Source organism: Pieris rapae, chromosome 11 (assembly GCF_905147795.1).
Source record: "Pieris rapae chromosome 11, ilPieRapa1.1, whole genome shotgun sequence".
Classification (NCBI taxonomy): Eukaryota; Metazoa; Arthropoda; class Insecta; order Lepidoptera; family Pieridae; genus Pieris; species Pieris rapae.
In genome coordinates, this window is record NC_059519.1 from 6,755,270 (window position 1) to 6,827,358 (window position 72,089).

The 72,089-nt window shown below is 31.4% G+C and overlaps 6 protein-coding genes across 6 annotated transcripts; 4 read left to right on the forward strand and 2 right to left on the reverse strand.

Annotated features, from left to right (window-relative positions):
• Window positions 1-6,270: 6,270 nt before the first annotated feature.
• On the forward strand, window positions 6,271-9,125 carry LOC111002025. Its single transcript, XM_022272114.2, has 3 exons — window positions 6,271-6,440; window positions 7,092-7,344; window positions 8,156-9,125. Exons 1-3 carry the CDS (start codon window positions 6,309-6,311, stop codon window positions 8,479-8,481), a joined length of 711 nt encoding a protein of 236 aa, XP_022127806.2. The 5' UTR covers window positions 6,271-6,308; the 3' UTR covers window positions 8,482-9,125.
• An 8,644-nt stretch (window positions 9,126-17,769) lies between these two features.
• LOC111002017 lies at window positions 17,770-19,401 on the forward strand. The gene is made up of 3 exons (XM_022272107.2): window positions 17,770-17,980; window positions 18,153-18,405; window positions 18,968-19,401. Exons 1-3 carry the CDS (start codon window positions 17,849-17,851, stop codon window positions 19,312-19,314), a joined length of 732 nt encoding a protein of 243 aa, XP_022127799.2. The 5' UTR covers window positions 17,770-17,848; the 3' UTR covers window positions 19,315-19,401.
• A 217-nt stretch (window positions 19,402-19,618) lies between these two features.
• On the forward strand, window positions 19,619-22,401 carry LOC111002027. The gene is made up of 3 exons (XM_022272116.2): window positions 19,619-19,822; window positions 20,332-20,587; window positions 21,850-22,401. Exons 1-3 carry the CDS (start codon window positions 19,685-19,687, stop codon window positions 22,200-22,202), a joined length of 747 nt encoding a protein of 248 aa, XP_022127808.1. The 5' UTR covers window positions 19,619-19,684; the 3' UTR covers window positions 22,203-22,401.
• Window positions 22,402-29,746: 7,345 nt separating this feature from the next.
• LOC111002018 lies at window positions 29,747-31,283 on the reverse strand. Its single transcript, XM_022272108.2, has 3 exons — window positions 31,092-31,283; window positions 30,490-30,745; window positions 29,747-30,224 (listed from the first exon to the last, which is right to left on the reverse strand). The coding sequence occupies exons 1-3, from the start codon at window positions 31,215-31,217 to the stop codon at window positions 29,857-29,859; spliced, it is 750 nt and encodes a 249-aa protein (XP_022127800.1). The 5' UTR covers window positions 31,218-31,283; the 3' UTR covers window positions 29,747-29,856.
• Window positions 31,284-46,109: 14,826 nt separating this feature from the next.
• Window positions 46,110-50,183, forward strand: LOC111002026. The gene is made up of 4 exons (XM_022272115.2): window positions 46,110-46,277; window positions 46,523-46,778; window positions 49,085-49,293; window positions 49,616-50,183. Exons 1-4 carry the CDS (start codon window positions 46,146-46,148, stop codon window positions 49,724-49,726), a joined length of 708 nt encoding a protein of 235 aa, XP_022127807.2. The 5' UTR covers window positions 46,110-46,145; the 3' UTR covers window positions 49,727-50,183.
• A 3,355-nt stretch (window positions 50,184-53,538) lies between these two features.
• LOC111002019 lies at window positions 53,539-54,577 on the reverse strand. The gene has a single exon (XM_022272109.2). It carries the CDS (start codon window positions 54,567-54,569, stop codon window positions 53,781-53,783), a length of 789 nt encoding a protein of 262 aa, XP_022127801.2. The 5' UTR covers window positions 54,570-54,577; the 3' UTR covers window positions 53,539-53,780.
• Window positions 54,578-72,089: the final 17,512 nt, after the last annotated feature.

Consider the following 72,089-nt stretch of genomic DNA (forward strand, 5'->3'; position numbering starts at 1 on the left):
ATCAAATTTACAAAAATATAAATATACAAAAAGTATTTAGAGTACTGATTACACACTAATCAACCATTGAGACATGAATTATTAATAAATGTATAACTGTTTGTTAGTTCTAGATTTTTTAGATAATTATTAGATAGAAAGCTATTTCATAGATATATAAGACCACAGAGTTAAGAGTTAAGTACATTAGTCACGTTGAAGATAAATGACCAAAATTTCATTATAATTCTAGAAAATATATTTGATTACACCTGTCATCTAATTTCAAAATTGGAATGTTTTTTAGGAATTTTAAAGACTATCTTACCTGTAACTATTACACCACTTACACCTTACATTACAACTTTCTTTGTTTGGGAGTCACGTTTGAATGTAAGGTGACCATGATTTATTACAAACTGTTTTTTTATTATTATTTTACTTTACTTTGCCCCAAATTAATGTTATACTAAATTATTTCCTTTAAGACACATAGCCTGATTTTTTTAATATGAGGCAAACGGGCAGAGGGCTCACCTGATGTTAAGTGATACCACCGCCGATGAACACTCTTAATGCTAGAGGGCCGGCGTATGCGTTGTCGGACTTTTAAAAATTGGTATGCTGAATTTTATCGAAGTCGTATTCGGTCTTTATTTGTCAGTATTTGATATCATGCAACCATTTGGTACTAGCTTTGTATGTGAGGTTTGATTACGTTTGGTAGCAATCATATATTTATATATTAGATTTTTATTATATATAATCAAACCATATTTTTTATTATGAATAAGTACGTCTTTATAAGTTTATACTATAATATTCCATATAAATAATAAGCCAATAATAAAAGATGCTCTGGGGTGTTAATATGACTCCCCCTAAATTCACCTTCGTCTTTTAAATTCACTAAACAAAACTAACATTTATTATATGCAGGAAAATACCTAAATTTCTTATCAAAGTACTTTATTCAAAGTATCATGATTTATGTTTTTGGCAATGATGAATTTTCATAAAAAAATTCAGTCCCAATTGCATCTCAGGTTTCGTCAAGAAAGTCTCATTATAAAGGATAGCTCTGTCTCTCTGCTCTGTGTATATTTAAAAAAAAACAGTTCAGTCTAGGTGTAAAAGTTTAAGAGAAATAGAGTTATTTTCGCAATATGCATTTGTCGCGCTCCCATACAAGACTAATGAATATTAAAGCAAATCTTACCAAATATTGTTACATCATTACACATTATAAATCATAAACAAGAAAGGGCAATAAACCTAATACAGTCGAAAAACTTTTATTAATGAAATTAATAAAATTATTTTAAAAATATATATTTACATAACGTGGTGTCACCCTACTATAAACGGAATCGTGCGCAGGCGCACTGTGGGTGCATCAACAATGCGCTCATTTGTACGACCTCGTAATAACCTGAAAATATTAACACGTAGAGATTCGTAATAATGAAAGTAGCGGACGTTGTTCGAATTTTTCATCTTGAATATTGTCATAGTTACATTTAAAAAATAAGGTTAAAATAGTTTGCTAAATTTTATAAAATATATGCCTGATATAACTGTTAAACATTCTAAATAAAAATAAAAATATTGTATCCCTTATTTTATTATATCCACATATCGACATGCACTCAATTAAAGAAACTACTCTGGTTCTAGGTAAATAATTTAAATCCAGACAATACAGTGTAATACCCATCAGCTAATTACATAAACAGGCAATATTTAGTTACAAAATGCTTATTTCCAAGCCCAAAGATCGTCAAACAAATAAGACTATGTTCGCGAAATATATGTCAATGAATAGTATCAATATTTGCGTTCAATCGCATTAAATTTAGTTTATAACACACATGTATACAGTATTTATAATATTCTTAACCTATGGCGGCGAATCACGTGGTGGGTGCAAGAAATTGCAACCCTACAGGTAAGTAAGGACTTCTATGTATAGGCGATGTCAATGTAATGGAAGATGGTTGCTGCAGCAGCCAGTCTCTTGGTAGAATGTTTACGCGACCCCAAGTTATCCCAACAGTGACGTGATTGGTGGGAGGGGTTTAGTGGGTAGGGCTTCTAGAGCGAGTCCCACACTCTGTGCGGAAATGCATTCCCCTCAATAAAATAAAAAAGTATTCTTAACCTCCAAGACAAAAGAAAAAGTGTACACAAATATAGATTATATATACACATAGGTAATTCTTTGAACTACATTTTTATTAGTGATTTTATATTACAGAGAACATATCAAATGAAGCATAACAAACATCGAAGCATAATCAATGGTTTTTAAATTAAAAACAATTGACAGTCAAAGTGATTAGACTAATAACAATTAACCACTGTACTGAAGACACTTAATTAAGTGATACGTGAAGCTTTTTAAGGAAGTCAGGTTTCACCGTTACGTACATCATTATAGAGATTTCCCTACGTTTAGACATTCAGCGTGTGCCCAGAGGCAATCCTCTAAACATCTTGAATCACATGCAATTGTAACCCTTTCGCTATACGAAATAGGGGATATTTTACTGTCTATAATACTCTTTGAATATGACAATGAGCTCTCTCCGAGTCATTGTTTGAAGTGTCAATAGATGACCACAGATGGAATTTAGCTTAGCATGAAATTACGATAACTTTAGATTCGTGTAAGACTACTTATTACTTGCTAGACATTAAATTATAAGAAACACAGATATTTATTGAGGAAGACTATATATACCTACTTCCGAATAAATGAAGGGATATGTTAATTGAAACAATGAAGCCTCACAACTATGCACCTTTTTGTTGCCATTTTTCATTACCATAGTATGCTAGACATTTTATTGCTTTAAACGAGTTGAACTTGCACGATATTTTTCTTGTTAGAATTCGAGGAAATCTATAATTGCGTGCATGATTATATGCTCAGCACACACGGCCACATCACCCCTGAGTTGATAAACACACGCTAAACACTAATTAATTACTGTGAAAACATATATACAATATTCCTTCAATCATGAAAAATAATCACCTTACATCGACAAAATAAGTACGCTACGACCGTGCGACACACAAATTTAACACCAGACAATCGGTCCAAATTCGATTTCCAAATAATCAATCTACATTCCATCAATAATATGACAATTTGTATTCTATGGAAATAATTTAACAGTTTATAGTCATATCACTGGAGCGAAAGTACTTGGGCACATCTTGAATAGAAACAGCGAAATCATGCTTTTAAGTTTAACTTTTATTTTCACTATTGCTTAATATGAATTGCTTGATTTTTACCAGACCCGCATTTTCTGGATTAAGAAGTGATTTTTTGGTAAAAAACCTCCCAAAAAACTATTTAAGTATTATAATTAATTTCTCAAACTTTATATAAACTATAGGCTTCGTTGAGACTGTTGAATAATGAAAAATAGAGAATTTTTTACATTATGAAGTTATTTATCTATGGCATCATACTTTATTTATAGTGTTTAAAATTTGATAGCTGTAAATTAAAATGATTTGGTAAATGAAAATTATGACACGGCACACTGCTAAATATACCTAAAACTTTTAATTAAAAAATTATTAATTAAAGTAAAAGTATTCCTACATCTACTCATTAAACAATATTCAACTAATTATATTTTACATAAAAAACAAAAACGGAATACACATTCAAACATAAACATTAAGCACAGTTTTACCTATTTAAACAAAAAATATAACAAAGCACAAATTCATACTAAATTCTAAATTTAAATATCGCCTTAATTTTTCCGTTCGTTCCATAATTCCCCAAGGAATGTCAAAGAAAGGCGCCACGCACTTGACCTAGCTACCTGTAAAGAAAAACAATTCGTGTCATAGACTCAAGACAGACCAGTAAATTTAAAGGCACACCCTGTCCCAATATATATATTAAAATATACCTATATATTATTAATTTATAAACCTTTAAAACCCCTCTATATAGACATTGCATTAGTTTGCCATCACCAAATTGAGCTTTCAAATTTTAAGATGTTAATAATCTTACTCATATTGGAAGTCGGTTAAGTAACATCGAACCACATCTATTAACATTCGAAACCTACTTAAAATACTATTTTTTATACCGCAAAATAATTAGCATGCTGATGTGAATATCCGCTCATTGAGTGATGGCGATTCAAACCGGAAACAGAATTGTTTCGCAATACTTTTTATTTAATTTAGGCCTATGTGTGAAATTATCATGAGTATTTGTGTTCAAAAGTTCCGTATACCGTAACCTTGATTGACATCTTTGAACTTTTACGTGTATTTTTTAAATATAGCCTATATATATATATATATAATAATATTACAAAATGCTTATAATATAGAATATTACAAAATATTATATATTTTACACATCTGGTTTGTAACGTTCATTCTATTTTCGAAAATCATCCTTTATTATTACATAATAATCTGAAACAAACAGGGAGGTTATTTCATTTATATGTTATTTCTTTTAGGCAATTACTGCTGGGGTATTTCGGTCTATTAATTAGGTTATTACATTGTACATATAACAAAAATGCTAATAGGCTTATGAATACATAAAAAATATATTTTTAGAAATATGTAACAAAATCAATATTTAGTTAACGTTTTTAGTTTTTGAAGTACCTACGTCTTAACATCTTCCAGCTCAAACTGTTTTAACTTATATTATTGTATCAAAGAGACACAGCAATGTTTGAGTTCTCAGTTATGTACTGTATTTAGAATTATATACCAAGCAGCAAATATTGCAGAACCCTAACAAGAGAATCCATCATATTTTTAACGAATTTGAGGCCTAATTAAAGTCTAATTACCGTAAATTCACCGTCTTAACTTTTGAGAAAATCTTATTACGTAAGATTGCGTTTCATATTTTTATATCATAAAGATTAATTTTGATTTCATAGACTATTTAGAATTAATTTGGAACGCCGGAACACAGTTTCATTAAGAGTACAATGTAGGTCCTACAACAACTCAATAAAGTTAGTATTTCATCAAATAAGTAATTGACATTGATTCGCCTGAAATCAAATGAAGGTATTTTCAAAATCCTTTAATTTTTTGACTATAGAAAAATCGAAATTAAAGCTTGAACATTCAAAATAATATGGCGCTTTTACGGCTGTCAAATAATATAAAATTAAAAATATATGTTCAGATAAAAAAGTAAAAGAACACCGATTTACTTTTATTATTAAGAACTGTTAATCATTTAATCCACTTACTTAACATGCAATGTTCATAAACATTATTGCATTTTCCCCAAACTTTAACAATCTTCTTTCATAATTAGCCTTTGATAAGCCGACATTGTTTTGTACATGAGATCTGTTCACACGTCCATTGTTAAAGAAAGAGTTTTTAATAATTACTAATTACTTTACACTATTTTTCACATTTAAACGAAAGTAGAAGCAAAAGAAAAGAAGATATTTCTATAAATATTTGATGGTGTATTGTTTTATAATCAAACTCATGATACAGAATTATATCATTTTTCTTGTTAAAATATGTCTTTTCATTGTGAATCTATTTGTAACATTAGGTACTTTATGTATACTATACTATATTTTTATTTAGCGATAGTATAAATAAAGAATAACCATATTCAAAATACAACAATGTTCTGTGTATGTAAAAGTGAGCTTTTATATACCATTTAATGAGTAATCATAACGTAAAAAACTTTTAAAATGCTATATATTTTTAATCATACAATTTCCAAGTATTTTGGATTGTTACCTACAATTATGTGTTTAAAGATTTAGAACACGTTAGTGTAGGTAACATTATCTATAAGTATTTATAAAAAAAACATTTTCTAAAATAAAATTAATTACATAAGTAATTAGTTTTATTTTAGAAAATATAACTAATTACTAGATAGAGACAGATAGCCTTATCTGTAAATTATACACAAATTCCTGATGCATAGGTATACCATCTTGGAAAAGTCAAACAAAACTCCGAAGTTCAATGAATTTATCAGGTCACTTCAGATTTATCTGGACAATAGAAGCGATCAAACCAAATTAATAAATATGATTGAAGTACATCGTTGGCTACGTACTGCACATTATTTCAAATAATTTCTATGCGTACCATAAAAAAGAAATCCCACCTAACTTCACACATCATTAAAACTTACGCTCACATCTTAATACCTAGTTAACTTAAGCATAATTTCGTCACATGCCGTGACATATGAAGATAGAAGGAGGGGGAGTTGGAATAAAACTGTATGTGTTCCTTGAGTCTTTGACAATTGTTCATACGCTTGTAAAATGAAAGCATTCGTCTTTCTATGCGTTGTGGCGGCGGCGGCCGCGATGCCGACAAAAGAAGATGGGGTCATGGAGAAGTTTGTCTCAACGCTGCGAGACTGTGTGGATACGGATACCATGCTGTGTTTAAAGGTGTGCAGTGTAGTGATGTGAAGTGTTTTAAAAACGTGCCAAATGTTCTTGACGAACGCCTCGTTACTAGAAATTAGGTGGTCCTCAAAAAGTTTAATTATGCTGTCATTTTGAATATGGAATATCCTTTTTCAAATTTTTACGTTGTTGTGTGTAATTGATAACCGGGACGATTATTTTTTTACGTTTGGCACGTTTTTATACTAATTATTTTTAAAAGTTTCTTCGGTAAGGTGTTTGTAGGAATACGAGGGATACTTTAGAATACAATAATCGCTAGAGTATTGAAAACGCAAATATTTCGGTTTTTACTTATACAATCTCTTAAAAAATTAGCTTAGAGATTATGGCCATAACATTTTCATATTCATTAGGTAAACGATATAATAGTTTGGAGTTTGACCCACTGGCAGACTTCGTATGCTGCTGTTAAAGTACTTTAAACATTTGTTCGTGTCAATAATTAAATTTCTCTTTATTTTCTTTTGTTTTAGAATAACAGGTATAAAAACTATGATTTCAATAGGTTTGTGTGAATACACACATTTTGTAACTGTTTTTTTTTTGTTCCTCGTAACACGTTGGATAGAAACAAAAAAAAAGATTAATTCTAATAATATTTTACATCTACATTCTTTATATTTTTTCCAGGAAAAAGCGATGAAATTCACGGAAAACTTAGCTGTAGCTAAAGAGCTGAATCTGGTAGATGGTGTCAACTTTGCCAGGACCGGTTCGCCAAGGTCAGCCAGGAGTTACGATCCTTTACCCGATGAGCCAAAAGCCAGAGAACTTCAGATGGAAGAGAGAATCATGGACAACGTTGTGGACTTCCTGGACAGCCATGTTCTGCAGCTGAGAATGCCTAAAGCTTTCACTGAAGATAACTCGATTGAAGAAGAAGGTAAGTTCTTTGATTAATTTTAACTCAATACAAAAAATACGGTTCAGCGAAAATTACAAAACTAATTTTAAATATTAATTTGATTGATCGAAAGATTTAAATCTAGCGCAAATTATTATTAATTAAATGCTGATAAAATATTTAGTTTACTACTTAAGACAATAGTTTTATAGCATGAGTTAGAAACCTTTTTGTCAGGTAAGTAAACCGGATTTGGACACCGGCCAATAACTGAACTCAGGTCGATCCAACATAGTAATAAATTCTAAAAGAATCCCCTAAATAATGAAGAATTTATTAGCAAGGTATATTTAGTATAGCCATACATATAGATAATTCTCATACAAAATAATAAATGAATTAAACATATTCAAAGTATAAATTATGGATATTTCATGTATGGTACTGGTTATGACTTATAACCGTTAGGTTCTTTGTCAGAATAGTAATTCGTCATGCTATGTTCGATAGTTTGACCTTACGTTTCTGTGTTAAGTTTCGCACATTTCTGTTTTGAATGAGCGATATGTGTTACAATGACTATACAAGCTTTAGTACTGAGTATTCCAAATAGTTTTCAAATTGGAAATGCTCTTATATTTAATACCGATCTAGTGGTTATAATTTTCCATAGTATATATTAAAGTTTGAATACCTCAATGACTCTCACGAGTACTACTATAGTCGTGTCGGGAGAGCGTAACTGGCCAGTCTCAATAGAGATAAGGAACGGGAAATCGATTCATACGCTTAAAAACGCTGCGTTATTGTCTAACTGAAATAAGCTTCAATTTTTTTTTCTATTCACCAGGTCGTGGCAAGAAGAAGAAGAAGCTGAAGAAGCTCCTCCCCATCCTCGCTCTCATAAAACTGAAGTTAACAGCTCTGATCCCTCTCTTCCTGGGTATCATTGCTTTCGCCGTATTCAAGGCTTACCTCCTCGGAAAGGTTGCATTCATTGCTGCTGCCTTCGGAGCCCTCAAGAAACTTCTTGATTCAAAGAACAGCAAGAGCAGTGGCTGGTCAGAACCAGCTCATGAGGAGCATGGCTGGGAAAGCGGTGGTGGTGGCGGCGGATGGGGAAGATCCCAGGACGCCCAAAACATGGCGTATGGAGGCCACATTAAACAGGCATAAGGCTTAAATGAATCGTACCTCTAGATGTCAATTGTCAATATGGCAATTGACATCGTCAAGTTTCTTCGTACAAGTCGTTAAATGAATTACTTTAACGTGCAGGTATCCGAAAAACTTATCTCAGAGGTGCGCTTAATTTGGCAATTAATTTATTATTTAATCAAAGAGGTTATTTATTATCGACCACCGTGTATTGTGATTGTATGTTTGTGTGAATGCAACAGTATCGATGTTTTTGAATATTATTATGGTTATTGCTTTAATTTAAATCTGTATTTTTTATTTTTTATGTACATTTATCATAACTTGTATAGTTTATAACTATCCACTTTCTTGTTTTAATATTATGATACATTATATTTTATACATACAAATAGCATTATATCTGACTGTATATATGTTTTGCGTAGTTTATGTAAGTTTATTTTTACTAAGCATACAATATTATTTACCAAATATTTTAAGTTACCCAAAGATATATTGTTCATACTCATTATTTTATATTTTCATGTATTTATTATAAATCGCATTATGGTTGAGTGTAACGAGTCATATTTAATATTTAAAACGAATTATTTATGATTACGTTAAGTTAAATTATTGTTTTGCGATGGATCCTCGTGAAATTAAATGTGTACAAATTATTAGCATTTTTTATTTATAACCTCACCCATATTTCAACGCACAGATTTACTGCAATTAATCCCCCCCTCCGTCTTGTCAGCAAAAGTAAGCAAAGCTTTTAAAAATAATACAACATAAACGTATTATTTTTGTTCGATTCCTCAAAAATGCATTTCGTTTTCAAGCATGTGTGAGTAATATGTGTAAAAAGTAAATAATTACTGTTGATTTAATCACCAAATAAGAAATCAAAGATATGCTTACGTAAAAATTTAGCAAAAAGTACTATTGTATTTATTGAAATAAGTATTTAAGGGAATTTAGTAGAGGTATAAAATATAAGGTTTTATGTTATTCTACTAAGACACAAATACTAATACCAACGTATTCAATTACAAGATAAACATAAATAATACAACCGTAGGGTTTATCTCAAGTAGAGCTCACGACTCCAACAATAGCCTTCAGAAAAACTTGTGGGAACATTGTTAAGAGAAAGTTAGAGATGAAATTGGGATCTTGCGAAAGGTCAAAGTTATTGTAGATAATTAAATAATAACATGCATTCAGTATTCTCTTTATTTCCACCAAACGTTCAAAACAATAATTGTTATATACATTTTAATTTAATTATAACGTCGAATCATTAGACTGAATAGATTTTATCTAAAACTTTCATAGTTTTCACTTTATATTTACGCAACACTTCATTTTATAAATTTTATATATAAGTAAATAGGACACCATACGTATATACTTTCGCTGTTATGTAAATTCACGTATGATATAAGCGGATGTTAAAAACTTTCATTTTAAGTAAATGATTTTTTTGTTACGCAATTTTGAAAGCATTACGGATCTGGTAATATCCTGTATTGATGAATGTGTTTTGCACGTTTCGTCAATATTAATCTTTATATGTTTTAACACTAAGTTATATTAATATACTTTACGGACGAAACAAACATTTGAAATTACATAATAAAAAATATACTAACTAACTATAGGCACTAACAAATAATATATTAATGAGTTATATTTATTATTAAATTAAAGAAGATATTATGTTAAAACGTTAAACCTATTCATTGTATCGTTTAAGGTAAGATATAAGATAATTTCATGGAATGTCAGAGGAAAACGCATTTTACTGATTCCTAATAACCGCGTCTATTTTGACGCGGTTATCAGGAATCAGTGTTGGACAAGTGCCTTCAGCGTGCGACTCTCATACCTGAGGTCGTAGGTTCGATCCCCGGCTGTGCACTAATGGACTTTCCTTCATTGTGCGCATTTAATATTTTGCTATATAATATTGCTCGAACAGTGAAGGAAAACATCGTGAGGAAACCGACATGTCTTAGATAAAAAAGTCGACGACGTGTGTCTGGCACTGGAGGCTGATCACCTACTTGCCTATTAGATTTAAAAATGATCACGAAACAGATTCAGAAATCTGAGGCCAAGACCTAAAGAGGTTGTAGCGCCACTGTTTTTTTTTTATTAGGAATCTACAAAGCTGACCTAATACACTGTGTGGTCAATCATATTAAGCTGGTTCCAGCTGTAATATATTGTATAGAAGCAGAGTATATTTTAAGAGCAGTGTCGAAGGTTCTATACAGTGCACTTATGGACTTTCTAGGTCGGCATTTAATACTCGGTCGTACAATGTCGAAAACATCGACGTGTGGTAGGCACAGAAGGCTGATAACATTGCCTTATAGAAGAAAATAAATAACCACGAAACAGATACAAAAATCTGAAGAACAGACCTAAAAGGATTTATGCCACTGGTTTTTAAAATATTTTATTGAACTTTTTATAGATGATATTGTATAAGTGTTAATGATTTTCTAATAAATTTAATAATATTATTATATTTTAAGAACAATCGAAACTTGTCTCATTGCATTTCTAAACTTTTGACATTATTATTTATTTTTCTAAAATACTTCATAGCAGACATAATTATTCACACGCAGTTGTCTGAGCTATCCCGCCCAACACATTCGCAAGAAAAAGATTTTTATGAGTTACGAATGAATTTAATAAAATTGATAAAATACTTCCATAAGAAGCTGCTAATAATTATAATTATTGATAAGTGATCTCTCACTGAGAAGTGAAAATTGTGAAAATAGTGACCACGCATAAAATTACGAGTAGATTGCCAATAAAGCCTCTATTAATTAAAGTAAGTTTGACTGAACTATAAATAAGAAAAACCTTAATATCACGATTAATATAATTTTAAATTAAATAAAATTAAATTAAATGATAAAATTAATATAAGTACGTTTATAGTATACAAGGCGGGTTGCCTAGAAGAGATCGCTTATAAGCTATGAAGCCCGTTACACTCAGACTCTAGATTTATTATTATTTTATTTTCATTGTAATCACATAGAGGTGTGAACATATCAGAAAGGTAAAAATAAAAAATCCCTATTAAATGGTACATTAAACCTTTAATAACTTGTTTTATTCAAAGATAATATTATTAAAAAAAATTATAATAATATATAAGTATAGCCTATGTAACCCATAGATCATGAAATATTCTAATGGTGAATTGTCGATACAAAAATAGGTATTCTCTATATAATATTCGTGTAAGATAAAAGTAATCTTGCAAGTGAAGTTCAATGATATCATGTCATGTAACAGCTCCACGTAACTAAGAAATAGCCACATCCGTCTATAATTTATTGACCTACAAATAAGTGTTCAGAATTGTGACCCTTATTAAGACGAACTAAGATCGTAAATCTCGTGAGGATGTTGAGGCCTAAGAAATTTGTGTAAGGTTCATTGTAATGTCCGCAAAACGGAACGAAAGTTCGTAACGCCGCACCCAAGATGCGTGGAAGTTGTGACACACTGGGTCAAATTTTTTGATATTTATCTGCTTAAATGAGCAAAAGTTTAGTTATGTACAATATAAATTAAAACTATTGATATTTATAACAAGGAAGTAAAGGCGATTTTCGGCGCGGTTAATGTAGATAGGTTCCTTTGGCCTTAAACTCTAGCTTATCTGGTATTGCTTTAGGCCTCTCTTATAAGCACTAGAAATCTATATATTTTTAAAGATGGATTTCATATCATACTACAGTGTGTGGTTAATCATATTAAGCGGTTTTAAGTGTCGAAGGTTTCAGTATTATATATAATCACATAGGTCTAAGTGTAGCATTGGCTATGGCTTTAGCGTGGAACTTCCATCCATGTGATCGACGGGTTCAACCCCCGCTGCACCAATGGACTTTCTGTAAACGTCCCCTATATGTATCTAAAACTAGCTCGTACGTAGAAGGAAAACATCAGCTGAGTCTAACATAGAAAGCTAATCACCTACTTGCCATTTTTTAGAGGATGTTGAAATGCATCGCCTAAAAAGTTGCAGGGTCATGTGGGACTCGACCCACACCAAAATCTCTGCTATTCAGAGACTATATATGACAATGCCGCATTACAGAGGCTGTGATGAAGCAAATTATCACGAAATGGATACAGAAACCTCTTGAAAATATTCTAAAGAACAATACAATTACACCTATAATTTTGATATTATTAATTGAATAGTCCTTCCTTCCTTATAATTATTTTAATAAAAGGTTTCAGATTTTAACTACCTTTTGTATTTAACTATGCAGATGTAACTTTAAATTACTCCCTTAGCTTAATATTGTTTTAATTTTTTGAGAAAAGTTCATCATTATACTTCCTCTGTCCCTTTCACTTTCAAAACATTTCTAACACAAAACGCGACAGTTTCACCTAATGTGTATCATAAGTACCGTTGCGTCAAGGTCACAGTTCTCGATGGCCAGTGGCAGTGACTCATCAGCTTTCTCAATACCGCTTCCTAAGGGTGTGGCCCTCTAGATTTATGGTCCGTATTGGGGTCAAGCCGCATACCATGGTGGTATGACTGTGGGATGACCAGTCCTGTCAAAAGGCAATTAGGATCACGTCGGTCAACTTTCAGTAGATAATGAAGCGGCTTGATTTAGATGGGATGAATTGGCTACTCCGGTGGTCTCTTGGATTTAATAATTAATATATGTATTATTTATTAAGATGCAAGTACTAATTAATTTTACAAGCACCATTCGTGAAATAGTGTATTGGAATTAATGAAATGTATCTTATTTTTTTTAGAAAAAAATTATGAGATAGAAAAATTCCCTGGACATGATGGCAGGGGAGTGGAGTAAACAATAAAAAAAACTTTACAAGCATGTCAAGCCGGCTTAAAACTTTGAAATATAACTATTTAAAGTATTATAAATAATGCCAAATATATGGCGTAAGATATAAGTATCAATTATTATGTGCAAGAGATAAATGCAATTATTACCACGCAGAAAAAAACCTTTAAACAAGTAAGCTGGCCGGAATGGCTAAAAATAGAATAAACATATATTTTCCTTGACTTCTTCAAGTTCATAGCCAAGTCGGCCGTGAATCATTATAAAACGATTAAGTAATTGAAGTCAAGTCTGAATTGTTACATCAGTTACGTGCATTCAGCGAAAGTGGTGTAGAATTCGCAGGCGAAACGGGGTCATTTGAATTAGCTATAGAATTTTGAGTATAGTCCTGCATTTATTAAGTTGAAATAAAACATGTTCAGGATATAAATGAGTAGATCAATAGGCATGGCAACATTTCTGTTCGATGGAAGGATGACCGGATACCATTGGACCTATGAAGTCCTCTCTACTCTTACAAAGATAGTTAAAACCTGCACATAATCCCGTAAAATGAAATATTGTGTAAATAAAAACTGTTCACTTTAGCTAAAAATATATTCATGATCCTGATAGATTGTATTTTTATTAATAAATTGCTTGAATTTCTTGCTAACCATGATTTCTGAAAAGATTTTACAATATCTAGCTATGTAAATCTTGTATCATTTTGTGTTTTGGATAAAAACACAAAAGGATTAAAGGATTTTGGTTTTACTATTTATGTAATATCTACAGTTTAGTTAGCCAAAGTAGAACACTTCTACTATTTATGTCTTATCAAGTGGAAAAATAAAAGAGATGATTGACTTAAAACTAATCATTAATTCAAAGATAAATACAAAGTATAAGTACATTTTTTGTATTAAGAATTTTTTTGTTTAAAAACGGTGTCATTAAAGTCCCGTAATGTAATTGGGGACAATGGGGCAAACTCATTAACACGTCTGTTTTTTTTAGATGTGGAAAGACTAACTGCCCACAACACAGGGAATCCTAGTGTGGGGGCCAGTGCACTCTACTTTATCGAAACATTCCTGTATATTGTGTCTAATAGTTCTTTCTTCCTAATAGTGTTTAATTTTTTAAACAATATTTAAAAGATAAAAGCTTTAGAAAAGTTTCAACCTCATCCATGCATTGTATAGATGAATAGCACAGAAGTTCTAAGTGATACTGAAAAAAAAAAAGTTTAGAACAAATCCTCTAAAAATATGCAGGAGTATCTCTATCGCGGCTTTTAGGAAGTCATGGAATCCCTGTAATTTGTCTAGTGTTTTTAGTTTATGCGAGGACTATACATTCTTAATTTTCTTTATATACACTTAAAATTATAATGAACAGTATTTGGTATTTCAATTATTTTAATTTAATGTAATAAAATCTAAATATTGTGTTGTTTTGTTATATATGAACTTAAAATCTAGTTTTAGGACTTCTGTGCTATAACCGAGTTAATAATAATGTAATATTATGTATAGTAATTTCAAAGTTCAAAAAAACATTCTGTAATGGTATGAAATGCTTCGTTGGATTTAAATCATAAACAATGTTGGCCTAGTGGAAACAACGTTCGATGCTCGGTTGTGCACTTATGTCTACGTATATGTACGCATTTAATACTAGCTCCTACGAAGGAAAAGTAATGAAACCGACATACTTAGGCGTGTATTAGGCACATTAGTCTGATTAGTAAAAATAAGTGATCACTTAACAGATACAGATATCTCAGACCTTATAAGATTGCAGCGCCAATTATTTTTTAATTCTAATGCTCTAATCAGTAATATTTCGCATTACACATTGTACTACATAGAACTAAATGTTGCCACTACTATACCGCTTAAATAAATGAAAGTGAAAAGACAAGATTCTCTCCGATAATCGAATTTCTGTACCTGTGTCACACTTGACATTTCACCGGTAAAAGGTCACTAGAGAAATTTTTTATTCACATACCGTTATACACTACGTTATTAACATAATATCAAAATTTTGAAATGAAACACATTCCAGTTTTAAACACGACTAAGATTTTTTTTATAGAACAGGGGGCAAACGGGCAGGAAGCTCACCTGATTTAAAGTGATACCGCCCATGGACACTCTCGCTACGACTCGCGACTGCGTTACCGGCCTTTTAAGAATTTTTTAAGCACTCTTTTCTAAGCGCCTAAATCGAATTAGTCCAGTAATACTTCAGTAGGCAGCTGGTTCCACTAAGAGGTGGTGTGCGGCAAAAATTGCCTAAATAAACGAAAACGCTTGATAGCTTTTCTTTTATTGCAACTGACGGTATTGGAATTTATCAATATTAGGATATTATTGTACATACCATAATTCAAATCAGAAGTCAATTATACGTGTAATTGTATTGCTGTATTGCTTACTGACTTAGAGTAGTTAATTATTATAGATAGATAAAGATGTTATGTATTTTAAATAACCATTTAAAGGACCAAACAGAAAAGCGCAGTTTAAAACATTTAAAGGAACAGGTGTTGGGACGTAAGTCGTTTAATTTTTGTCAAAATCGGGCAGAAAGCAAGCATATTATCTCATATGCTTGCCGGAACGAATGCATTTCTGTACGATTTCACTCATAATAGACTCCTGATCTTGAATACTATAGGGTCTATGTCAAGGGTCTTTTTGAAACATATTAGCATCATCAAATTTTTAAACGGTTTCACGTCGGCTCTATGGGCTTCTTTAGTAATGCTTAAAGAACAAGTCCCAAAGGGTTACGCTTCTACGAAATTATTTACACACAGGAAGCTGATCTAGTGATCATTACAGTAAATCCGCTTTAGGAGTTGAGATGAATCAATGACTGTCTCAATTTTGAGATGCAAAACACAAAATTATTGTAAAAAGTATGTACATAGTAAGAATGTGTTGAAATTTACTTATTCATTAGTTTTATTTACATTTGTAGTGTAATGTTAATTAACACAACTTTCATTTCACAATTGACGCAATCTAAATTTTTATGGTTTCCTATCGATAATTTTTATGGTATATTTTGGTTATATAATGTCGATTGGTAAAAGTAGTTTTAATAGTATACGTAGATTAATTAAAACAATTTTTTTATCAAAAACGGAAATAGACGGAACTACTAACGGATTTCCTTGAATTTTATTTCATCTGCCTAAATGAGTTTTTAGTGGGTGGATATTTTGGATTAGATTGCCAGACATTTTACAGAAATATATGCAGGTGCTAGCTCGTTCACTGGGCCATCTATAAAATATCAAATAAATACGTTTCTGAAACGATGGTTTATATTTTATAAAGAAATAGGATATGCATGCTATAGGACTCTGAACAAAAGAACATTTAAAGTGAGCAATTAAATGAAATACTACTCAAAAAGGTTAAGGAAGAATTTCTTTAGATTCTATACTTTTCTTTCATTCGACACAATTTTTCAGTGAAACATATAACGATCCAGTTGTCTGTTCGCAAAGTTTTTTAAGTTTTGTTGTGTAAGCACAATGTATGCCTAGTCCAGTTGAAATTTTCTAGTAATTTAAACAATTATATTTTCACTCACGTAAAAATTATATACAAGAATCATTTCTTTGAAATGGATAGTGCTACGCAGAAAGTTATTTTCTAACCATAAAAGTGACTTTACCGGTTTAACTTTGGTCAAACGTGACCCAAAAATTGATTAATAAATAGCTACATATAAAATAAGGCGTTGTTTATTCAAAACAGTGCAAGTTAATTTTTTTTTTAATTTTTATTCTCAGTTCAAGGTAATCTTTAATCGCACTCTTGGATAGTTCTTTGACTTAGATCAAGAACACTTCACTTGTTACCTTTTTAGTATGAAAGATTACTTTAATAGTTACATACAAAACCTATTAGATTATTTATGATTAGATTATATAATTGCGAAATAAGTTTATTCCGCAGTAGCCTCAACAGTAATTTAGGACTTGTTCAGAATATAAATTTAAATTTTAAAGTCATTTTGATTCGTGTAGTCAATATAAAATAGACAAAAACCTATTGATTAAATAAAGTGTTACATCGGAGTGAATTACGCGGAGATGACAATCTTGACAGTACGTTAAGACGCGACGTCTTTGTTGTTAACACATAATCTTACTTTCGCCACTGTAACATAGGCAATAAGTGCTATTATTGATTGAATCGATCTATGGTGTTTAGTATGTGGGTACGAAAATTCAAACAATCACACTTTTTCTTTCATTTCATTTGCACCGACAGCCAGTATTTATTTGACTGTGAACAAACTTCGCTTTCTAACTAATATTTATTTTTCTACTTATCCTTACGTATGACGCTTCATCAGTTAGCGTATGTTGTCACTCAGTACGCACATATTTTACGTCATTCTAAGAAAAATTTAGTGGGGGACAAAGGATAAATTCCATGACAGTTTTGGGATGATATCATAAGTCATCCAACATTGAAACTTGTGTGTGCTACGGTAGTTATCACAGAAAAATGTGGAAGATAATAGCATGTGTTGCCTTACTAGCTTTAGTGAAGAGTAGTCCAGTGGAATATGGAATTGGTGAAAATATCGTTGGTGCCGTTTCGGAATGTGTAGACAACGACACATCATTGTGTTTAAAGGTGTGCTTTGTGTTTGTGCTAGTGCTTAAAAGCTTTACGATTTTGATATCAGAGGGTCGTGTACATTCAAATGCCGTTTGCAAAGAATCTGTTATATTTTAATTAAAATCATAATTAGTACAAACGCTTCATTTATAGTGTCAGCAAAAATTAATCCTTTTACCATTTGCAGGAAAAAGCGTTGAAAGTTACTGAAAAATTAGCTATAACGAAAGATGTGAGCATCCTCGATGGATTGACCTTAGTCAACACAGGATCGGCAAGATCGGCTAGGAGTTACGAACAGTTGTCTGCAGATCCCAAAGAGAGGGAATCTCAACTGGAAGAGAGAATTGTAAACAATGTTGGTGACTTTTTGGACAACCACGTACTTCAGTTGCGGCTGTCTGACGATTATGAAGAGTCACGAGGATTGGATGAAGAAGGTAAAAATCATGAGCCTTTTATAAAATCACTGAACCTACTACTACTGCCTAGATCATAAGTTTGAAATTAACGCGGGGAACATCATTTCAGATGTTATTAAATACAAGAAAAAGAAGCGTAACGTTTAAATCGTTGTATTTTTTAGTTAAGAATTTTTACAAATATTGTTGTCTAACTAACTCTGCGCTGTCATTTTTCTAAATGTATTTTTCTAAATATTTTTCTAAATGTAAAATCACTAAAACTCGCAGAGCTTTAAGACCTTGTTGAGATTTTCTAAAGAAACTGTTACGTATAGAATATAACCATTTATTATATATTTAATTAAATCGGTAAATATTTTCTATTAAATTATTTATAAATAGAAATATGATAGAAATTAAAACAATGTAGAATAATACTTTCTAGTTCATCATGTTTATTGGTTTACGTATTGTGTGTAAACCTATGAGAACCTATAAGGTAGAAAGTCTCAAGTAAAATATACTTTTTACGACAGAAAACATAGTAGGTTATCTCACAAATAGAACTTTTGACTTAATATATTTTGTAACTTTCTAGGCCGTGGAAAGAAGAAGAACAAGAAGAAGCTCAAGCAGCTTTTGCCAATTCTTCTCCTCTTGAAATTGAAGATGGCTGCTCTCATTCCTCTCTTCCTTGGGATCATTGCATTTGTCGCTGTCAAAGCTGTGTTCCTCGGAAAAATCGCATTCGCCGTCCAAGCCGTTTCTCTTATCCGAAGACTTTTATCCAAAAACAACCAATCCTCTGGAAACGCCATTTCATACTCTCCAGCTCATGCTGAGGAGCATCCAGGCTACTCTTACGAACCAGCTGGATCTGGGGGCTGGAGCAGGAAGGTCAACGATGCCCAAAGCATGGCATACGCCGGTCAATTAACAAACTAGATTGTAATTGTGTGAATGTGTGTCTGTATTTATTGCGTGTTGTATGAGTACCTCAAACTAAGTTATAATAATAAATTATTTCATTTATAACTATTTTTCATTTGTACCCTTTATAAAAATAATAGTAAAAAAAGCAAACTGTCGCACTAATGTATAACACCGTTAAAGAATAGTAGTATAATAAATATGTGGTATAAACTATGTCACTCACTATGGCATAACGTCTTCTCGTATGGCATCAATTATTATAAAATGTTAATGTCGAAACTGAGAAGTGGGGACCATTTAGATAAAAAACTGTTACCAATCAAGCTGTTCACAGTCGTTTTCGTTTCGCTTAAGGACGTGGACTTAAAAGTTAAAAGCAAAAATGAAGTCCATTCTCATTTTGTCGTGTGTTATCGCAACAGTGTATTCCGGGCCTATCGCCCAAGAAGACTCGGTACTTAAATTAGTCACAAGTAACTTTGTGAATTGTATGAATAGTGATTTAAATTTGTGCTTAAAGGTAAAGTGTTGTGATGGATTACTATAGTGTTTAGTGCGTGTTAATAACGAGTACAAATGGATTGCACAGGGTTGTTTTCTTGGGCATGTGCTATAACTGACAGATTCAGTAGAATTTATAGTATTACATTTTTTGCACGGTTTTAACACGGAATAATAAATACTCGAAAATCAATTTAAAAGTTACAAAATATTATAGTTTAAAACAAATGTTATATTCAACAATGAAATAAATAATTTCATTTAAATATTTAAGTTATACAGCAATTACAATTATTTTACAACATAAAATATCTTGTGCTTTTTATTAAAACTTTTTTTTTATTTGAAAAAAAAATTCTCTAGAATTTTCGCAAATAATATATATTTTGCAAAACCTCCAATCCTTCGCGCATTATCACATATAAAGTATAAATCTTGGACTTAAAAACAACTGAACTCTACTAAAACAAACTTGACTATGTTTCCTTTACATCAAACATATTTTAACTAATAATATTATCTTTACAGGAACATGCACTTAAGGCCACTGAACGTCTCGGCTCAGTTCGTAAGCTGAACATCATTGAAGGTCTTACCATTTACAACAATGGCCCACGGGAATCTAGGAGCTTCGAAGCTTTATCTTCAGAACCCGAAGAAAGAAACAAGCAACTGACTGAAAGACTATGGGAGAGTACCACGGATCTGTTGCAGAAGAGCGATTTGGAAGTCAGCTTTGCTGGTGGTGATGATGAAGAGGAAGAATCTCGGTCTATTGATGATGGTAAGTAATATTTGGTATATTAACGACTAACATTTATTATTAGCGTTTAGGTGAGGTACTTATTAGGTAAATATTTTAAAGCCACAAATTAATTACAATAAAGCGTATTTCAGTGTCTATCTTAATCCCTTATTTTTATATATTGAAGATCTAAAAATAATTATTTATTTAAAATATTAAATAAATTATAAAAATAAACAAAAACCTATTTGTAACGAAACTTACAATTAAGTGATTCTACCAATTCTATTTAGTTATTTCAAGCGAATTAAATTAAATCAAAAGAACTTTCTCTTACAATTAAACATAATATTTCCTCAAACAGTATGAGCCGTAATTTTATTTAATTAAGAATGTTATAATTATCTATAAAACGAATCAAAATATGTAAATTTCATTAAAATAAGAGAAATTTTCTCCCGTTATATGTTACGTAATACAAGGTTTTAACTGTGCCACCGATACTGGTTTTCGGTTTAAGAAATTTCACCGGATTCTTCTTAAAATCATTTAAGACATAATGTGTAAAACACATCGGTTTATATGAAATCATTCTTAAAGAACAAGTATGCTAATCTGTTTTGACATAACAACATTTCCAACTATATCCAGATGCATCGTAAAAAACCGTTTGTAACAAACTGTTCATAAATATATAATTTTTTGAAAATGACTGACAACCAAAGAAATGACAAAAAAGAAATAAATTAATTGTTACCATGACTATAAACTTATACAAAAACTGCCTCCAAATTTCTTTAAAGATAATTCCTACGTAGTATTTTAGTCCATTTTACTCTAATGTCACGTTTCTGAATAATCCAAATCAAGATCAATTTTAAAAGAACTTAATTAGTACAATGTAATTACAAATTTAATCTCAACTTAAACAAGAAACTGACATTTGATTAGTAGTTTACAAGTCAATTAAAGGCATTGTTCTTTGAGAGGAACTATGTTAGTAAAGCTTAGATTTTCACCATTCTTTTTATTTTTCCTTCTCACGCAATATATGTCAAAACGTATTCAATTAAGATAAGATGAAAAGATAATATAAATTCATGTTTCTTTAGTAACTAAGTAACTGAGAAGCTCAGAATAAAACATGAAATATAATAGGCAATCATACTTAATATAATAGGCATTTATACTAACTAAACTACATTTTCATAGTTCAATACAAAAATAAAGATTATCTGTCTTAATCTATTCTTACGACGATTTTGCGTGGAATCTGTCTAAAATTGGTCTTAATTTTGTAGCAGTCGAAGAAAGCCGTGGAAAGAAGAAGAAGCAGCTCAAGAAGAAGTTGAAGCTCCTCATTCCTCTTGCTATCCTCGCTAAAGTCAAAGCTGTAGCCCTCGTCGTCATCGCTCTCCTAGTAATCGCCGCATCACTCTTCAAACTGGCCGTTCTCGCCAAGATCGCTTTTATTGCCAAGGTCATTGCAATCATTAAAGCCTTGATCGCAAAGAAGCATGCCCAAGAAGAACACACCTGGGTGTCTCATGAGGAGCATCCTCAAATTTCCCATGGAGGTTGGGGCGAGCAAAGCGGTTGGTCCCGCTCAAGGACGGAAGCCAACAACCTGGCCTATTCCGCCTACCAACAGTAAACCAAATAATTAGGTTGTGTGAATGTTAATTTATTAGTATGTGTGTGATGGCGATTCTTGTTTATTTATATTCCTTTTCTTAGTTTACAGGATCGTTTATGTGATATTATCTGTATGTATTTTACGTATATTATATGTACTATATCGTATTTTAATTGTTACCATTACTTTGTACGTGGGTAACTTTATATATTAATTGTATTAAATCTTCTTTATGTTTATTTTCATTATACATATTATTTTCATTGACTCTATAATAATATATATTTATGTATTCTATGTTATATATACGTATTTATAATAATTACTTTTATAGTATTCATATATATATATATATATATTAGTTTCACGATCTTGATCTCTTGTTTTTTGTTATTTTATATATTTGTCTTTTAACAGTATTTTGCTGAGCCAGTATCGTGTATCACGAGTTTGAATGTGAATTATTTATTGTTTGTATTTCAACAATAGTCATAAATAAAAAATTTCAGCATTATTTATTTCTTTTATTCTATCTTTTAGTTTTATGAATTAACCTATTATAGCCATATTTGTACCAAAGACAAGGTAAAATTAACTTTGATTAAACTATGAAAAATTGTAACTTATAAAGAAAAAATAAATTGATTAAAAAAGTAGTAATCTTGTCGGCTAGGTGTCTTATCATATTATTTTAATATGATATTATATTTAAACTACGCACTACCAATAACATCAATGGCCTCAACCTCTACCATCGTTAATTTTTGTGTCAAAAACATTCACTTCGACCCAAAAATCAACAGGTTCTATGAACTTTTCAATCTACCTACAAAAGAAAAATACAGCATCAGACAATCTCATGCATATAATATTTTATATGCATGAGATTGTCTGATACTGTATATTTACTGTATTTATTGTGTAAAGGTCTAGTCAGGAACACTTAGTTACACACACACTCAGTCAATGTGTCATAGCTAAAATGATAATAATAATAATAACAGAACCTTATTCTTAGAAATTCCGCAACATTTGTAATACGCAACAAATTACCAAAACAAAAATCATAAAATAACATATAAATAACTTGAAATGGTAGTTTAAAATGTGTTTTTTTTAATTTAAGTCAAGCATATAAAATTTATATAAACGAAGGTTTCAAAAACAATGAAAATAAGGTTATAGTTACGTGTCATTGTTACAAAAAATTTCTTTGATGAACATTTTCTAGGTTTTATTTTCTTAGTTATTTTCAGTTTTTCGTCATTAAATACTGTTACAAGAGTAGGTACTACGCTTTTAAATAAATCTTCTTTAACTTTAGTCGATACCACCAATAAGAGACGAAATAATTCAGCGAAAACAAAATCGAAAATTTCAAAAGATTTTTATCATAACATAAACTTGTGAGTCACTCTGATGTATAGTCCAATGCTGACCACTATTACTAAGAAGCATATAATAAATGCCTTAAAGAAGTGTGAAAGCGTTTATTCCAATAAGGTTTAGCTGATGGAAGTAATCCTACACCTAAACACCACATAACCATAGTATTAATTTCGTGTAGTTTTGACTTTCGTGGCATTTCTAAAAATTGTACGCACGATAAATCTTTTAAAAAGTTTTTTTTATGTATTAAACACTTTACACTGGATATAAAATTAATTAACAGCATAAACTGTATGAGTTTTAAACGTTTTAAAAAACAAACTGATTCGGAAAAGTTATCATATGAATAGTCATAATATTCTAAAAAATATTTTGCCTGGTGGTAATACAATAATTAAATTAAATTAAACTTTACATTATTGAATTATTTTACACACCTAGAAGTATTACCTGGGATAGATTCTCGATAATGGCGAATGAAATTTGCCTAAAATATTTCATATGACGATGAAGAAACTTCTGTTCCATGCCTGCATAATCATAATAGAAGTTATTGGATATCCAACACGTTTTCTTTTAAATAATGTTTTACGTGTAGATGCCTTATAAAATTCTTGCCGCAATACATTGTTTCACATGCAACAACTTTCTCCCACCATTTACTTCAAGGCTAAGTTCAAGACAACTGTTAAAATTGCAAATCTTTATTTTAAGGCGATATATTTTGTTAACATTTTTGTTTTAAGTTCTTCTGGGGCCACATACCTAAACAGCAGCAAACGAGACATTTTAAAAAGTTAGGTACGTACCCTAAGTAAGTCTATGAATAAGATACCTAAATAATATTTTGCGTCCCATTTCGTGTTGATTCTGAACATAAAGCAAATTAACAACTAAAACAGTTAAAAATACAGTAATCTACATGTAATTTACAACTTATAGTCCATAATTATATTTATGGGAAAACAAAACTAATTTAAAAACGCGTTTGTTGTCCCTGACATTGATCAAAACCTTGCTAGCAATGAATATGTTGCAAGACCTGCAATATTAAACAATATTAGTTTAACACTCTTTGGGTAGATGGCGCCATTTTCAAATATAACAAAATTATTGCAAAAACTGTATTATAAATATGTCATATAGATTTATTTATTTTATTTATTTCTTTATTTACACTGCGTTAACCCTAGTAAGAAAAGAAAACAATAAATAAAAATGATGGGTGCAAGAAGTGATTTATTCTTACAAACTAGACCTTAAATTGAATGAAGCATATTACTCTCGAATCTAAATTTTAAAAAATTTATTATTCTACTAAAATCTTTATTGGTTGAAATAAATAAATGATAATATAATGACCAAATTCAACAATAATAAAGACGACAATGGCATTTACAATACCTGAACTTGAACCGTTGCGGTTATATAAATGACCTTTGTAAACGCAGCGTACGCTTGGTGTTACAACAATATTATGTAAAATAACTTAACAGGATTTGTTTATTTTCATTCATAACTAGAGATACTACAACAGTATATTTCACTACTACTAATTAAGTTTTTTCTACTAAGATGGAAATTGGCACAATAATAATTACTTCTAATGATTGAATGTCTCTTTGCGAATTATTTACGCAATTGTCGATAATAATTGGTCGCTGTAAATATTGTCTTGGATAGAAACTGCCAAAACATACCCAGTAAAAAGACATTATAGTGACAATATTTCATTCTATTTAGTCAAAATATGTGTAAATTATTATTTGAAAAAATTAAGATAACTTTTTGCGATGTTACATAAATTACTTGATATACAATTATTTATATTAAAATGTTATCAAAATATATCGTTTTACAAAGTGTCTCAATGTATACTTAATATATATACCTTTTACGTCGTCCTAGAACTAGTTGTGCATATTTATGGTATCTATAAGTGACAGTGACAAGACCATAATCTATGTCTCACTTATTCAGTAACCTCTATAACACTATGGTTATTGCTCTCACTAATGTGAATCTTATCTCATCCAAACAATGACGATTGATTTATGTTACTTTCCCATACAGGTTAATAACACGAGAAAGTTGTATATGATTGAATCTTGTGTAATGTCGCCATATAAAACAAAGCCGGTGTAATCTTTTATGTATAAAAATTAATTTACTTAGTTTGATATATTGTTTAATTATGAAAGGTTGGTAATAATTTTTGTTGTAATTTTCGCTTCTCGTTGGCTATGATATAATTTAAAACTGCGGGCACGATTTTAGAAATCATATTTTATTATGACGTAAGAAAACTGACAACTCACTTCTACTCCATAAAATCTCGTGAAAGTAGAAATTTATAAGTGGTGTAATCAAATGATCAGTGTTGTCTTACATTTTCCCTTCAACTAAATCAAATTTAGTATTGCGTTGTTTTTACATTTAAAATTAAATTACATTTGAGGCAAGATCTATAGAGCACACTTATACTTTGCTCAGAAAATTACACTCTGAAATTTCACAAACAAAGTAACGGATTTTAATCAAACAAACCAATAATCATAATGTCATCTCGTATGTATTTGCACTATGCATTATTTCATTTTTATTTCAAAGATAAAATAGTTCTAGACTTTTTACGCGGCTACATTTTTTTTATAGAACAGGGGCAAACGGGCAGGAGGCCAACCCGATGCCAAATATAGTTTAACTTATATTGTGAAGTAAGTATCTAAAGTGAGATCTAGTCATTAATAAATTTTTAGTCCATTTAGACGATTCATATTTGACTTATAACATGTTCAATTGATTGAACATAAGAAAGAATAGTTAAAAAAACCAACTCTCAAATTTGGTATCTCTTAGTTAAATGAACAAGTTAAAAAAAACAAAGAATAAATACTATTCAATAGGTAGGTAACCTATTGAATAGTATTTATTCTTTGTTTGATTTTATAAATTTATGAACCTTTTTGTAGGTTAATAATCAATATTATGTATTCCGTTTCAGGCTATATTTTTTTATGTTTCTTATTTATTATATATATTTTTTTCTAATTTTATATTTACAGAAAGTTCCCAAATCAAAGGCGTTCCTCCGCCGCTCTCTTTAATCGCAATCAATATGTGACCAGCTAAGGAAATGATATATTATATACTTTGATTATATATTTTAAAGTTATCGTATCAAAATAGTTTTGAGACCTAAGTAATAAAATCTCAATTTGCAGGTGCAAACCACAAAACCGAGCAAGCCGATGAAATTTAATAAATACCTCGCAATAGAAAGCCTAATGAACGATAAACCAGTTCTGTTTGACCACGTGCTTAAGATTTCTCGACTTTAATCATATACAAATATAAACATAAGAAACATAAATAAACTTTGCAGAGAGAGTTTTTTAGGGGCCTCTAAATATCTTTGGATTCCGTATGAGGAAATGACTGAGTCAAGGAAATTGCGATTAAGCATATTAAAAAAATGTATAGAAAAATTATTATGTTGCTTCTACTTTTAGTATAATACAATTCATCTAACGGCGCAAAGGAATACCTCTAATAAGATAGAGGACGACTTTTCCAAAACTGGTTTCCAAATTTCTGGTGCCTTATAATTGAATATATCTTAAATGTATAACAAACAATAACAATTTCTTATATTGCTACATTGGTAACTTTAGTAGGAAACTAAAGGTTTATCTTAATTCACGCCCATTTTTTTATGACGCTTATATTCAATTTAATTCAGTGACTAATACAATCAAAATTCAACCATATACAGTTCTAAATAATAATACATTTCATGGAACACTTCAGTACACCATAACTGATCGTAAATAATGTTTGCCGCCTACCACCTCTATGAGTTGCTGACCATTGAAGTATTTTTTTATAGAAAAAGGGGCAAATAGGGGAGGTTCACGGGTTGTAAAGCGAAAACGTCGCCTCAATACCAGAGGCCTTGCTAGTGCGTTGCTTGCCGTTTCATGATAATAATTCGACATAGGGTCCTTCAAAAAAAATGCGTACCAATTCAAGAGTCTTCTACTGACGAAATCTATGTGAGTGTCCATAAGTGGCGGTATCACTTAGCTTCATAGGAACATTCAGCTCTATAAAAAAACACATCAGCTAAAATTAAGTCGAACATGCGATTTTCTATACTAACACAGTTAGTACAGGGCGAAGGTTAGATTTACGCTTTCGTTTTTATATCTACACATCACATTCCACTTGGACAGGTTTCTTGTTTGTATGTAACTGGTTCTGTCATTACGAGTGACACGATTTTTATAGCATAATTTTTTTTTTTTTTGTATATAACTTGTTAGAAATATTTTATAAATACCTGTAGTTACAGTATATAAAATTTGTACCGCTTCGTACAAATTAAAAATGTCAATTTTTTATTTTACGATACTCCAAGATATGAAATTTACCAGATCACTTGTTTGATCCTATAGTAGAAGGATTCGCGCAAAAAGCTTTCGATTAAGTAAACAACTCTCATCACTGAGCTTTCACCTAACCATATATTTAACTATACTCGAGGTCTTCTCAGCCTCAAAGAGATAGAAATATCATGACAAACATCAGTAAAATCTCAATTAAAACGCGTTCGATCTAAGTTTTAAACATGTTTATGATTCGAAAGTTAAAAAAACACCTAATTACAATTCACACGGAAGTAAAGTTTTGGTTTCCGTTCAGTGTTAAGATCACCGAAGCATGGCAACAAAAAAGCGAAAATTTTCTTAATTATGACATACGACTTTGGCTGTGGTAGAGTGTGACCGTTTTTAATTATCGTATAATTAATTTGAACAGCTAACTATATACGAGTAAACTGCTCTGACAAGAAAGTACCGTGAAACGATTATATTTACGAGATTTATTTTACCGACATCAAAAGTATGCTCCTTCAGAAATGCAATGATCCCAAATCATTAACTATGTCGACAGTCCAATGCGCAGAGGCGATGAGAACTTGAAGAAATTCATCGTGGTTCGTAACATCGACGGCATAAGATCACCAAACGGTTCGGTCAAATGAGAGATTCATCGTCCTGAAAACCGCTAAGAAAGGCGCTGGCCAGGAACTGGTGGAAACAGATAAGTTCCAGTCCATCTTGCTGACCATGACGCTTAAACATGAGCTACCGACTTAGATCCTTGTTGGTTTCGTACTTCGGAGTTGCTATGTGGCAACAATAAGACTTACAACCTTTTATCTAGAAATAGTACTCTAGCATGAGATTGATTAAAGTATTAAACGCGTTAAATATTTGTGCGTATTCGTCGCTGAAACTTTTTTCATACAACACGACATGTTTCGTTCCGTCTGGCAGTTTATCGGCGTAAGCCGGTACCACAAAATATAATTGTATATGATATTAAATTAAGCAGAAATTGCAACCTGTATAGTAATACTAATAATAATAGCCTTTATTCAGATACATTTGTCATTTACATTTAAACACATTTCCATTTTAGTCTTCTCCTTGTGTATCTGAGTGCCCTTTGTTGGCAAAAGCCTCCTCCAAATCATGACATTCCTCTCTGCACTATGCCATGTACCACCTGCACTTTAATTTATTTACAACCCGTATAAGTATTAATAAAAGATTTCATAAATGCAAAGTAGGATAGGCAGGTATACGTTATGATGAGTGACATCAAAGTGTAATAGTAACGTTATGTGAAATTTCTTTAACGATGATTGGTCACGATAATTTTATCGATGCATTGAAAGTAGAGCGTCTGATATGCAATATTTCTCGTCTTAGAAGTTCTAAAATCTCCAGCAATAAATTAGTTAACAGAGAAGTGTCAATAGTAAAACGCTAAATACCAATAAAGTTGTTATGATGAAACATTATTGTCTATGAAAGTGTAAAGTTTTACATTTTTGTGTTAAACTATATCATGCTTTGTATATCATATTACTAAATATAAATGAAAGTTGCATATTACGGTCATTAAATTTTCTTTTAATTCTTTTTATGTCTATTCTTCTGTCACTCTGTTAGCGTTTACTGAAAAGCAACTTGCTCGTTTTTAGGGTTGCATAATTTTACGTATATTTAGATATATATATTCATGTTCTATACATTGATAGAGAAACCAACATTACCTTTCAATTCCACTTTCTTCATGACTGAGTAAAATAAACAAGCATATATTGAACAATAATTTATTTTATACGGAATAAGTTAAATAAATAAATTAATAAATAAGTCTTTGTACAACAGAGGTTAGAATCATTTGGTCTAGTATTAACAATTTCAATTTAGTGAGGGGAGTATGCTGAGTAGGCTAGGTTCTGGCCGTCATCGATGTTCTTGCTCCAGTCGGAACCGTAGCTTGAGTAGCCTTGTCCATGTCCCCCCAGATCATGGGCAATGTGCTCAACGTGGACTGGGTGATGGGACTCGTGATGATGTGCGTGAGGCACCACTTCGTAGGTCGTCTTAGTGTGATCCTGTTTGAAACAGTAGGCTACGAAAAGTACTACAGCCAGGACTAAAGCGATTTTAGCGGTGGCCAGAGCTTTGAGGGCGATCAGCTTGACGATGAAGAGTTTTCCGAGTAAAAGTTTAGCCCCAAGGAGTCCGATGATACCACCCATTCCGCTGCCTCCTTTTTTCTTACCACGACCTGTATAAGACAAATATACATTAAATAATATTGCTTACAATCATATTATATTCTGAATAAGGTTTTATGTAAACATAAAACTTGGAATAAATTGGCATAGATATTTCGCCAAAGTTATTAAAACATCATTGATAAAGAAGTATTATATGATACGGATAGCAAATTTAAATATAAGTGACTTAAGGTTCATGTTATTAACAGAAATATAACATAACTTAGTATTCATTTTTAAACTAAACTTTAAAAAAGTAATATTTGAACATACCTTCTTCTAAGGAGCGTTTGAATGATTCTTTGTCAGCCTCGTTCATTTTAACCTCAAGGGCATGAGTTTCAAAAAGGTTGACTACCCCATCTAAGAGCCTATAGTTGACTTCTGTGTCTCTGGCGATAGGGTCAATTGGCAGAGGTTCCAATTGTTTAGCTGACCTCAAAGAAGGTTCCCCCTTTAATACAATTCCATCAACAATGGCAATAGACCGCGAAGCTCTCACGTTGTCCACAATTCTCAGCATTTTTTCCTGTTAAATAAATATATGATTAATATATATGTATATATCTATACACGTTCGAAACATATGTGTTTTAATATTATATTATATCTATTAGGTAAAGTATGAGGTATAAATGTTATATATATGAGATTTATATTAAAACTTGTCGAAATCATCTCATCAGGATTAGACAAATTAAGTGAATAAGATGATAAAGACGTTCAATATTTCGTTCGTTCAAGATTTTAATATCAGAAAGTCACGTATTCTAAACCACTGTGCCACAATCAATGGAGCCTAAATAAAAGCTCAATAACGCGGTCACTACAAACACGTTTCACTAATCACTTTCACTATAATATGAAATATTAACCTTAACACACAGGAAGTAATCGCCCTTGCAGTCCTTGATAAAGTTGATGGCTGTCTCCATTGTATTATCACTTTCATCTCCACTAACTAACGCCACTACGGCAAGAAGTACTAAAGAGAATTTCATTTTTTTTAATCCGGATTAATTTTCTCAAGAGATGTTGAGATATGTTTGGTTCGCTGTCGATGGGCGCATACAGTTTTATTGTACTCCCACCCCACCGAGCGTTATCTATTTTCTTTCCTCTCTAGGTTAAGTTTTTCGATTCAGTTCAGACCCTAATGGGTATGCAAATGAGTTAGCTTTGTACATATTGGTTATTATCAAAAGGCGTGGGTCACTGTTTCGTAAGTTCCGAAATTTTTGTCTAATACTTTCATTTAAATAAACATTTGAGTACACGGATTGAATATTAATATAATTAATGGCGTGATTAGTTTCATGTTTTATAATATTCAATTAATAATTACTTAATATTGAATTAATCGATAATTTTATAAGGAATTGAGGTGAGATATAATTATGAGATTTTTCGTTTTTTATTTAATTTAGCAGTCAATTACTGCTAAATTAAATAAATGAAGAATTATTCAATAAAGTCTATGACTGAGTTTTTGGATTGAAGTATAAAAATGTAAAAGTTTTAAATGTTTCTTTAAATTTTAATTATCGTCGTATAAAATTCGTCGTATAAATTCATTAATTGAATTACGTTTCCCGTTGTCTATCATAGAAAATTAAGGTCTTTGTGGCTTTTGGTAGTGGTTAGAGAGATAGATAGTTTTTTATTTACATTGATAATTAGTATAGTGCGATGTTCATCATTTGATCTCGAAATTTGTAGTTATTTACGTAAACGTAAAAAGGGCAATCCTACGGGAAATGTTTTACCGAAATGTTGGTTATTGTAATTCTAATAAAAAGGTTTTATGTGTATAATAAATAATTAAGCGTTATTCAGCTATTTAGTACAGCTTACAGAGTTCTTGATATGGATGGATATAATGCTGATGTTTGGCGAAGATATTTTGACTAAAAGAATTGTATCAATTGTATCATCGATAAATTTGAAAAATAAAAATGTATTTAGTACGTACGGGATTTGCACTTAATAGCATGTTTTTGTCAATAAATTATTTGCGTTATGTTATAAAAATTGTAGAAAAAGGGTTTTTACATCTTTAGTTAGTCTCTTAAGAGCATAAGCAAGTCATTGTATGCGCATGTACTATATAGTTAAATTGCATTATCATTATTTGTGATTAGTCTTTCTCGGTTTAAAATTTTTACAACACTTTCTTGTTTAATCCATTCACGCTCTTGAGAATATGTTATGAAACTTTATGTTCACATTATGTTTCTTTGTACAGTGATTTATTAATTAATTCACACTTTTTGCGAAAGTATTATATATTATATTTTCACGAAACAGAAAAATGTATGTTTTGTTTGTTCCAGTAATTTTATTATGTTCGTATTATTATTATAATGAATATTTTTATATTATAAACTAAGTTTCGCACTCTGGCACTTCTTTGCAACTCTTTTCGATTATTATATTGTTTAGTTTAGAACAAATCATTTGTTAGCTGTCAGGCCACCCATAGCTAATTTATGTAACATGTTTTTTATATTAAAAAAATACAAAGTAACAAACTGAATATATATATGACATGAATTTTTATTTGACAAAATCAAATTCAATGGAGGGAAACCGAAAGCCCGCAAGGGCTTATCGCTTTCGAGCAATCTGTTCCAGGAAACCTTTTGTCAATTATTTTATCTAGAGTAATAACGATGCAAAATACATTGCTAAATGAGGCTTCCGCACGTTTGGAAATTAGGGACTAAATGTGTATTAAAATGACAATTTTTTACACAAAATTGTTTTAACCAAGATGAATGAAATGCATTGATAACCTTTCATTGTCAACTAATTAAATGTTTGGAATGTTTACCTTGTTGTTTGATAAAATAAAAAAAACTATTTGTAATTGGCCCAGAATGTTATATACATATAAAACTATTTCTGTATTGTCCTGTGAATCTCCTGAATAGATAAATAAATTAATGTATCTCAATAGAACCTATATGAAGCAAGTATCAATAACATTAATAGCGAAAGTGCGAAATAAAAGTAATTATGTAAGCTCAGGCGTAAACGAGATCTTTATAATGAAAAACAAGTGAAGATTACGTTTACGTTAACAATAACGACTTTGAACTTCGCAAAGATCGTTGAACTTTAATATTGAAGCGATAACTGAAATATAGTAAAATTTTATGAATGAAATACGAAATTTGTTCTTAACTTATCATTTATCTATATATATTTATTCAATATTATACACCTAACATCCACTATTAGACTAAAAACTTTTTTTTAATCCATCTGCAATCAGCCCGTTGGCTTTTATCAGATTTAATTTGAAGTTATGGCAATTAGAGAACGCAAATTCAATAATTTTTATTCACTTATACTTGGAGGGTATTGGAGGTTAGCATCTACTGTGTTTATGTTATTTTATAATTAATATTGTATACTTATACATTTTAGTCTATTTTTAGTACGAGTTTAGCCATGTATGGTCAAGTAATAAATATTGGTAAGTGAATAAATATATAACATACTTATAATAAAATAAATATAATAGATATTTTCTATATTTAAATTAATGTTAATAGAAATTATCATAACCAATGATTATAACTTAACTGTATAGACATATATATTTGGACAGAAAAAACCAGATATACTACTTTTAAGTGAAATCTATAGTTTGAAGGTCACCATTTCCCGTAGACAATTTATCTATATATATAAAAGAAAGTCGTGTTAGTTACACCACTTATAACTCAAGAACGAAAGAACAGATTTGAGTGAAAATTGGTATGGAGGTAGCTTAGAGCCAGGAGACGGACATAGGATACTTTTTATCCCGTTCGACAGCGTTCCCGTGGGACTTGACATGAAACGTCAGTCACTATAAAAAGTGGTATAACAAATAAGAATCAGACTTGGAATAATAAAACGCAAATGATAGCTATGTAATTGACGTATAATGACAGCTATGTAATGACGTATATATGACAATTTGATATTTGTAAGAAATCAATATTCAAAATATTTCTATTAAATAAATACGTTTAATTATTTTTACAATTTAATTATAATGATAGTGCTATTGCCCATTCGTATAAACAGTGAAGAGAACTATAAAACTCGGTATTGTCGTATGTATACAGTTCATCCAAAGAATGATGAATGTTTCTATTTGTTGTTGTTGTCGTATGACGCATTTAATCGAGTATTGGAACGGGAACGTGAATATGATCACCAGAAATTAGATTTAGTAGTTCAAACGAATGTACCCCTGTTGAAATACCAACAAAAGGAAGTTTATGATACTTTAATGAAGGCAAACGATGATGAAAATGGTGGTTTATATTTCCTAGATGCCCTTGGTGGAACTGGCAAGACATTCCTGATGTCATTAGTTTTAGCAACTGTTCGGGCGAGATCCAACATAGCGGTTGCAGTTGCTTCTTCTGAAATAGCAGCCACATTGTTAGAAGGATGCCGTACGGCTCATTCAGAATAAAAAATAACCGTTAAATCTTCAAACTATTGGAGAACCAACGTGTCATATTGCAAAACACTCAGCAATGGCCAAAGTTTTAGCGGCATCGAAAATCATCATCTGGGACGAATGCACAATGGCGCATAAACGTGCATTGGAAGCACTTAACCGAACATTAAAAGATTTACGCAATGAATCGAGATGTTTTGGAGGAGCAATGATTTTACTGTCTGGCGATTTCCGCCAAATACTGCCAGTAATTCCAAGATCTACGGCTGTCGACGAAATAAACGCTTGCCTCAAATCGTCAAATCTATGGCGCTATGTGACGAAACTGCAGCTGACAACAAACATGAGAGTTACATTGCTTACTGATAAAAAAGAAGAAAAAGAATAAAGATGTAGATGACCTGAACTACATAATGGTATGCGTTTGGTGGTTAGAAAATTGAAGAACAATGTAATTTACGCTACGATAATGATAGGAAAATTCAAAGGTGAGGAAGTTCTTATTCCGAGGATCCCGATGATCCCAACCGATATGCCGTTTGAATTTAAAAGACTTCAATTTCCGATACGTCTTGCATTTGCCATGACCATCAACAAATCACAAGGCCAATCCTTAAAAGTTTGTGGTTTAAATCTAGAACATTCATGTTTTTCCCATGGTCAATTATACGTGGCATGTTCACGGGTCGGAAGACCATCAGCGTTGTTTGTTTTTGCGCCTGATAATAAAACAAAAAATGAAAAAATGTGTATCACAAGGTACTTAAGTGAAGAGCAACCTATGTACTAAAATACAGAAATAATAATGAATGATTAATGTAGGTATTTAATTTTTTTGTATTTTTTCCAATAAAAAAACCCAAACTGCTTATTTATTGCCATTAAGGCGGAACAAAGTTCGCCGGGTCAGCTAGTTGCATATAAACATCAATCCCACACATACATTTTATAAACTTTTGAATGAATCAAAGTGGAAAATTGTTAAGTTTGAAATACTTTTTAAATAATGATAACTAAATTATACCTTGATTGAGATTCTATTCTAGACTTCTAATTATATAATAGTTGTCAAATTTTAATGTGGTTTTGTGACTTTCAATCGACGCCTACATGCCATTTATTTTTTCATACTTACTTGGAAATAATTAATTAATATAATTATCATGTTCTGGCTGTATAAAAATTGTATATCTATCGATACAATTTTTATTAAATTATCCCCTTAATTGACATGAATTTTGTATGTTAATTTTATTTAGTACACTTTAGAATTTTGCGATACAGACAAATTACGATAAATTCTGATAAAATAAGGTGTGGTTATATGAATAATAAGGAAGAGTTGTTTAAATCCAGTATTATTTTGAACGACAGGCCTATTATAGCAATTTATACCTTAAGCTTCGGAACATGCTATTAATATTTTTTCCCAGCGTATATTCTACTTTCATTTGAACTGTTACACTTCCCATCATACATATCCTGATTTTATAATGATGATGAATTAATGCATGTTTTCTTTTACACAGTTCTGGACTTTAAGGTATTATTTAGCTAGTACATATGTGATGGTATCTCAAAATGGTAGATCATCTTCATGTCAATAAAAATAGTAGGAATAAAAAAATTAAGAAGTATGGGTAGATTTATTGATATATATGTATATGTTAATAATTAGCAAGAGCAGCGTTGGTCTTATCGCACCAAATTGAAAAGCATCCCTCGGATCGGTTGTAGCCTTATACTTTCTGTCGATGTGTGCATTTAACCCTTGCTTGTATGGTGAAAGAAAACTTAAGACCCATAAACTCGGCGGTGTATGCCCGACACAGAGGGCTGTTTGCCTGCTTGTCTATTAGAAGAAGACCGTATCTTGAAACTCAATCATAAAAGATTGTGGCGCCAGTAGTTATAGTTTCATATAAATAATACGTAATCCCTAACCAAGAAGACACATTTTTGCATCCGTTATTGACAAATTTTATTAGCAAGTCACTTTTTGACTTAAATATTTATTAATTCATCGGAAATTAAAATCAGTGCTTTAGACATGATATTCTTAAGCATTTCCTTTTTATCTAGACTCAACTAAATTTAGACGCGATTAAGGTAGTACTCAGTACATGTTTATAAAATAACAAAACATTAACTTTAGAATGGGTTTCTTTACATTCTATATACGGCAGTGAAAGTGTAAAAGTAAATTATAAATGGTTCGTAACAGAGGATAAAAGAATATTTAAATTTGACACAACAAGCAAATGTTGCTGAATACAATAAAGTATACTTAAACGATGATTGATTAATGTATTTCACGACTTATAAAGGAAAAAGTATTCAGGGTCTGAAGTTCAATTTTCAATTGTATTTTGTTTATTAATCTAGAATATGTGTAATAGTGTGTAAATCCACTCAATAATATTAAAAAAATTATACTAGTTTATAGGTTTTGTATGTAATTTACGATGGTATTAATGCTCTTTAGGCTTAGGTGGTAGACTCTTTTAAAACCTTCCATATATTCGAGAAATATTGTTTGAAATATACAAGTCCACTTTTTTAATTTCAAATGAGGGATGTCTGACTAGAGCAGAGTATTAAGAGAGTAGTCAGACTCGGTAAAAGAAGAATATTCGGTGTAATAATTACATCTTAATAGCATCTTGGCCATTAAAAATAACCATTATTTGCATTGTTGTGAGTACAGTAGTAAATTTGAGTTTAGAATTTCATTGACGCTTAATAATGTTTATGATGGTGAATTTATTTGTTACAGGTTAAAAATGTTTGAAGAATGCTGTAAAGATTGCAAAGTAGACGGAGCCCCTTAACAATTAATCAAAATTCCAATTAACCATAGATTATATCAATTAATAGTTTTACAACTTAAAACGAAAGTGCGCATTAGGTGTTGCTTGAAATACGCACATTTTGTTGAAAACGAGATGTTTAATAGTCGATAAGGAAAGCTTGTATGAGTGCCTTTACATTATACAACGTACGACGTTTTTTAGTGTTAATTTTTTTTTTCTATTCATTAAATAATTTAACCCACACTATACCAACTTTAATGCTGGCAGCTTAAGTTATAAGTTGAGCAAGGAAAGTATCGGCTCCTGTTCACTTGAAAAATCGGCCCAAGAGTCTCTACTACAAAGGATACAAAATCTTAAATGTGACATGTTAAATTGATGTATTTATGGCCCAGTATAAAACTGTGTGAGTGTGAAATAAAAAAAAAACAGTGATGAAAGTGTGAACACGATACGACAAAATCGTGTAGTGTTAATCACGAATACGACATAATGTTTTAAATTTGAAGACTCATCGTAATCACGACATGCCGACATAGATCGCAGACCGCTTTCGTTTTCCAGCCTCCATGTATACTTTCGACTAATTTTTGTGCGAATTTTTAATATTTTTACCCAAATTTTATTTTAAGCTAATGCACACGGTTTTAAAACTGATACTATTTATATATTGATATTGATTTATTAATATAAATAAAGTAGTATATTGTGAGATACCTATTTAACTGGAAAGGAAGGAAAAGAGAACTGACATGTCTTAGACCCAAAATGTCGACGGCGTGTGTCTGAACACCTATTTGCCATTGTTATAGTCATGTGTTAGATGAGACCTTATTAATAATGACTACCCAAATCAGTCTTATTGCTTTAGTTTTTAATTTCGGAAACTGAGTAAACGAATTTTTAACCTATCTGCAATCAGCCTATGTATAATGTTATTTCATGAAATGGGGTTTTATAAGTTAGGTCTATCGTTCATAAAATCTAAATTAGTTTAATTACACCGTTTAACAAAAACACTAATTCATCTCATTTCTTCACATGTAACTTTTTGTTTAAAGCTTCGTCAAATTATGTAATAATACGAATTTTACCATTGGTTAAAAAATCTAGTCACAGTTAAGTGACTAGGTTTATTTTGCCTGTGACAATTAGACAGATATTTATATAATGCTGAGCAAATTCCGCGCAGAAACTTTTTGCTACTATTATTTATAAAGGCGCTAAGTATATACCATATCTATATATATAAAAGAAAGTCGTGTTAGTTACACCACTTATAACTCAAGAACGAAAGAACAGATTTGAGTGAAAATTGGTATGGAGGTAGCTTAGAGCCAGGAGACGGACATAGGATACTTTTTATCCCGTTCGACAGCGTTCCCGTGGGACTTGACATGAAACGTCAGTCACTATAAAAAGTGGTATAACAAATAAGAATCAGACTTGGAATAATAAAACGCAAATGATAGCTATGTAATTGACGTATAATGACAGCTGTGTAATGACGTATATATGACAATTTGATATTTGTAAGAAATCAATATTCAAAATATTTCTATTAAATAAATACGTTTAATTATTTTTACAATTTACAATTTAATTATAATGATAGTGCTATTGCCCATTCGTATAAACAGTGAAGAGAACTATAAAACTCGGTATTGTCGTATGTATACAGTTCATCCAAAGAATGATGAATGTTTCTATTTGTTGTTGTTGTCGAATGACGCATTTAATCGAGTATTGGAACGGGAACGTGAATATGATCACCAGGAATTAGATTTAGTAGTTCAAACGAATGTACCCCTGTTGAAATACCAACAAAAGGAAGTTTATGATACTTTAATGAAGGCAAACGATGATGAAAATGGTGGTTTATATTTCCTAGATGCCCTTGGTGGAACTGGCAAGACATTCCTCATGTCATTAGTTTTAGCAACTGTTCGGGCGAGATCCAACATAGCGGTTGCAGTTGCTTCTTCTGAAATAGCAGCCACATTGTTAGAAGGATGCCGTACGGCTCATTCAGAATTAAAATTACCGTTAAATCTTCTAACTATTGGAGAACCAACGTGTAATATTGCAAAACACTCAGCAATGGCCAAAGTTTTAGCGGCATCGAAAATCATCATCTGGGACGAATGCACAATGGCGCATAAACGTGCATTGGAAGCACTTAACCGAACATTAAAAGATTTACGCAATGAATCGAGATGTTTTGGAGGAGCAATGATTTTACTGTCTGGCGATTTCCGCCAAATACTGCCAGTAATTCCAAGATCTACGGCTGTCGACGAAATAAACGCTTGCCTCAAATCGTCAAATCTATGGCGCTATGTGACGAAACTGCAGCTGACAACAAACATGAGAGTTACATTGCTTACTGATAAAAAAGAAGAAAAAGAATAAAGATGTAGATGACCTGAACTACATAATGGTATGCGTTTGGTGGTTAGAAAATTGAAGAACAATGTAATTTACGCTACGATAATGATAGGAAAATTCAAAGGTGAGGAAGTTCTTATTCCGAGGATCCCGATGATCCCAACCGATATGCCGTTTGAATTTAAAAGACTTCAATTTCCGATACGTCTTGCATTTGCCATGACCATCAACAAATCACAAGGCCAATCCTTAAAAGTTTGTGGTTTAAATCTAGAACATTCATGTTTTTCCCATGGTCAATTATACGTGGCATGTTCACGGGTCGGAAGACCATCAGCGTTGTTTGTTTTTGCGCCTGATAATAAAACAAAAAATGAAAAAATGTGTATCACAAGGTACTTAAGTGAAGAGCAACCTATGTACTAAAATACAGAAATAATAATGAATGATTAATGTAGGTATTTAATTTTTTTGTATTTTTTCCAATAAAAAAACCCAAACTGCTTATTTATTGCCATTAAGGCGGAACAAAGTTCGCCAGGTCAGCTAGTATATCATATATATGAGTGTGAATAACCTATTTATTATTTCATAAAGTCCTCTGGCCACTGTCTCTCTTTCAAAAATCGATATAGCCTTTTTTAACGAAAATATTTATTTACAGGTAATTATGGTTTTATATAAATTAAGAAAAATATAACGATTCTTGTTAACCAGGTTGCAAGAGAAGCTGCAGGCAGTAGATCATTTAAATACTTTTACCGTCCTGTTTCTAAATTAACTATTGGGGCATTATTTTTATTAAAAATTGTAATTGAATGCACTATTAATGTATATAAACTGTGTGACTTGACGGCAGAACACATTTGTATGGGCAGAAGCAAGAAAGAGGCATATTAATGTCGTTTATTAACATAACTTTTACACATTTAAATAAAAACACTTTTTTAACGGATTTAAGTTACGTATTATTATAATTATTTAAACATAATTTTTAATTTAACCGACGTTTCGCGTACTTTACAGCGTGCGTCACGGTGTTTTTCTTTAAAAGAGGAATATTATGAATATTAAAAAAAAATTTTTTATTGATTTTGATAAAACGTAAACTCAATGGGGATTCCGTTTTTAGTGAAATAACATTTCGCTAGTAATTTTTACGACCAAAACACAAACCCTGCATATAAGACAATTTACAGAATATTGTCGTAAGTGCTAGTTGATAGTTGAGACTATGAGTTCCTCGTTACTAAGACTTTTAGAATCATTCATTCTGCTTTTTCATATTTCTACAGAAAACATTTATAAATTATTTATTTGTTCGCACCGACAGCACAGGTGAACAATACAAAAAAGAAAACACGGAAACAACAGCAACAAATGACATATAGAAATATCATATAATGTAGAAAATCTGACATATTATTAACACTGTTTGGAGTTTTATTATATCCGAGGAGCAAATACTATTTCTGTATCCCTAGAAACTCTAAAGTAACAAGAGTATGGACCTTTTAAACCAGACAATATCAAATATTAATTCGATTAAGAATGTGCCTTATTAGGCGAATAAAGAAAGTGCTGAAGAAGAAAGAAGAACAAAGGGTGACATATTTTTAGGTAGACTTTAATTCACTCTATTAGTAATCATAACAATCAAATACACAGTAATTTAATTCAATTTCAATTTCAAAAATTCTTTTATATGTTCAACAACAATTAAAAGTGCTACATTTCTAGTGTACATTAATTTCCTGGAATGTAACAAGCTTATAACTAAATATGTTTTTTTAAAAAACCGTATTGCTCTTTAAAAAAAAAACAGATAAAAACTAAAGTTGCAATTTTTCGAAGTTTAACAAAATACACAGTAATTACAATGTGTTAACCTACATAGAAATAACTAAAATAATTAAATCAATCAACAACAAATTTAAAGAGTTTGGTCCCTGTGGTAGTGTACTTTTAACGCTGGTAGCATTTTCTTGCTGTTTTGCCCATACTATGTAAGACTTAATATATAATTAACTTTAAGTATTGGATTGGGACTCGCCTTCTGTGTTGTCTTAAACTGTCCTTATTGAGAGATAGACTCGCAGTCGACTCTGATATTCAGACTTATAATTTGACTAATTTTCAGCACAAATAAATAATTGTATCGACCTAAAAAATGTAGGTGTCAAAATAGACAATGTACTATGTGTTGTAGTTAATACCAATTTGTCAACTTCGTTCTGTTTGAGAAAATGATGTGCGAAAGTGAGTGATTTATAACAATAAATTCATGTGAACTTCATAACTAAGTATTGTTTGTAATTCACATAACAGAATGAAATTGGCTTGATTGAAGTAAATTATCGTATTAACTTTATTTTCTTTTGTAAACAGTTTAAATTACAATTTCTTAGAAATTGCGTTGTATGTGCTTTCTACTTCCTACCGAATTAAAATAATATGCTAGGGTGTTTATGGCATATTTGTTTTAAACAAAAATATATTTTGGGTAAACTTAAGTAAAAAAAATAGTTAACAAAACTGTTACAGTATTTATTTCGGTGTAAATTATTTTTTTCTTGGCTATACGAGCAAGTAATGGACAAAAAGAAAGAATAAGATGTACATTTGGAGTCAAAACATGACCCCTCCTAATGGTATGCATACAAAGTAACTAATCGAAATTGTTTACCTAAATTAATGAATTACAAATCCATCTATGAGAGGATTGTTTAGTTAGCAAAATTTTTTATTTGTATATATATTAGGAAATTTCTTAATGTATCTAAAATATGTGTATAAAATAAGACCCCGCACCATAAGCGTCGATTGTTAACCTCCACCTTTGTAGTAAAATCATTGTTATAAAAAATTGAGTATAAATATCACGATGAAAAGAGAAACAGAGAATTGCTTTGTACACAGAGTTGTATAAAATGTGACAAAGAGGAATTTAAATAAATTTATTTATCGTTAAACAAGTTCAAATGAGACGGATGTTGACGTAATAAGTGCAAAAAATCGTTACCGACGATTGCATAAGCTTATAAGATAATCGTGAATTCATTCATTCTGGTCGTTCATTCACTCTGACATAACATTCCGTTTACAGTGGATCAAATTTGGATGGCTGCCAACTAGGAGCTTATTTGAATAAATTATATTTGGATATAAGTTTTATACCGTGCTATTAATTAAATTATTTTGTGCATTAACATATAATAAACACAGGTATTAATTTTGCCATAAAACAAAGACTTCTAAGTGTACATTTTATATATATATATATTGGTTTTTATATTTAATAACGAAAGCATTTTCCGTATTGCGTGTTAAATTCATATATCAAATTAAGATTTAAAAAAAGAATAGTGATATTTCTATAAAAGAAAATAGCATTTTTTTAAATATCACAAAAATCTAAAATTCCACATTTTTTGTTTAAAAATTTCTCGTAGTATTTATATAATTCATGCACACGTGACTTTAATCTTCACTTTCATAGCAATTTTGCATTAAAAGCCAATAGCGTTTGTGGTCACGGCTGTGGGTCAATATGACCATGATATGTATGCCTCCTTCGTCCCGCGAGGGAAAACTGGGCCGGCTATTTAGTACAACTCACTTTTCCGGCAATACACTTCGACATTTTTATCCTTCCGATTTTTGTAACGTGATATTTTCCAAATTTCTATAGCCCCTGGAGCTTTCATTTAGCATAAATAAAACTTTCACTCTCTCTCTAAAATCTCTTCGTTTCAAAGTTTGTTGTTTGTGAAACGTAGAAGACGTAAGATCACATTTAAAGAAAGTTACAAATTTTGACAGCTTTATAAAACGACACAAAATACATGATGGTAAAATCATGAACTCAGAACTTACATATAACATTAACAAACAGACGTTACACAGCTACCAATAACTACTACTATACTAACCATTTCTTCAATTTCACATACACATCAGATCAGATCATTAGATCCATTAGACCAGCATAATCAGGGAACGTTTAAATAAAAATCTTCATTTATATACTCGTTTAATCGGTACCTAGTATTAAAAAGTAATTTTTTTAATCAATTTTAAGCGACCTCTCTCATTAATTAATGTTTAATAAAACAACATAGGTTTTATTCGAGTCCACCATTCACTCCAAAACGTACGAATCAATTACTTTTACCCAATATACGCCGTCATGCTGTCTAGAAGTAAAAACGTGTTTTAATTATGTAATAAACTTTTTGTGCTTGTAAATTTACAAACATTCATCTGGTAACATTAATATAAGTCGAGTGGTCGCATAAAATTGAAAATAAAAGAATTTAAACGTAACGTTTCTATATATGTATATATTTTTTATAGAACAGGGGGCAAACGGGCAGGAGGCTCACCTGATGTTAAGTGGTACATGTACCGCCCATGGACTCTCGATGCTAGAGGGCTCGCGAGTGCGTTCCCGGCCTTTTAAGAATTTGTACGCACTTTTCTTGAAGGACCCTTATATATGCCCTTCAAAAATTACACTTCCTTGAGGTACACACGTTGTGTGATATGTTTCATGAACAGCGCAAAGAACTAAGGAGTAATTTATTAGGTTTTTATGGGAGAAAAATAATCTAAATGAAAAGTAAATTATAACAAATACATAATTACGAATATTATTTAGATTTTTCATGCTTCGGTAACAATATGTATGAAATGTGGGTGGAACCACCCTTTTAATTACTATAATTGTCTGTAATTAACTCGCGAAAATTTGTGCGAAACGTGAATAAGTCATATTAAAAAGTAAAAGTTACGAATCTAAAATTATAATTCAAAGATAAAAACAGTTTTCAATATGTTAATCATAATTTATTAAATCAAACCATTTGCAAAATTTTCTAAACTATAGTATAATGTTTCAATTTAAATATTTGCTAAGCAAAATCGGCTATTAAAGATTTCCTGATAAATTGGGTTATTGAAATTGGTAAATAAAATATTATTTAAAACTACACAATATGTAGTACTATATTTACGATGACAGTACTATGTGTGTACGTCATGGTAACTGTTGCGTCTTCCAACGCCCAAAATAATATTCACCTGACATAACATACTTTTCTAGGATGTTTCAGTTTATAGGTGGTCATGGTACGAAAAAATGCGATTGACTTTAGGTACCTAAACTCAACTGCATCCCAACTGGATTTTTTTAAGTATGTTCATGGTAGCCCCCCTGCATGAGAAACTGAAATGCCAAATATTTGAAAGAATTATTTGGCGTTTAGTTTATTAGGACTGAGCTTATGGGCTTTTTACAAATCTTCTATAAATACTATACATTTGATTGTTATGTTTAGGTTTTAATACTGTATAATTTTTAAGTTTTATTGTATGTTCAATAATAAAGTTCCCTAAATGTATTTACACTATTTTACACACTACACATTTTTTACAGTTGTATAGTAAATAGAAAAATACTAAAATAATAAAGTTTTACCTTTTATATTTATATTAGAATTTATAATCTGAAATTAAGCGATCTTTAATTTGATCTAAGGAAAGTGAAATTATAACATTGTCTAATTCGTTTCGATCAAAAGGAAGCTTGACACGCGATTTATATCAATTACATAGTCAAAAATATTGATACTAATTTATCACACGCACACTTATATAATATTAGAAATCACCCAATAAAATGTTAATTTTACAGTTTTAATACATGATTCACGGATTCACGATCGCCTGCGCAGTGCATACGAGAACTTGATAGATATACCCATAGAGCTAAGTATGGTATAGATATGTGTACTATGCCTACAAAAATCAAATCAATTTATCACACACAATTTGAAATATTTGATTTAGCGACGAAGCCAGTTGTAAATTAGTAGCAGCATTACACAAATGCATTTGCCTTTTGTTTCGCAGCCAAAACATACGTGCAATGACGTTGTCAATATTTTAGGAATTTAATACTTATTTTATTTTAAATTTTAACACTTTATTATTGTTTATTTCACCTCAGTAAAATTACTATATACTATTACTATTACTGTTCTACATAAAAGTGTTTGTATTTCATACAACTTCTAAAATAATACACATAGTTATGAGTAAATGAATTATATTAAAAAGTTTTATAGTAGACAGTGAGTCTATGCGTTCATAACTCTACATCGGTACGCGACTAGCAATTTTGTTACCACCGGCCCAGTGGGGGGCGTTAAATAAAACCGCTTTACCACACTCCTGTGCATTATACTCACCATCGTACCACCATGAAGGTCTTACTACTGTTAGTCTGTGTGGCGGTGGTAGCAGCGAAACCAACGACCGAAGATGAAGTCATGGGATCAGTTGTTGGGGTTGTCAAAAGTTGCGCAGAAAAAGATGTATCCTTGTGTTTAAAGGTGTGTAGTGTTTGTGATAAATTTAAAATTAGAACGTTTTTGCTACTCTGTTTTGTTTTAAGAAATTTAATTTAATTGGGAGCTTTAAAAATTAAAAAGTGTTTTAAATTGAAAATGCATCGTTCTAACACGAAATTTAAAATAAACCAAACATTTTTACGTATATTTTACTCCAATTTACTTAACGGCGTATTTGACCCAAACTATTTAAACCCACATTTAATAATTATATCATTTTCCCACAGGAAAAAGCTTTGAAATACGCAGAGAACCTGGCATCAGCACGTGAAATTAGCATCACCGATGGCGTGACCCTCATTGGTACTGGTTCATCACGAGGCGCACGATCTTTCGAACCCCTATCTGAAGAGCCTAGGGCAAGAGAAGACCAAGTGGAATCGAGACTACTCGATGCTGCTGCTGAGTTCTTGGAGAACCACGTGATCCAGCTACGAGTACCGAAAGGAACAGTTGATGACGTCAAGAGGTCTCTTGAGGAAGGTCAGTAACACAAATGTTATTTGAAAGTTATATTCACTTTCACAGCTCTCAAATCATTTTAAGACTCCTTAATATTTTAAATAAAATGTAATAAATTTTACGTAATTCCCTTATTTGGTTAAAAATTAAAGAAATATATTTTTTAATGTTCAAGAAAGCATACACCTTGTTATTGCTAAAGGAAGGAAACCCGAGAAAACCGTTAATTTGCTTATATATTGTTATTAAGTATGTTCTCAATTTGAAAAAAGTAATGTTTATTGCTTTTAAAATATTGACACTGTACCTAATACCAAAATTATATTCATTTCTTATTAGATGTGATTATACCATCAGAACATTTAAAATATAGTTTAAGTTAAGTATTGTATTAAGTAATATTTCACTTAAAAATTTGTTTATAAACAATCGTCGCGCTATTTGAATTACCGGGTAATTAAGATTCTAATTAATTTCTCGCGTAGATTTACACTTAATTTTAATTAAGCAGAAAGTGTGAAAGCTGTAATAATGAGTATAATTCACAGCTTAATATGAAAATAGTTATGGTATTTTAAGTTTATGCTAATATTTTGAGTTAAAATTCATTGTATGAGGTAGCTATGGACATTTATTTGATTATTACGACTTTTGTTACAATTGTTTGGCGCTGACTTACTTACTTATATAGGAAAAATTTCCTGTTCCAAGAGGATTTACAAGATTAAATAAATCCTAAGTCAAATTGATTTTACAATAAAGTTTGTTTACAATTATATCGTAGCTATAATTTTGATGAGTAGCAAAAAGACGAAAATTAAGCTCATTCGCATTACGTAGTATATTACTTACGGCGAAAAGCTATGTCCTAGTTTTTTGTAATATGATTCTAAATTCAAAAATGACCGGAAGTTCGCAAAAAGTTCCTCATTCGAAAACTTACATAAAAACTGTCACGAATACGCCCAAAGCCGCCGCGGGCGTATAAAAATTCGGTCAAATTCTCAGACGCTCGAATTACAAATGACGCAATAAAATGCGAAAATTATTACATAAACAGGCATATATTAAATTCGCTCTCACCGAAATTCCGGTATGAAGATAGAAAGTCGGTTCTAATTAAAATGATGAGAATGTAGGTTTTAGAAATTGCATCCTTAGTGTTTCCGTAAGTTGTTTGAAAGCTGGAACGGGTCTCTGGGTCTTATAAGGCTCGTTATAGTTGAAAGCTGACTTTGTCCAGTTTTTGCTAAGCTGCTTTATCTATGCCAGCTTTTATCGCTCGTTTAGTTCATTCCGAGACTGATAATAATTATTGATATAATTACATTTAATGGGTGTTAATTATTTAAACGTTTCAATTCAATTCAATATACCTTTATTAGTTACCCGCCGGTATAGGGAATGGATGTTCTTGCTTCTTCAATGATCTTTATAGAACTGAGTACGTGCTTCAGATATGAAACAATTCACTGTTACCCGGAGAATCTTAAGTCTACGAGGTTATGATTTAAACAGATTTAAGTAACTTAATATTTTTTGAAAAGAGAGGAATTATACTTGTTTTGAAGTTATAGTTCTTTTGCGCATGCACAGTTAGCTGTAGTTTTTTTAATTGTTAGTGTTCAAATTATTACAATATAAATTATATATTACCATATAAATATAAATTACAAATTCTACATTTGTAGAAAAACTTTTTTGTCTATATCTTCTAATACGCATAAGTATAAATGAGTGTGTCAGTAAAGTGTAATATTATTATCCGTTCTATGCTAATAGGCGATTTAAAACTTATATTGAATAAAGTTTAAAGTTACGTACAAGTGTCATTTTAATTTGCAATGTGACATATTTAATTAATATAATGCAACTGGCAAAGCTTTCTCGTTGTATCGAATGACTAATAAGCTTTCTAAGCTATTATGCAAACGGCTGGGCAACTTGAATTTCAATGATTTTCATTGTTTTAACTACTTGGAATTCAATTCACTACTGATCGGTATTTAGATTAGAACTACGGTTTTAAGAGAAAGTGGAATTCACTATTGTTTTAATGTGATTCGAATTATTCGGAAAATATTCATTGTACTTTCAGTTTTTCTTTCCTTTACTTCTACTGCTTAAAAAATAAACATATTTTTTTCTACGTATTGGAAATATTAGGAACGAATCCAATGATGATATAACTGACTGGCCTTTTAATATCATTATCATTAAGGACTAATTTTCTAAGAAATGTGGGTAGAATTTTTTTAAAAGAAAACAGTATTCTTGAAAAAAAGTTTATACCATTACATTATACAGAAACATTTTTTAATTCCTAGGTCGTGGAAAGAAGAAGAAGTTGAAGCAACTCCTTCCCATCTTCGCTCTCCTCCAGTTAAAGATCCAGTCTCTCATCCCTCTGTTCCTTGGAATCATTGCGTTTGCAGCTGTCAAAGGATTGTTGCTTGCCAAGGCTGCCCTCCTGGCATCTGCTCTTCTGTTGTTGAAGAAACTTCTCTCAAAACATGAGCACCATGAGAGTTACGAGGTAGTTATTATTTAATCTTTTTAATTACCAGAACCTTTTTAACTACACAATTTTAATGAAATTTTGATCGCTTGTTAGCGATAAGGCCGCCCGTTGCATGGCTTTTAATTTGTATGTGTTGTGTTTTAATGCATAGAAGTGTAAATAAGTAAATCAATTATCATAAGCGATAATGCGTAGACATTTTACAATTTTTGTGACGTTAAAACCAATTCACATGTCATAAGACGTTTGGTACAGCCATATTATAAAATAAATAGCTTAAGTATATATTGGCTAGAAAAATCTGAAACAAATGGCTCTAATAAAATTATTATTCCAGGTCGTGGCCCACCCTCACCATGAGGAGCACTTCGCCCACGCCAGCCCCCACGGCGGTTGGGGAAGATCTCAGGACGCCCAAGAAATGGCCTACAATGCCTACTCCAACTGATACCTAAGAAACCTCATCCATTAATTTATTTAAATTATTTAATTTATTTAAATTATTCATAAACGTATAGGCTATGCGTCACCAGTATTTATATATGTACCTGTTCTCTTTATAGTACAAATAGGTTAATTCTTGTCCTTTACCTAGTCACCGCTTTTTAAAGCTTTTGTAAATACGCAATTTCATAATTATGTATGCGGCTATATGTTCGATTCTTATATGTATTTATATGATATATATAATTCTCATAATGTATTTTGCTGGAATATCTCTTATCTTTTTTTATATTTCTTGATATATATTCATGTTACTTATTTTTCACAATATATAGCACGTTGGTGATGCCCCTTATATAAACATTTCGCCCACCATTATCATTGTTATCATGCATTTCCAGTCATTTAATTTATTAATGCTAGATTCAAAGATTGTTTTGTTAATAAACAAATATATTACATGTTTTGTTTTATTTTAATAGTTTTATTTTAATAATTAATTTCAGGACTACCTTACAACTACTTTTGAGAATAAATAACATTTATCAATATTGAATCTTTACCCACGACACGCAATTATATCTGTAAAAATTAAGGTTTGACAATGTACCATTTCGTGAATCATAATAATAATATTAAAAAAAAAAGAAAACTTAGGTTAATTTTGAAATATATATCCCACTACTGCTTTTAATTTTCCAATTAAAAAGTAATTTTCGTTGTAGCCAGATTTTTCTTTTTGTTCTAAATTAAACTCGGCTAAAGCACCATGAATGGTCACATACGGCTCGTTGCATTTTTCTATTGTTCAAATACTTGCACTAGTTCTCACAGTGTAAATTGTTTCAAAAAAGAAAGTTCTACTCAGGAATCTTCTTTAATCATTAGGTCAATATATCTATTTATGTCATATGTCGTTGGAGAAATTCTCATGTGGCAACGATAGACAAAATCTTTAACCATAAAGAAAAATACAGATTGTAGCAAAAAAAATGTATTTATAGTTTTATTATTTTTTGGTATACTTGGGTATGAATCTTTAAAGGACTTTCAAATTAAGAATGTTCTCCGAATGTCAGATATAACAAAGTGTGAATGCTTCGGAAATAATGAAAGTCTTTATAAATAATGAATTATATTCCGTCCGATAAACGGACGGCCCAGGAAGTATGCGCATAACAAATGTTAAGTTATTTCTAGTATCTAGATAATATCTAGCTCTGCACTAATATGATAAGCGGGAAAGTGACTCTAAAGTTCAATGGCCATGGCATAAGGCTCTCTAACCTTTTCAAATCACCAAGTAGAAAGTTCATAGACATTGTTGTTAGTGCCCTTTAGGTATTAAATATATTCGTTGGGAAATGATAGAATAAAATGATATGTTTCTTGCTTAGTTACAAGACTATATATAAAATAAAAATAGTAGAATTTATGGATGAGGCTTATTTCTCTAGCGACACCTACCAAGTAAATTTTCAGAAAGAGAATTACATTTTCTGCTTATTTCGTAGTGATTTGAGTTAATAATACTTTAATAAGATATGTCGTATTATAATCGTTTATTATGGATAAGTACTATGTTACCCTTTTTTATATAATCAAGTGACAGAATATTTATTTATTAACAGGTTTTATTCCTCTGCTTTAGATGAAAATAACATTTATAAACTGTAATTCATATTTTTTACAGTTCATTTATTATTTTAATATTTAATTCTTATTAACTAACTATTGTAGTATAAGTGCTAAGTTTCATACTTTGTATGAATTTTATAATTAAAATTGATTTAATAATTATTAATATGTATGAATAATAGGGGTAACATAGAAGTAGTTTCTAATCGTATGATGTTAAATTGATAATCTTAAAATTTTGTAAAAGTAAAAACAATTTTAAGTGTAAACAAAAATGTATTGCTAATAACGCCATCTAGTAAATTATCACGGAACCAGTTTCATGGCCAAGTTTGTTTAGATTGTGACAATTAATTAGCACGAGCTTGTAAATGAACTTTACGTTCAAGGTTGTATTTACGAGTTTCCTGCGAAGGTGGCAATGAACTGCTATGTTTATATAATATTCATGACTTATAGTTACTTCGAAGTATATAGTAACTTATAAATAGGAATTACAAAAAAGGGCTTTTCTGTAATTAAAGTATAGTAATTATCATATAAATACAAGTAATAATCATAAAACTATTATTTTATTTATATTTAAGTTATTGCTTTGGGCATTTTGATTTTCTTTAAAAATGCAGAAATTGTAATAAGTACATCACAGTTTTAATAGGAACAATATTTAAGGTTCAAGTTGAAGGTCAACGACATAGTTAAACCCATTTACGCTAGATGTCACTGCTTTACAATTAGATCAGAAACGTATAACAAAATAGGAATCATAAATAAAATTTTATATTATATATCGTACATACCAGGAAATTTATATAAACAATAAGATATTATATGGAAAAGTCACAATTCTTTCCTTTATCGTGATTCCATTTTTATTGTTCACTAGAATTTGTCGCCCTAACATAGCTACTATAAAAAGTAATTTATAACTACTGTGGAAAGGTTAGGTATCATATTTTTTTTACATAACGATCACTTTGTACTATATAACAGAGATTTAGCGGGTTGATAACAATGTCAGAAACATTATAATTATTGAATATATTTTTGCTAAATTTGTCATGTCATGTCATATTTGCTTTTATTCATCTATGTTTTCAGTATTTGTTGTCTTATACAATTTTCTATGTTGTATTGAGGATTTTATGTTAAAATTGTCTTTTTCTGAAGAACAGTTTCACGTATTTAAATTGAGCAATACTTAAAATATCCATTTAACAAACTGCTTAAAAACAAAAGTTGCAAGTTACCTATTACTTAATCTTCATTAATTCGAAAACGAGATAATCCATGTTAATTAGAGATAGCCGAACTAATGGGTGCATTACACGTGAGCTTAATGTATAAAGATTTTATCATAACCGTAGCTTAACGGCTCTGTGCACGAATACCGTGATTAGCTTATAATATCTCCTATTACTGACTTGTTACTGACCCACTGTTGTATCCGCATTTCTCTTGCTTTTACTTAACCTATACATATATCTTTCTAGGAGCTTCTTTACATAAACTAGAGCATATGATCACTTTGAAGCCTTATAACCCTCGAAAAGGCAAAAATGTTACACGCATTTGAACCAATACTGGTAAAATTAAAAAAAAATGTAAGTAGATACAGTTTTTTATAAAGTTGAAACATATTTGACCTTTATGAAGTACATAAAATGTTTTTCGTTTAAATCATTATCCATTTTTATATCCGAGTAGTTTTTTGAATATATTATTTATAAGTTCCCATATAAATGAAATGAATGAAAAAATATAGACGTCTTCAAGCGACGATTACTTATTTACGCTTCAAAATTATTACAAATCCTTAACAACAGTGTATTCCTAATAACTATATTCATGAATTAAGCACGTGCATATTTACTGATAAATTAAAATAATAGTGAATCAAAAAAATGGCTTTTTTCTAATGTTTATAAATAACACACGCAAATTTGAAAATTGTCGTATTTTAATTACGTGCAGTACAGTTAAATCCCGTACTTGTGATATACTCTTACACCAATGCCAAAGTTTTTCTTTCGTTGGCTGTAATATATTCTCCACGAAGACATATAATTAAGTAGTTATTAATTAAGTTAATATTAATGATGCAGAAATGATAGTCAACGCAAATTTAAATCTTTAATCAAGAACTCCAACATACTACATATACATACAACAACTTTAATAAATAACAAAAATAAATGCATAACAAATCATTCAAACAAAAAAGAATTGCATACACAGATACAATATATATATCGCGACATATACATTAACCCGTTATATTCAGGCAAATAAATCCTATATACTACTTAAATAATAATTAAAGCCAGGTACTCAAACTCTTATATATAAAACACATTCAGTTTATAAATACAATCACTCCACTAGTACACAAGAGAGAAATCGCCTAGAATATAGGTTATTTAAGTAGGCTTTTGCGCGGTGTAAGCTAGACTTTGCGCGTCTAAGGCACGCCCCCAGCCGCTTCCGTGACCTGAACCACTGCTATAACTGGCTGTGTCACCTCCATACCCAGTTGCACCACCGTAATCATGGCTCGAAGTATGACTTGTAGAATGGTGAGGATGTGCTACGACCTCATAAGTAACATGCTTTTGTTGTGACAGCAGCTTCTTCAATCCAATTATCGCAGACAAGACCAACGCCAACTTTCCTATCAACAACGCTTTACCAGCGATTAAGGCGATAGCACCAATCGCTAATGGCAGTAAAGCCATCATTTTCAACACAACGGCTGCAATTAGGGGCCCGAGAATCTTCGCCGCTTTCTTTTTCTTGCCTCTTGATTCCTCTGATACATCACTGTCGTCAAACGAAGATACCGTGTCTTCCAATGCTCGACCCACACTTGAAACTGTGTCTATGACGTCAGATCCTTTAACTTCAACGCGCAATGAATGTGTTTCAAAGTAGTTCTGTAGTCTGGATACCGGGTCTAAGGCTCTGGGAGCACCTGTGGCTGGTGGTGCATCTGCTGCTCTTACGACAGTCACGCCATCTGTCAAAGCGAACGTTTCCTTCTGTCCGATCATTTTGTCTACAAAAGAGAAGAATTTGTACTTGAGACATGATGTGGATTCCTTTCGGAGGCAGTCACCGATCCCGTCAAGATCATTGTCAGTGTGCCCTGAGTCTTGGGCGGGGAGGGCGGTGCAAACCGCGAATGTGAATAGAATAACCGTCCTCCACATAGCTAGATTTCTTAGTGACTGTGCGCCGGCGCAATGTATCTGACCTTAAATAGCGTACGCTCTGCACCCCTCGATGTGACCCGATGAAAAAACGGATCAAAATATAATAGACTTTCTCAGTAAAAGTAATGTGCCGTAATGTTGCGTATTTGAAAGCCTGGTCAATAGGGTTCATGAACTTGAAGTATTGTGTAATATATTGTTTTTGTTTATGTTGTAAACAATTACTTTCAAGTTTGTTCACACATTGATAATAATAAATTTAATTGAAAGTGATGTACGTTAGGAATTCAGTTAATAGCTCTGTATTTAATAAATTCTGTATTATTAAAGAAAAATTCTTTTATTTTTACACTTCAACTTAACAATGAAAGAGATTGATTTTTTTATACGAGTATATTGTTGTTCATTATTTTTAAATTAATTAATTCAAATTAATAAACCTTAAATAGAAAACCAATAATATAAATATTAACCTCCTACGTATTACGATTATCTAATTATCTATGCGAAATACCGGGATAGCGACTTTGAAGAAGACTTTGAGAATTGGATTACATCGTAACCTACTTTTATATTTCAGGTTTTTACTTCATAAATACTTTTAAAATCTAATAAATTTAATAATTACATTTGAAATCTATACATAATCTATACTGTCCAATAAACATATTATACAAAGTGTCAATTTATAAATAATTACTACTAACGAGACACATCTTTGTTTAATTTGTGATATATGGTTAAAAATTCATAAATAAATTGTTTGTTAAATTTGTTAAAAAAAAACTCTGGTTAGAAACCTTAACCAGAGCTTTATGTGGTATTTATTCAAAAATACGTAAATACTAGAACATTAAGTCAGGAAAATCGAATTAAAAGAAATAAAACAATTAAATGTTAAATCCGGTGAGCAACATAATTTCACATTACGTTAAGACCAGTTTCTATCCTATGAAAGTTGGCGACACTTGATTTAGTACTTAGTACTAGACTTTCAAAGATATACACTGACATTCCGTCGCTTTGAGTTGAGAAAAAAAAGCTCTATTGTTGATTTTAACGACTTACGCTGATAATAATTAAATTTTTAAAAATCTTGTTTTAAGTATGGGCCACTTTTTTGTTTAAGTTATTTTTAAGTAAAGTTTACAGGCTTTTCCGCCAGTCTACTAACGCGCAACAGTTTTTGTTTTACCGGGAATCGAACATTATACTTTCGGTTTGAATGTAACTTAATACTTTCATGGAGTGTAGGCATATAGGTCTTTAACCATAGTTGTATGCAACATGCACCACCAATGTTGTTTAAAATAATAACCATGAAATATGTCGTATAGGTCTTTATTTATTTATAAGTCCTAAAACAATGTATGCATAAAATGATCAAGAAAATATGATATCACACATTTCATACACATACACATCAATTATATTATATGAACATAAGCAAGCTAGCATGGGAAACAATTAAACAGGCAACCCCAAATTAAATCAAACCAAAAAAAAAACAGATCAAACGATGACATTAATATAAAATGTTGTCATTACTTTAACTTAAGTACATTTATTGATTATAAATCAGTAATCCAGGTAAATTAGACTTATCGACGAGTACACGCTTCCATCTTCCAAATGTTATTGGAATTGGAGCAACGAAAAAGAAAATGTCAATAAACCAGTATCGTCTCTATTGACTATTGATTGTAGTATTTGATATATACGTGATCTAACTGAAAATGACTTCCGTGATCACGAATTAAACTCTTACTTTTATTGTTTGAATCGAATCCGAATTTTAAGATTATGAAGAGAAATTTGAAATTGATTGTTTTATATTTGTTCTATTAGGTTAACTAAGTATATGGACAATATCTCGTAATCTTCCAATAGGGAGATGAATAAGCCCTCTGTGCCTACCAAGCCGAAATAATTATTGTCTTACCAAAATAAAAGAGAAATGACAAATGTATCGTGTCTTTTTGTGTCTTATCTATTATAAATCCAATATTCACACATTCATATATCACAAGAATCTAGTTCATATCGCAAACAAAGGTGATATAGTCCTACTAACCGAGAATAGTCAATATTAACCTGATGAGAACTTGTACAGTTGAATATTGTTTTTATAAATACATTTCTATGAGACATAAATCAGGTAAGACATATTATAATATTTTTTACTAATTTTTAAGTTTTCATTAAATTGATCAATTGACACCATAATAAGGCTTTGATTGATGCCAAATTAAATAAAATGGAATAATAACTAACTTTTGTTACAGCCTCGGTTAAAATTAATCAAATTACCAATTTTTATCAGATTAAAGTGGAAACATATGCAAGAGTAACCGCAAAATTAAAAGCATAAACTCGCTACGAAATATCGTCGAAACAAAGTACGTATGGATTGAAATATTACGCGAACATAAATTATATAATGTATTGTCAGCGAACCTGCTCAATGAAAATAGTCGAAGAGGTCAATGACTTAAGGCAGCGTACACAAGGTTATTATAACGTAATTTTTGTATTAGTTAATACTACAAAATAATAGCTCAATGGCCGTACAACCCTTATTGGGCCTTGGTCTCAGATTGTATGGTATGCCTTTAATTATTATCTCATAGGCTGAGTCTTTTTTACGCCGCCTTTTTCTGTCGGCCAACACCCTCTGTCTTCTTTGCCGATGAGTAGGGATGCCAACAAGCTCGAATTTTATGACGTGGAATAAGTGATACCATGATGATCTTATGTTTCAAAATAAACGTATTTTCTTTTCTTTTGCTGCAGTGCCTGACATGTCTATTTTTGGATAAGACACGCCGGTGTCAAGGTTAAGTGCAAGATTATTTGTTTATATATTACATAAAAAAATAACAAATATTACATAAAATAATTTATGTAGAGCTATACGCTCTCGAAACTAGTCCAACAACAACTATGAACGCATGAACTTAAACATATTATAATGAAATATACATTTTAATAAAAAAAATATTAACATAAAATGCCCTTGGATACAGCTATAAACAGGGTTGGATGTACAATACGGCCTTAGAGAGTAAAATATTATCTTGGTTTGGTTTATTTTTCGTTTGGCCACATGCTCAGCGGACATGCTTTTTGAAACTAGGACTAGTACATCTGATTTAAAAAGTAAATAATTTTTACTTCCTATTTTTCTGAACTTCGTCTCTTTAAGCTCGGATTCTATCCATAATAAAAAAAAATAAGTGGCACTATAACCTTTTTAGGTCTTGACCTCAATTCATCAATCCATCAATTTTTTTATCTAATAGGCAAGTATGTGATCTCCCTCCAGTGCCTGACAGTGTCGTCGACTTTTTGGGTCAAATACATGTCGGTATCCTCACGATGTTTTCCTTCACCGTTCGAGCAAATGTTAAATGCGCACATAGAAATAAACTCCATTGGTGCACAGCCGGGGATCGAACGTATCTCAAGTACGTTCGATCCCCGCACGCTGGAGCCACTAGGCCAACACTGCTCTTCTATCCATAATATATGGTTTCAGAATCACATTAAAAAACAATCTACACATTCATTTGGTAATAATAACACGTACCTGACATGCAGTGAACCCTACCTATATAATCATTGACCTGTGACTGCGGGCGAAAGTAAGCGAAAGTCAAGGGCTCCGTGAGAACACGTCATGTGTCTTTATTTTACGAATAACAGGCCGTTATCACAATACTCTTTACGGTTAGTACCTGGATATCTAAACTCTTTATTTACGTTTACTAATATATATCATATGAAACGCCTGACGTATGAAATATACATTTCATTAAAATAAAATTGATAAAAGTACGACGCCTATAAAATATATCAAAAAGTTTAGAGTGAGTATTTTCATACATTTTTGTTGTTGCTATGACAACCGATGATTCAAAAATATCCAGAGTAAAGATTAATGACTTGAACTTAATGTATATAAATGCTAGTTTCGATATCCCGCTAAATATTTAATTTAGGTTGGAAGTCTATAAAAGCTCTTCTAGAAAAGAAATTAATTGAACATACAGAAATGTATTAGCATACTTCTTCACACAGAAAAATTATATTTTTCATTTTTTAAACTTGCTATTTTCGTGAATCTTTATTTAAAGAACAATATGTATTGCGTTCTAAACAGACTTCGACAACAATAGGAACATGTTTAATTAAAAAGAAATTCTACAGAAGAATATTCTCATGATTACATTAATCATTTTAACCCGTACATTCATTTCTACATTTGTTCTTATAACCTTGATAATTCTACTCTCTCTGAACTGGGAAGCTTAGGATTCCTAGTTCAGAATGTAGACTGTAAACTCTATACTCTGTGAACCGGCAATTGTTTTTTTTTATTTTTTTTTATAGAACATGGGGCAAAGGGGCAGGGGATTTAGGCTCGCCTGATATGTCCGAAATTTCTTCAGAATTTCTGATGACAACAATTTTATATAATCAACAATGTATGTGTAAAATTTCACAATTACAACAATATAACATCTCTAAAGAATAATTAAAATTACTGATGAATATGAAACACTATATCGACACTCTTCAATCTCTAACCTAATTTCCATAAGATATTAATCAACCCAGATACAAGTAATTATAGTACTCTCTACTACAATTGTCAATGGGAAATAGGGAAAATGTGTGAGAATGTCGCTTGGAAGCGGTCATTAATAAGTAAATTAACAGCATATGCCAATTCAATATCATTATTTTACACTTAAATCCTACCTATTTCTTAAGAAAGATTATTTTACAATGTAGTTACGAATGTAATAAAGGCTTCTTACATATGTAAATTAGCTATATATACTGATTTTAATTAAAAAAATATGTATTTATGATTCAAGAACGGAACATGAACCGATGAACAAGCTTAGAACCAAGACGGACATAGGTTATTTTTTATCCTGTTTCATTGGGGTGTGATATAAAACGTGGTATAACAAAACGCAATAAAGAGAAAAACAAAAAAAATATCTGTCAAAACATCAATCTAGCCATTCATTTTTAAAACATGGTATAATAATACGCAACTGACAGAATGTATGATTTAAATTTTAACAATTAGTAATGATTGGTTGAAGTATTTCTGGTTTCTATTAGCTTATCGTGCCGACATTATCATCATAAAAGCCATGACCAAGACGATAGCATCTTTCCCGATGTAGCCGTAATGCTATGAATGGGTGGAACGATATTGATGAGTCTATAAGTGGATTCGAGAATAGTTCAGATTATTTACAACTAGATGATTTTTAAGTTTGATTTTTGTATATTATAGTACTAGCAGTAGGAGCTAACAGACATTATCAGTAAATAATAAATTAATAAAACTTGTCGCAACAAATAGCATGCATTTCATTACATTTGACATTTGATAGTTAGACTATTAGTTAGTTAATTATTGATTTATTTTGAAACGACATTCAATTGTTTTGTTACCATTGCACTATTTTTAAATTTAAACCTAGATCTAAGAAGACACTCATATAGTCTGTTCTTAGATCTGAATTGTTAACGTGAAATACGTAACTATAAGATTCACACAAAACAGGAAAATAACGATTATCAACTATTTAAAGAAAAAAAATCGTGAGTTATTTCTTCACATGAAAGTCAGGAGCAATATGAAATATAAAGTATTTTTAAACGAATGTATCAAAGAGATTAATCTTAATTTGATGTTTACGACAAAGAAACTTTCACTGTTCTTAGATTGTCGGATATTCAATAGTACACCAACTTACAGTGTTCTCACTCAATTTGCGTAGAAAGTTAATAGTTACTACCACTAGAGTACATTTAATTAAAATAAGGAGTTAGCGTGTGTCGGAGTTCGATTCCCGGAGTAACAATCATTATTTCTGAAGTAAGGCATGCAGCCAATTAATATGAGTTTATGAGGCCCAGAAATATATTTATATAGTACATATTTAAATTTTTACTAATAACTCTTAATCTGTCTAATGACACTTAACTACATCTGTCAAATCATGTTTATGTAATGAAAAGATACGGATTAGCGGTGCAGTTCTTGGATATATAAAATTATTACATTTGTAGTATTAAGGGTGTGTATTACTTTAGTTTAAAGATGTTAAAAAATAATAATAACAGCAATTAAAGCAGTGAGTTTGTAGGTTGAATAAATAGGTGTTAGTTCATGCAGGCATTTTGAGAATATGTGAAGGAGCATAAAAGAGGAACGTTATTGTAAAAGATGGAATAACTTTAACGTAGGAGAGTGAGTACGTTGCTCAGTTGGAAAGTTCAGAATACTCTCTCTATTCTCCACTAAGACTATTTCACTAGCGGAAAGTGAGGTAAGCTCAGGTGCCCCTCAATTGGCCATCCCTGATAGCCGACCACCTTCACTTGTTGAGACTGTGAAAGACTACTGGCAGTGCCTTATATTTAGTACCGGTTTATAGTTAAATATTTTCCCAGCACAATGGAAATACACCATGGTTCCTGTTCCAAAGCTAATAACGGAACCGTCCATCCAGCATATAAGCGACTATAGGCCGATAGTATTCTCAATGCCTGCAAAGGTTTTGAATCAGCAATACATAGTATATTCTCACAAATAGCGCCATAATTGCGTGATGGATGACATGGGTTTTCGAAAGACGAAACACAACTACTCTTGGACTTTATGACGTAATTGATGCCTGACACTGTGAGCGTTGTTAAGTAGCTAGCGAAGGTCGGCTGAACACCAAAACTGATGCGTATTTTGGGCTCCCAATGAAAATAAGTTCAAACTTAAAATTGTTACAGAGCAAAGATTCGGTAGTACTAGATTGCCTTGTCTATGTGTCTGATAGGTGCGTTAGTAGGCTACATTGTCCGCCGTTGCTACATGTGTCCCCACTATTTTAACCTTCTCCAATGAGTTCATTGATAAACGTACGTTTGTCAATGAATTCAAATCAAAAATATCTTTATTCATATAGGTAAACATGTACACTTATGAACGTCAAGAAAAACAAATTAAATTAATTGTAAATTTACATTTACAACCAGTTCGCAAGTCAAGGACGTAGAGCGGGTAAGAAGAACTGGCAAGAAATTTTCCGCTACTCTTTTCAATCGCCAAGTTTTTAATACAAATTGTTTGAACTGGAGCAAATCAATCCCAAGGATTAGGATCATTTAAGTATTCGTCACATTTATAAAAAGCTTTATCAATTAATTTACTTTTAATAAGGGCTATGAATTTATTTAGTTATAGTTCTTTAATTTCGCTTGGGAGTTTTTTGTAAATTCCATAGGATTACGGACCTTTTTAGTTTTTAGCGAATGAACTGACAAAAGTTCTACTATTTGTTAGTACCGACAATAATTATCAATTTTTTTCAATGTTAACATTTTCTTTTCATTTTATTGCATTCTTGTTGATTTAGGATTGACCTTGGATGAGATAGTGTTTTTTTTTGAATAAATATATAAATAAAATTGGTATCTATATTTATCATTTCTATGCGGATTTATTTTTCATTATGATAATGAATTGTTTGAAGATGTTATAGTGTTAGTTAGTGTTACGTATATGAATAAATTTTATATATATCATTAATTTTAAAGTAGCATTTTTTCATTCAAGTTTTACATAAATTGTAGAATAAGAAATAGAACTGTAAATGTAGTGCATATTGTATAGCAATCTGCTACCGAAAGCAGTTTTCTAACATAGCAAATCCGGATCGGCCACGAGTCACAGTATGTTACGTACAGACAGTTAACAAATTATTACATTTTCAATTGATATCTGTAGTAACTTCTTGTTTATACATCATCGCTACTAGTAAATAGTTTACCTACGCGGGTGTTCTTTTTATAAAATCTATCGATTTAAAATAAATTTGTTTTGTTCATAATTCATTAGTATTTTTTTTTCTTACTTACCTTAGTTACCTTGAAACCAATATAACGAGATGATTCCACAACATTAGAACTAAGAATTTGAACGAGCATTCCCGTCTCGTCGTTAAATTTCAAAGTAAAGTAAACATTTAAAACCAAAGACTATTTGAGTTATTGTCTTCTGTTTAATGAAAGATACCATAATATGTAAATATTTGACAATGCGTTTTTTTTTTGTTTTTGTGCGTTGTGAGGCTAATCAAATAACAACAATATCATTCATGTTTAATATTCGGTATTCTGTCGAATATTTTTTTTAAAAGCAATTTCTTCGAACTTAAAATATTATTATTAAATTGCAAATAATGCAAGTAAGAAAAATGCGCAGTTTGAACTTCATTTATTAAATCTCAAAATTACATGTTTTATTTTTTCTTGCTGACGCTACTTGTTGACATTGGCTATTTAAATGGAGTAGAAACCGCAATGATTGCTATTGCAAGTGGTCTTATATAAAAACTGCAATGTACTACTATTTTGACAATTTACTACAGCAAAAAAATGCTTTGTTATGATGTGAAAATAGATACACAACCTAAAAATAGATGAAAAAAGCGCGGGAAGTGTAAAAATAGGCGGGCGTCTTTTTTTTGGCTTAACTTTAGAAAATTAAATTAAAATAAAAAATACAGGATCAGTTAAGTTATAAGGTGTATATAGTAGTAGTTATTGTTGATTATTTATATTTTTAGTTTGTCTTAATAGCCTGGTAAGTTATTTTATTTTATTATATGTAGATAAGAATTTTTCTCTTGTCGTCCATGATGGAGCCCGAAGACCCTGGAGGGACATCCCTCCAGGTGTCTCATGTAGTTACAATCGATGCGTCTGGAATGGAAACGGAAGGTTCCATTATCGATACAGACTGTTCAGATAGCACGAAGTCTGTTAAAAGAAAAAGAGTATCTGTGAGAAATGAAAAAAAGAGAAAAAGTTCCCAAAATTTCCCTAATGATTTAAAAGACAATATAACTCCTAAAGTCATCGAGTCTGATGTTAAAACAACAGAAATACCCCCAAATGAGGCTGCCCACTCTAACAATATTCCAGATAGTCCTCGCGTTGCTAGGTCGCTTTACCAGGCGTCAGACCCTGCGCCTTATGTTGTCCATGTTCAAAAAATCATGGAAACAAATCAAACCGGATCTGTTCACCCCATACAATTTGGATTTTTCCTTAAAAAAAATTATGTAAAAAGCATTGTAGAGGGAAGTATAAAAAAAATAGGGAGGAATATGTTGTCATTGCAATTTGAGACATTTAAAGATGCTAACTTATTTTTAAATCATAAATCTCTCAACACAAATAAATACAAAGCCTTTATTCCGGCTTTCACAATCACCCGCATGGGAATTGTGAGAGGTGTTCCGTGTGAATGGGATGAAAAAGAAATATTAGAAAACATTGAGCTTCCGCAGAATTGTGGAAGTCTTTTGAAAGTTCGGAGATTAAACAGGAAAATCTTTGAAGGAGAGAATTCCAAGTTCATTCCAACTGAGACTGTAGTCTTAACCTTTGATGGGAAGATCTTACCTCCCAAGGTCTTTATATGCTACAACTCCCTACCTGTAGACCTTTATATTTACCCCACACTGCAATGTTTCAATTGCTGCCGTTTTGGTCACACCAAAATGCAATGCAGAGGCACTCCAAGGTGTTACAAATGTGGTGACAACCATTCAAGTATTAGTTGCAAGACTGAAAGGGATGATGCTGTGTGTATCTTATGCTCTGGTTCTCATTTTGCAACGGATAAAAAGTGCCCAGAGTATGCTAGGCAAAAAGCTATTAAAGAAACAATGGCTAAAAAGTCAATATCATATTCAGAAGCCAGTAAAGTTCATCCACCAATTTCTAAATCTTATGCTGACGTTGTTGCTTCTGCGTCATCGGCCCATTCTGGTCCGAATATTTCTTATTCCAGTCCCTATAATTTAACAAGCCCTACTAAGACTTCCACACAGTCATTTAGGAAAACAGTATTCATGAAACCCAAAGCTCGTCCTAAAAATGTAAGTAAGGGATATGATCAAAAAACGCATGCAGAGCTTATCCAAGATTACAGCAACATTCCTTCCTTTTCTAAAGGTTGTCTCAACAACTATAATGATTTGTCAGAAATAATAACAAAGGATCTCATCATTTCTATAATACAGTACCTTTCACAATCTGACATAATTAAAATACCGTCCAACGATGCCCCTTCTACAAAAAGTTTTTTAACTAATGGACAGTCAAGACCATCCTCAAAACCAGTCTCTGGTGATTCAATGGAATTGCCGGAGCATTAATAGTAAAAAAAGTGACCTAATTTTTTTATTAAATAATTACAAACCATTTGCCGTCTCTCTTCAAGAGACTTGGCTTCGTCCCGGATTCAATTTTAGAATTCAAGGACATATCTGTCTTAGAGAAGACAGAACAGATGGGTATGGTGGAGTTGCACTTATTCTTAGAGGAGGTGTGCCATTTGTTCACATACCCATCCCTAATCACAGTGATAAATTTTCTATTATTGCTGCTAGTGTAAATAATATTTGTATTGTAAATATATATATACCTCACCCTTCCACTGAAGTCTTTGACAATATTTGTAGCATTCTATCTTCCCTCCCGCGCCCTATTTTGGTCACGGGAGATTTCAATGCACAACATACTATGTGGGGAAGTTTTAAGTCTGATCATTATGGGGCTAGAATCTTGGACATCTTAGATGATTATAATTTATGCCTTCTAAACACCGGTTGTCCTACTAGAAGGACACAGCCCCATGAGGGTATTAGTGCACCAGATCTTACCCTGTGTAGCCCTTCCCTTGCTCCTACATTAAACTGGTGGACTCTATCGTCTTCATACGGAAGCGATCACTTTCCAGTAATTGTATCATTTCCTCAAAAAATTAGAGAACAGACAAAGGCTCCTCCCCGTCTTAAATATAAACTTAAGGAAGCCAACTGGTCATTATTTAGAGATAAAGTTCAACAAAATTTAACAACCATACCTCCAGTAAATGACAGCAATAATCATTTTTGTGCTGAAGCTTTAACACAAGCCCTATTACAGGCTGCTGAGGAAGTTTTTCCAATTAAAAATAAAAGTGGCAATGGGTATATTCCATCACCACCTTGGTGGGACAGTGAGTGTTCTGCGGCTGTAGCGGAGAGAAAGAAATCTGAAAGGAATTACAGAGAAAATTCTACAACACAAAATTTTAATATTCTTAGTAATCTTATAACTAAAACACGTAAATTATTAAAGCAAAAAAAATTCAATGGCTGGAAATCTTTTTGTGCCTCAATTTCACCAGACATTTCTCCATCGGAAGTTTGGCAAAATATTCGGAGATTCAGATCTGCCTTTAAACCTCCTAGATCTCATTTTATGGATAGCAGTACAGTTGATTTGTTTCTAGACAAATTAGCTCCACCATATGTGCCATTTATAGATAATATTTCTTTTCACTCACAGCCTTCTTTCCTCTCCCAGCACAGAAGTAGTGATTCACTCATTTCGTTTAGCCTTTCAGAACTCAAAGGGGTTCTTTCAAAACTTAGGGACTCAGCCCCAGGTTGTGATGGAATTCCATATTCTTTTCTTCAAAACCTAAATGACTTCAGCCTTTCTTATTTTCTCAGTTTAATTAATTCAATTTTAACATCAGGTAATATTCCTTCATCATGGAAAATCCACGAAGTTATCCTAATACATAAGCCTAACAAACCAATTAATGATCCATCATCATACAGACCAATTGCATTAGCTTCAGTTATATCCAAAATTTTTGAACATTTAGTTAAAAATAGGTTAGAATGGTTTATTGGGAGTAACGGGTTATTTTCTCCAAACCAGTTTGGATTTAGGAAAGGCAGGGGTACTATGGATAGTCTCAGTATATTTATGACAGACTTAAGATTGGCGTTTTCATACAACAAGCCTGTGATAGCAGCATTCTTAGATGTGTCTGCAGCCTATGATAATGTCAACCTTATAATTCTGAAACAAAAAATGATTAATTTGAATATCCCACAAATTTTTATAAGTTTCATAATAAATCTTCTCTCTGGTAGAATGCTTAAAGTAATGTCAGAAGATTCCTACCAATCCCGTATTGCCTGGAAAGGTTTACCACAGGGATCAGTTTTGAGTCCCTTACTTTACAATATATATTCTCATGATCTGGAAGCCTCCCTTAAGGGTAAAGTTAACTCACTCCAATATGCAGATGATTTACTCTTATATATCTCAGGTAATTCTATTGACAACATATCTGATACTATGACATATTCCCTTCAGTTGCTAAAAGTCTGGCTGGACAATAACTCTCTAAGCCTTTCAGTTCATAAAAGTATAATAGTCTTATTTTCACGTATGAGACTTCCTCCATCAGTAACTGTATTTTATAATAATATTAGAGTTCCTGTTAAAAGTGAAGCAACATTTCTTGGGGTAATTTTAGACTCGAAACTTACAGGAAGCTCTCATTGCAAATATATAAGTGCCAAATGTGAGAAGATCCTAAATATACTGCGTTGTCTCTCTGGAGTTTGGTGGGGAGCCCACCCTTTCTCTTTAAAGCTTCTATATAATGCACTAATAAGGAGTATTTTAGACTATGGAACATTTATACTTGAACCCTGTAATGCAGTAGCTCTCCATAAGTTAAACATTATCCAGTCTAAGGCTCTGAGAATAATTACTGGGGCTATGAGATCGAGCCCTATTAACGCTTTGCAGGTCGAATGTTCTGAAGCTCCCCTGCACCTCAGACGACAATTTCTTTCTGACAGGTTCCTGTTTAGGGCATTACAAGTATATAATCATCCTCTTTATTCTAAGTTACGGTCTCTGTTGGAATGTATGAATTACCCGTACTGGGCTCATAAATCGCCGCCATGCCTTATTATTAGTCTCCAAAAATACTTAGCTCTTCAAGCTCCAACACACAGATCACAATTCCTTCCTATATTTTGTGTTAACTATGATGCATTAACATTAGATCCTACTATTTTGTTTGACTTCGGTATAAGTAAACAAGATCTTTCTGCAAATGCCAAATTTACTGATATTATTGACAGTGACAGCCAATGGAAACATTACCATTTAATTTTTTGTGATGCTTCCAAACCCGGTCCCGAGGAGTGTGTGGGAATTGGCGTTTTCCATCAACAGTTTGACATTATACAGAAAATAAAACTACCTCCAGAGACTTCAGTATTTACGGGAGAATGCTTTGGTCTGCTGAGGTCTCTGGAGTACATTTTAATAATGAAGCTTAAAAAGTCAATAATTTTAACTGACGCTAAAAGTGTCCTCCAAGCGTTGAAAAGATTTCCTTTTAGCCGTAATATAAATAATCACCCAGTAATTATTGCATGTCGCGATTTATTATATCAATGCTTCATCAAAAAGTACACTGTATCTTTTGCTTGGATTCCGGGTCACTCAGGTATCTTTGGCAATACCAAGGCTGATAGGCTTGCCAAAGCTGCGGTCAATGACGGAGACCTGGTTCCATACAAAAATTTTTCTTGTGATTTAACTCTCCTTCCTAAATCCCAGTTAATAAAATCTTGGATAAACATTTGGCGTTCTTCAAGTCAGACGAAAGGACGGTATTACAACATGATTCAGGGGGATATACCTCCTAAACCATGGTTTTCTACTTTGACGCTTGGTAAAGATATTACTTCGACCCTTATACGTATGAGGCTGGGCCATGCATGCATACCCTTGCATTTGGCAAGGCTTAACCTTTTGCCTGACGACACATGTGAGTGTGGCAATGACGTTGGGGATTTTAACCATATATTTTTTGCCTGTAATAGACATGACCGTTCCGCTTTTATATCCTCGCTTTTATCCATAAATATTCCTTTGCCTACTTCTATTTCTGTCCTTTTATCTAATATAAATATTGATGTATATAAAATTTTAGCTAGTTTCATTTTTCATAACAATATAAAATTATAACCTATGTTTTATGTATATACGTACTTATAAAAAATTTATCTGATCCTTTTCCAAATTCCGTACTAATTTCCTATCCAATAAACCTAATAATGCACTTCCTAACTTTTGTACATGGCTGACGCACAAACCGTGCAGGCCAAGAAAGGGGAAAAAAAAAAAAAAAAAAACCTAAAAATAAACACCAATAAAGTGTCATAAGGAACAAGTATAGTTAAAACAGAATGACACTCCACTTCAAATTTTATTATGCTCTCAGACTTCTCATGACCTTTTATGACATTAAGTAGATTAATATCACAAACTAATATAAAACAATCCCAAATGAAAATATATATTATTTCACCTATTAAAACAATATGCTAACTGTTTTTTTTTATATTTGAAGAAAAAAACAGAATAAGAAATCATAAATAACAATTTATTAGACTTATTTAATCCCATTTTATACTACTACATAAAGTTATTAAAATAAGTATAAATTTAACTAATCTCTTAGTGTAAATAATAGAAATAGTTTATACAGTGTCAAAAAAGTCGATGTAATTTCAAATTCTCTGCATATGCGGGTTTTAGTAGTAGTACCTGGATGACCGAGCTTCACTCGGTATTTTTTTTATACATACATACTAATAAAATGGTGAAATATGAATGTTATTATCGAATAAAGATAATTGTATTCATAATTAAGTTTTTATTTGACTGACATCTTTAAACGAGCAATTCAATGTTTAAGTTGATAAAACACGAATAAAATGACATTTTCTATAAATGATTCCCCCCAAGAAAACCCCAGAAACCCCCCGTATACTTAATTTCATGAAAATCGTTGGAGCCGATTCCAAGATTCCAATTATATATATACAAGAATTGCTCGTTTAAAGATATAAGATAAGATAATTTAAAGATATAAGATATTAGTAAGCACAACTACCTCTAGGCACAGCTAGTACACTTCAATGTCTAAACTGGACATACGCTATATAACGACGACGCAGTTTCATGACTTAGTAGTTAATAGAACCTAAACTAGAGGGCGCTGGAACAGTTTGTTTTGTTTTAAATATAAAAATTTAATTTAAATTAACGATAAAAATATATATAAAACAGAAAGGGTACTTTCTACTTTAAGTTTATCAACAAAAACTTAGACTTATTAATTAGAAGTCTGTAATCTTTCTACCAATTCAAAACCTTTTATAATATGTTTACTGTTTTGCCTTGTACACAGTTCATTAAATAAAATTTTAAATTAAATCTTAAATTTCATACATATAAAAATATGTAAATTACCGATCATGCGCGTATTGCCATAAATCTAAGTTCTCCTCTAAATTCACTAAGAATAATGGAAAAGAAAATTAATTAAAAAATTAAAGAAAATTAATTTCAAGTAGTTTTTGACAGAATTAATTTTAGCCCAACAATAGATTAACTTGTATTCCAACTGCAAGCTGTTCAAACAAACACTAAAATAACCATTGCCTAAACAGAAATCCATTTGCCCGTTAAGAAACTCTGGATTACAACAGAATCTCTAGCTTCTTATTAAAATACCTAAAAATGAGTATCATAGAAAATCAAAATGCTACCAATAGTAACAAGTTAAGGATAGGTTTGATTGATGTACATGTTTAAAAATATAAGGGCGATAACTGATCAACAGGTTCTGAACGTGGTTTTTGGCATTAATACACTCGCTATTTGCGGTAGCACGTTATACAATGTAGGATGTCTTCACAATAAGACAAACACGTTGTATAATAAGACACAACGTTGGACACGTTAGTATAACTATATAATACAACTTCTTGTAATTATATTATTAATTGTAACTTGAGCTTTGAATACAGTCAAATAATTTGTTCTTGTACCCTCTCGTTTTTTAACAGGCACGCGTGTATTGTTTTAGATTTAGAAAGGCAAACGTCGGGTAATACATTATAAAAAAAGTAATTAGGAAACTGTGAACGTAGCGATAAATGTGTTGAGCACTATTTGACAACAAATTTTAACAAATTAAAGCCTTCGTTATATAAGTAGAAATTTTAATTTTAGCATTCCAACTCAACTTTGAATCGGTTGTCGGCTTGTCGGCTTGGATAACGAAAACTTCTAAATATTTTCTTTATAAACAAGAGATTCATTTCCTGAGTATACCATTTCCTATTGATGTTAATGAAATGATTTAAGATGAAAAATGTGATCGGAAAAGGTATTTCGGGCAGATTTTTCTCAAGACCTCTTTATTAGCGAGGAAATATTGAAAATATGTAGATTGTATTATCAAAAAAATCCACATTTTTCTTCATTCGTTATTTATTTGAAGTACACTACAACACCACGTCCAATTTATCGAAATATATGTTTGAAATACAAATAGTAGGCCGCTACATGTCAGCGTCATGTTTTGGAATCATCAAGTTATGGAATGTCACATAAGATTAGGGCACTTGTCATGTATTACTGTGAATATGTTAATCACGAACAGACAGACCTACTAAAGCTATTAGAATGAACTCAAGTTTAAGAAAAAAGCTAATAATATCGTGATTATTAACCTGCTTTAATAAATTAAACAGTTTAACGGTTAATAGATGCGTATAGTGGGTTCGATATTAGAAATGTTTATAGTTTTAGCAATGATTATCCAACCTTTAAAATAAAATCAGTGCTACAACTTCTTTATGCCCTGGCCTCAGATTTTTTAATATGTTTATGATCATTTTTAAATCTAATAGGCAAATATGTGATCAGCTTCCAGTGCCTGACACACGTCATCGACTTTTTTGGGTCTAAGACATGTCGGTTTCCTGACGATGTTTTCCTTCACCGTTCGAGCAGATGTTAAGACACACAGAAAAGAAAGTCCATTGGTGCACAGCACGGAATCGAACCTATGACCAGGTATGAGAGTCGCACGCTGAAGCCACTAGGCCAACACTGCTCTCACCTTTAAAACCTTCTTTATATATTTTTTTTACATCTTTAGGGCAATTAATATACAATATTTATAGTGCATTAAGGAATCGCTTTAATTAAAATAAAATGAATTTATTAAAAAAATCCATTACCTTGAAAAAATACTACAATTCTTACACATAAAACCTTCAGGTGTACCTATTCATAGATTGTCTCTGACCCAATAATATAAAGTTTCCATATAAAGATAACATATTTGACACAGCTGTACAATAAACTTCCACGCGGTATTAAATCCCATTTTATTCGTTGCCCAGGTACCCTGGGTTGTGTCGTTTCCGCCTGAAATGAGACCATTCATGTCTGTTATGGGGGCCCTCCTTTGTTCATGAGAGAAGCGGAGAGCGTTTTTCAAAAATATAAGAGTTATATATAATAAAAATAATTATAAACATTTTAGCGTATAGCCTGAAAGATAAACTTCCCTTTCAAATTATTTAAGATAGTTTTCATTGAAGCGGTCCTTCCTTCTGGAATCGTATAGATTTGGTATTAGGGTATGGAAATATATGAAAGTATAAATAATTATGAAGCGTTAAGCCATCGTCGATCCGAGTAACGGGTTTGTGTGAATTTTTTTTTAAATTAATAACTGAGTCATTTTAT

Bases quoted from the DNA above. Each gene is read 5' to 3' on its own strand.
- LOC111002018 (XM_022272108.2), bottom strand. From the start codon at position 31,217: ATGAAATTCTCTTTAGTACTTCTTGCCGTAGTGGCGTTAGTTAGTGGA. The intron at 30,746-31,091 runs GTTAATATTTCA...TTTATTTAACAG, and splicing joins ATTACTTCCTGTGTGTTAAG to GAAAAAATGCTGAGAATTGT. The intron at 30,225-30,489 runs GTATGTTCAAAT...TGTCTTATACAG, and splicing joins CAAACGCTCCTTAGAAGAAG to GTCGTGGTAAGAAAAAAGGA.
- LOC111002019 (XM_022272109.2), bottom strand. From the start codon at position 54,569: ATGTGGAGGACGGTTATTCTATTCACATTCGCGGTTTGCACCGCCCTC.
- LOC111002017 (XM_022272107.2), top strand. From the start codon at position 17,849: ATGTGGAAGATAATAGCATGTGTTGCCTTACTAGCTTTAGTGAAGAGT. The intron at 17,981-18,152 runs GTGTGCTTTGTG...TACCATTTGCAG, and splicing joins ACACATCATTGTGTTTAAAG to GAAAAAGCGTTGAAAGTTAC. The intron at 18,406-18,967 runs GTAAAAATCATG...GTAACTTTCTAG, and splicing joins ACGAGGATTGGATGAAGAAG to GCCGTGGAAAGAAGAAGAAC.
- LOC111002025 (XM_022272114.2), top strand. From the start codon at position 6,309: ATGAAAGCATTCGTCTTTCTATGCGTTGTGGCGGCGGCGGCCGCGATG. The intron at 6,441-7,091 runs GTGTGCAGTGTA...TATTTTTTCCAG, and splicing joins ATACCATGCTGTGTTTAAAG to GAAAAAGCGATGAAATTCAC. The intron at 7,345-8,155 runs GTAAGTTCTTTG...TCTATTCACCAG, and splicing joins TAACTCGATTGAAGAAGAAG to GTCGTGGCAAGAAGAAGAAG.
- LOC111002026 (XM_022272115.2), top strand. From the start codon at position 46,146: ATGAAGGTCTTACTACTGTTAGTCTGTGTGGCGGTGGTAGCAGCGAAA. The intron at 46,779-49,084 runs GTCAGTAACACA...TTTAATTCCTAG, and splicing joins CAAGAGGTCTCTTGAGGAAG to GTCGTGGAAAGAAGAAGAAG. The intron at 49,294-49,615 runs GTAGTTATTATT...TTATTATTCCAG, and splicing joins AGCACCATGAGAGTTACGAG to GTCGTGGCCCACCCTCACCA.
- LOC111002027 (XM_022272116.2), top strand. From the start codon at position 19,685: ATGAAGTCCATTCTCATTTTGTCGTGTGTTATCGCAACAGTGTATTCC. The intron at 19,823-20,331 runs GTAAAGTGTTGT...TTATCTTTACAG, and splicing joins ATTTAAATTTGTGCTTAAAG to GAACATGCACTTAAGGCCAC. The intron at 20,588-21,849 runs GTAAGTAATATT...TTAATTTTGTAG, and splicing joins ATCTCGGTCTATTGATGATG to CAGTCGAAGAAAGCCGTGGA.